The sequence below is a fragment of the Rutidosis leptorrhynchoides genome, chromosome 6 (assembly GCF_046630445.1).
Source record: "Rutidosis leptorrhynchoides isolate AG116_Rl617_1_P2 chromosome 6, CSIRO_AGI_Rlap_v1, whole genome shotgun sequence".
Taxonomy (NCBI): domain Eukaryota; kingdom Viridiplantae; phylum Streptophyta; class Magnoliopsida; order Asterales; family Asteraceae; genus Rutidosis; species Rutidosis leptorrhynchoides.
In genome coordinates, this window is record NC_092338.1 from 204,621,877 (window position 1) to 204,693,965 (window position 72,089).

Consider the following 72,089-nt stretch of genomic DNA (forward strand, 5'->3'; position numbering starts at 1 on the left):
AAATGAAATGTTATGAAATATCATCAAAATATATGTTCCAATAGTCATGGAAACGATTGATTAATTGTGGATGCTTCTTTCTACTTATGGCTTTGACTTGATGCTATTTGAAGCTTATTTTGCTTGCCTTTATATGGAGTTGTATGTGGGTTAGATATTCTCAAGAAAACGCTCTAGTGCTTACGTCAATCGTCGTTTTGTATATTTGGGTCGGAGTTACCACTTTGTCGTAATTATGGTTCCTGAGAACAAAGTGTTTAAAGGAATATGTCGTGTTTGTTGAATGATGTTTGTAAATAAATTCTGGAAAATATTACAGGCATATGAAGTGATTGGGTTTAATTGAATTGTGTCAAAAGTGTTTAAAAGGCTGAAACTGATGTTTCAGCACGTGGTGCGCCACACCTAAGCCTTGGTGCTCCGCACCACAATGTGTAAAACGAGCAGAGTTTGGTCAGTAGGTTTCAGATGGTTTCAGGTGCTCCGCCCCTGAACCCTGGTGCGCCCCACCATGAAAAAAATGTCATTTTTTGGGTTGGGTTTTCAAGGGCGTTTCAGTTACACATTAAACGCCCGTATAAAATTTATAAAACACCACAACACCTAGTGTAATACATGTTTGAAGAAGAATCATGATACACCTTTGAATGAGAGCCTCCCTTTAATTACTTTTCGCAATTTGGACTCCACCTGGATTTGTCATGCACTGCTTTATATCCATCCGAACTTTCTTACACCTGCTTATGATCCAATAATGGGAAAGTGTCTTAATTAAAATCAAAAGATCCTCTTTTAAAATCAAGCTAGCTTCTCTTATCCAATGGGCTATGTACTACTTTATTTTTCCAATGACAAATGCTTCACATCGTTATGTATCTAGATGCCAAGTAAATTTTATTCAATGTTTTCCAGCCAACCTGAAAATTTGCCGGGCTAATTACATTCACATCTCCATTTGGGAGAGTTGTAGGCAAGTTCCACCAGTTTAGAACACCCCTCCAAATTGCCAAAGAGAGTCTTCAGGTTGTAAAAATATGGTCGATACTCTCCTCTACTGATGAACATAAGGGGCATAAAGAGGAATTAAGAAGCTTGATTTTAAGGCTGCATTCTCGAGTTTTTTTTATAACAGAAAGGAAAGGAAAGTGACGGATTAAAAAATTATAGTGATTCTCGAGTTTCTATTTTAAGTGGAAAGGAGAAGAGAGTAGAGGATTAGAATGGATAATACAGTTATAATTTATTAACAACACTCTCCGCCCATATTTGGACGGATTAGGGAGGATAGTGAAATACTCTCATCCCTTTCTTTTCCTCTCCTTTCAGCTGAAAAATAAACTAGAGAATACAGTGTAAAAGAAGATATTTTGACTCGAATTAAGACACAGTTCTTTCATTGGATCACATGAAGGTGAAAGAAAGTTCGGATCGATATAAAGGTGTGGATGACAAATCCAGGTAGATTTATTAACATTTATTGTATATAGAATATGGAATATGATGTTAATGTGTTATTACTTTTTTAATCATATATAACATAAATATATAATTTACCTATACCTAATTTTATTTTAGCAACTTTTTACTAATATTTTTATTTTTATTTTTTTGAAAAGCAAGTAAAATTCTATTGATATAACGGAGTCCATTACAAGATCCTATAATCTATACAAATTAACATAAAAATGGAAGATTTACATAGGTGCTATAAATATTTTAGGCCAAGGAACCGCTGCGCACCGCGGCATTTAAAATATAAGTTGGGAGGAAGCGAACCGACAGTACCACAATCGCGATGACAAAGCCGATCGTGAACACCCATTTAGCCAAGTGCGAATCGGCGACCAGGACTAGAAATATTATAGAAATTAACACGTGGACTTCCGGATGATATCATAAGTTCCAAATTTATCCAATACCCATTCTTTGCATGCTCGAGGAAATGTAGAATGATGGGTTAATGAGCCATTGATGCCATACGATTGTTGCTTTTTTTGATCTTTTTGAAATCCATGCGAAGGTTTGGGATTGTATTTCGGCAAGGATGAAGGCGTCGTTCCATTCTTTTTTACTAAATACCTTAGCGTTACGGTATTTCCAAATTACGTACGTAGAGGCCCATTTGGTGGCTTGCCATATTAGAGCACATGAGTGTGTAGAAGCGAAGCTTTGGTTGTTAGTTATTATATCATGGATGTTGGTTAGGGAGTTATTAGGGAGGTTCCACCAATATAGGATAGAATTCCAAATCGATGTTGTTTTTGGACAATGAAAGAGGATATGATCAATGTTCTCGACATGAGAGTTACAAAGAGGGCAGAGTAGTGTGTCGAGATCTATGCTTCGTTTATCAAGTTCGACTCTAGTTAGGATTCTTCCATTTAGTACACGCCATATAAAAATATTGATTTTGAGTGGTATGAGTTTGTTGTTGGGTATTTCTAGTGAGATGTGGGAGTTGACGAGTTTGTGATTATCGAGGATACGGGCAAGAGATTTTGTTGTGAAGATGCAGGATGTATCCAGGTTCCACTTCCAAGTGTCAGGATTGTTTGAGAGGTTAATGGAGGTTATAAGGGAGTTTAGTTCCGACAATTCATTGAGGACTCGACCTGTGGGTGATCGTGTCCAGTTCCATGAGCCGGTAGTGGTAGAGTGAAGTGTAGTGAACCTATCTGAAACCAAAGCATGCTTGTTTGATTCGAGTATAAATAGTCTTCGAAATAGGCTACAAAATTTTTCACTTCCGCACCAGTTTTCTAGCCAAAATTTGGTGTCGATTCCGTTTCCGATGCTTTTGCTGAATGAAGTGGAGAAGTTGATACCGATGTTATCCGCTGCTTTACCTGCTTTGATAATCTCGTTCCAAATAGTGTTACCTGAAATTTTTCTAGAAAAAACATTAGTGCGAACCCCGCCCCCCGCCCCGTAGATGCTCGATATGATTCTAACCCATAATGCGTTTTTATCATTGTGAAACCACCACCACCATTTACATAGCAGTGATATGTTTTTACCAAATAGGGATCCGATGTTCAGCCCGCCTTTATCATATGGTGAAAGGATTTGTTCCCATTTTATCCAGTTTATTTTGCTTTCGGAGTTAGAACCCCCCCAAAAAAAATTTCTTCTTTTGGTTTCTAGTATGTTTATTATTTTAATGGGTGCGTGGAAAAGGGAGAAGTAATATAAGGGGAGACTAGATAGGACGGATTTGATTAGAATGAGCCTTCCACCATAGGAAATGGTTTTAGCTTTCCAATCAGAGAGACGTTTATCGAATTTATCAAGGACAGGTTGCCATGAGGAAGCTTTTGAGGTCGGGACGCCGATGGGAAGTCCGAGGTAGGTAAATGGGGTGGTGCCTGCCGTGCACCCAATGAAGTTGGCCATTTCTTCGACCTCATTCATAGGCACCCCAATTCCATATAAATTACTTTTTTTAATGTTAACTTTTAGACCAGAAATATTTTCAAAACATTTTAATAATTTAGAGACATTTTTTGTGTTGCGTTTGCTCCATTCACCAAAAAAGATTGTGTCATCTGCGTATTAAAGATGGGATACCACTATCTTATCATGCCCGACGCATAAACCACGAAATTGGTCATTTACGATTGCACGTTTGGCGAGAATGTTTAGACCTTCGGCAGCGATGATGAAGAGAAAAGGGGAAATTGGATCACCTTGGTGAATTCCCCTACCGGGGGTGAATTCCGAAGTGGGTGAGCCATTGATGAGGATGGAAATGGAGGACGATGAGAGGCATGCATTAATAAAACTAATCCACTTATTACCGAATCTCATGCATCTCATAGTGTCAAGGAGAAAGTCCCATTCAATGCAATCAAACGCCTTTTCGAAATCTACTTTAAATACTAGACCCTTTCGTTTTTTCCTTTTTAATTCATCGATTACTTCATTCGCAATTAGAACGCTATCTAGGATGTTTCTACCTTTTAGGAAAGCGGTTTGTTCAATACCAATTATTTTATGTATTATTTTCGCAAGACGGTTGGAGAGTATTTTTGTGAGTATTTTGTAATAACTACCAATTAAGCAAATCGGACGATATTCGCTGAACCCGATTGGGTTGGCTTTTTTGGGGATTAGAGTAAAGAAAGATGCATTGCAGCCCTTAGAAATTTCGGTATTAACCCAAAACCAATCCAATGCATTGATGAGATCCTCCTTTATCAACCACCAATATTTTTTGAAAAATTTCATGTTGAAGCCGTCAGGACCCGGGGCTTTTGAGCTCTCGCAGTCTTGAAGGGCATTCCACACTTCATTTTCAGAGAAACGGGCTTCAAGCAAAGAGTTATCTTCCTGAGTGATGTAGGAGCGGTGAGGTTCGTTTTCAAATGGACATTTTCCTTTACGTTTTTTGGATTTAAATAGAGATTCAAAATAATTGAGTGCTTCACTTTTTATAGTGTTTGGGTCCTCTGACCATTAGCCGTTAAGAGAAATACCGCGGATGTTATTTTTGTTTGCACGTCTTTTAATGTAATTGTGAAAGTATTTGGAGTTTTTGCCACCTTCAAGGTTCCATTTTATACGAGACTTTTGTTTTAACATGTTTGATTTCTTTTTTTCTTTTTCGAGTTGTTGTGTTTTGTTATTAACCCAGTTTTCTTTTTCAGATTCGGTTAGTGGTCTAGTTTCTGTGACTTTTTCCCATTCGTTAGATATGTTAAGGTGAGCATTAATTTCGTTATCAAGATTATTTAATTGTAGGCTACATTTTTTAAGTTCAAGTTTAACGTTTTTTAGTTTATTTCGGAGAATACAATCTGGTCTATTACCACTAACAGGGAGGAGCCAAGTGTTTTTTATGATTTCATCGGCATTTTTGAGCTTTAGCCAAGCATTGAATACACGCGTAGGTTTTGGCCCGAAGTCGATGAAGGAGTTCCTCAAGATGATAGGGCAATGATCTGATAAGTCACGATCAAGTGTTTTTGAGGAAATGTCGGGCCATAATTGGAGCATACTTTTGGAAATAAGGAAACGATCAAGTTTACTGAATTTTAGTTTGCTAAGACAAATGCGAGTGTATTTTTTACCCCCAAGGGGGAGGTCGATAAGGTTAACATTTTTTATGAAACTATTAAAGTTGTTAGTCATGTTTGCTTAAATATGCAGTTAAGGCATTCGTTCTTAGATCTAACTTCGTTAAAATCACCAAAGATTACGTGGGGAACATCGATGGATTCAATTAATTTATTAAGTTCGGACCAAAATCTAAGTTTTTTCTGATGTAAGTGTGGCCCGTAGACATTAATGAAGAACATATCAGTATCATAACCCACCCATTTGCCTTTGGTGGTGAGAAAAAATTCACCCTCAATGGCGATGTAAAAAAAGAAAGTGGAGGGATCCCAAATAAGTAGTAATCCACCCGAGGCCCCAATTGCATCTTTTTGCACAAACTTAAGGTTGGAGTTGTACCAAAAAGACTCAATTAGGGAGTCAGGGGAGTTACCTTATTTTGTTTCTTGGAGACCTAATATAACTGGATTTTCTTTATAACAAATATTTTTTAGCCAGTTAATTTTACCCGTTTGACCCAAACCCCGAACATTAAGAGAAATACAAGCCATAATAAAACTTACAGAGACGATAAGGGAGGATGAAAACTCAGACTTCGACGTCCCAACGAATGCCAATTCCTTGGCCAAATTCCTTTGTGTTTATTGTATCACTTGAAACTTTATGAGTGGTATTCTCGTCCGTATCTTTGGATTTAGGAGGTATCTTCGTTGTATTACCAGAGATTTTGGAAGAGGTCGTCGCATTACGATTTAGATTTGAGTATTTTAATTTTTGCCAACTTCTTGCGCAATGCTTGATATAAAGGAATTTGGATCTTGTATTTTTCTTATTGGAATCGATAGGCGGTTTATTGGTGACGGTTGCTTTTGTTGTGATTTTTGCGGCCGGGGGATCACGAGTTACCTTTTTGATGCGTGGGTTGGCAATGTTTTTGGAATTATTTTTGGGACATGACATAACAGGAGGTTCCATAACCTTCACATGACCATCGAGTGTTGTATTTTTCACAGCATCAGAATTGTTGTGTTGAGCAAAGTCGGAAGAGGGGTTCACACCGATTGGAGGAGTAGTAATATGGGTTTGGGTTTGGGTTCGCATGTCTGTTTCTCACTGCTACTGTTCGAATCAGAATACGTGTCTAGGGATGAGAGATGGTGAGGTGTGGGGCTATCGGTATCGTGTAGGTTAATTTTAGATGGGTTGTTATCAGCAAGTGGGATGGGTGTTGTGGGCCTGGTGGGTTTGGGGGATTTCTGTTGGGCCGTGGGGATGCTGTTATTACAACCAGGTGAGTCAAGGTTGTTAATTAGGGAGTTGATCAAATCATTAGGGCTTAAGGGTATTGTAGGTTCCGGGATAGGAGGGTTATTTTTTGCTGTTCCGAATTTTGAGTGTAAGTTAATCTGGTTTTCTGGTTGTGTATCCGAGATATGAGTAGAGTCTTTGGATTCCTCATGTGTATGATGTGATTTGGGTTGATTTTCGATGTTGGTAGGGTTTGGGAAGGTAGTGGTTTCAATACGCTTAGATGAAGGAGGTGAATGATGGTTGTCGGGATTTTTTGGAGAAGAGTGGAGATTTGAGTTTTCCTTGGGTGTGTTGTTTTTGTTGTTATCAGATTTTTGTGAAAAGTTGTCATCAATGTGAGGATCGTCAACCATGTATGATTCCTCATCGGATAAAAAATCGTCGGTTTGTGACCCATCGTCTTCCCATTCCGATGATTCGTTGTCAACGGAGTTAAAGTCAACCGGTTGTTTCGGGGCATTCAGAAATATAAGCTGAGAAGATATTGGAGTCGTAGTGTATGTGCGCGTGCCCTTTTATGAAGGAAAGGTAATGAGTCATGATAAGTACCTTTCCGACAGAAAGATCTTGAGAACCCTTTTCATCAATATAGCAGTTTTGTAAATCAATGACCTCGCCCCAACAATTTGCAATTTTACGAAAGGTAGACTCATTCCAACATGTAATGGGAACCCCTTTAATGTGACAACCCGGAAATCTCCAACCAAATTTAAACTTTAATCTTTATATGTTTCCGACACGATAAGCAATATTTGTTAAGTTAAATTTCAAGAATTTTAAACTATGTTCATACATTCATTCAACCTCGACCAAGTTCCAACGATTCATGAACTATTAAACGAATATGATTATATATGTATATATATAACTTGAAACGTAAACAAAGTATTAGATTAAATACTTTATATGATTGTATCTGTTTCAAAATGTTTATCAATGGAATTAGAAGATAAGATCAAATGATTGAATTATCAGATATATTGAATTATGATTACAAGTCTCTGTTGAAAGGCCCACGTTGATTTGAGAAATCTTTCCATTTTAACAATATTCGGAAAATGGTAAAGTGATTTATAAATAAGAATAAATTGTCAATCATTGAGAACTAGACAAAGGATAGTGGAAGATTGAATCTCATAAAGACTCGATTGATCTATTTAGTTTCAAACGTACAAAAACGTTTTCAGTTTAAAAAGAACTTTATTATTAAAATGTATATAACTTTTATAAATATCTAGAACCACTTTTGACAACTCATTACTTAACTAGTATGATAAAGATAACAATATTTATATTTTATTTTATTAAATATATATAACGATTTAAATTAATATTATATATATTTATACGCGTATTATACGTACATAGTTTTATACTTTTACTATACTTAAACTTTACCTTTACTTTATTTTTACTTTACTTTAACTTTAATAATTCATACTTTAATAATTCACTTTAATAATTCATACTTTAATAATTCACTTTAATAATTCATACTTTAATAATTCACTTTAATAATTCATACTTTAATAATTTACTTTAATAATTCATACTTTAATAATTCACTTTAATAATTCAAAAATCTATTATAAATAGAATTTCAATAGGTTTCATTATTTCATAGAAACTTGAAAATATTTTTCTCTAAACTCTATCTATCGATTTACATATATATATATTTACTCCGTATTATTTCAAGATATTATTAGTATACATAAAATATTACGACGGAGTGCTGTCCGAGTGATTTTGAAAATATTTTTCGAGTAGGATAGGATTAAGAAAATTATGGGTTATAGCTATGGAGGTGATTGAGTATGGTTCATGGGTATGCTCGTGAGGTCAATATAGTGTTTATCATTTCCGTTGCGTCTACGTACCTTTCCTGCAATATTGAATCTCAATATTGATACGTGAGTACTCATAATTTAACTTTTACATACTAATAGTGTATCCCTGACTAGTGCTCGAGTATTTAAGATTATGCATGCTTGTACTTTTGATATTGCCCTTAGACAGGTTAGGTTGAATCTTGAATTAGTTACACTTGTGGTTGAGATAAGGTATAAGATATGCATTTCCTTGGAAAGTTAGCGAAAAATTAAGAACTTTTCCTTTAGATATCGAATGGTTTCGATGAACGGATTAGAAGTTATAATCAATTGAATTTTCGATATTTTTATTAAAAATGATTATTATTATCATCGTTCTTGTTTTATCTTATTATTATCATTATTATTATCTTTATCAATAAAAGAGATTTATCATTAAAAATTGTTATTTTTTTTTATTATTACTATCGTTATTATCGTTAAAGTTATAATTAGTATTATTATTATTATCCAATTATTATTATTATTATTATTATTATTATTATTATTATTATTAGTATTATTATTATTATTATTATCATTATTAATATATATATATCATTATTTAAAAATGGTTATTGTTATTGTTATTATTATTATTACTATATTATCATTAAGATAATTATTAGTATTATCGTTAATAATGTTATAGTAACTATCATTATTAATATTAATGTAGTTAAAACAAATATTTGTAACACCTAATTATTTTGATTACTATTATTATCATTATTATGAACACGATATAAAAGATGATTAAAAGCTATTAAACGAAACGATTAGGAAATAATGAGTAAGAGTATCATGATGAAATTAAAATATTATAAGATATTGATTTAGATAAAATTATCGTTCTTATTATTTTTATCATTACTATTATTATTAAAAGTATCGTTAGTATTAAAACTATCATTTTAACAAAAATTATCATTTTAATAGAAATGTCATTGTTACTATAAAATATCATTATTATTATTATTTTAAATAGAATTATTATTTTAAATATAATATTAAAAATTATCGTAAATATTAAAGTTATCATAATTATAATTATCGTTTTATCATAATGTCATCTTAGTAATTATAAATATTGATATTTTTATAATAATAATTTTTATTACAAAATAATACAACTTTTACTTACTATCATTATAGATATTATTTTATCAAATAAATATGTGATACAAATATATTTTACTACGTGTAATAACTTACTTTAATAATACCTATCATATTATCTTTATGATATTAAATGAACCCTATAAATTTTATTACTTAATATATATAAAAGTATATTTTATTATATAAATTTAATATAAAATTTTATTTATTAATAAATAAATTATATTATTTACTCTAATAAATCTTTTAAAAATATTTAAAAATATAAAACGACGATATTTAAACTATATATTAATCATGTAAAGATTTTTGGAAATTATTTTGAGTCAAATTTACTTTTGTTGACTTTTGCATATTAGTCTCGAGCATTAGGATTGTGGTACACTATGACTTGACCTAATTTGTTAGACAAATATTGACCAACATATAAATATATATAATTAATTTAGGTTCGTGAATTCGAGGCCAACCTTGCACTTGTTCAATGACGTTATATATATATTTTTACTACGAAATACAGTATGGTGAGTTTCATTAATCCCTTTTTAAATGCTTTTGCAATATATATTTTTGGGACTGAGAATACATGCGCAACTTTTATAACTGTTTTACGAAATAGACACAAGTAATTGAAACTACATTATATGGTTGAATGATCGAAGTCGAATATGCCCCTTTTTATTAAGTCTGGTAATCTAAGAATTAGAGAACAGACACCCTAATTGACGCGAACTCTAAAGATAGATCTATTGGGCCTAACAAACCTCATCCAAAGTACCGGATGCTTTAGTACTTCGAAATTTATATCATGTCCGAAGGAGGATCTCGGAATGATAGGGGATATTCTTATATGTATCTAGTTAATGTCGGTTACCAGGTGTTAACCATATGAATGATTATTTTTGTCTCTATGCATGGGACGTATATTTATGAGAACTGGAAATGAAATTCTTGTGGTCCATTAAAACAATGGAAATAAATGATTATGATAAACTAATGAACTCACCAACCTTTTGGTTGACACTTTAAATCATGTTTATTCTCAGGTGTTAAAAAAATCTACCGCTGTGCATTTGCTCATTTTAAAGATATTACTTGGAGTCTTTCATAGCATATTTCGAAGAACGTTGTATTCGAGTCATTGAGTTCATCAAAGATTATTATTAAATCAAATTATAGTTGGATAGTGGATATTATGAAATGGTATGCATGCCTGTCAATTTTCGATGTAAAGAAAGTTTGTCTTTTAAAAACGAATGCAATGTTTGTAAAATGTATCATATAGAGGTCAAATACCTCGCAATGTAATCAACAATTGTGAATCGTTTATAATGTATATGAACGGGTCCTTTCAGTTGGTATCAGAGCGGTGGTCTTAGCGAACCAGGTCTGCATTAGTGTGTCTAACTGATAAGTCGATAGGATGCATTAGTGAGTCTGGACTTCGACCGTGTCTGCATGTCAAAAGTTTTGCTTATCATTTTGTGTCGAAAATTAACTACTTATCATCCTCAGGAAATTACCTGCTTATCATTTTTAGTCTAAGACACGTCTTGCTGCATTGTGTGACGATCGCTCCAAATCCATATGAACGAACACGTCATTCGTTGATTTCATTGCGAGGTATTTGACCTCTATATGATACGTTTTGTAAACATTGCATTCTTTTGAAAAGGCACACCATAAATGAATATTTAAATCAAAGGTTTTTGACATCTGATGATTTCTACATATAGACAATCACCGTAATATAATAGTTTACAATAGTACTTCCGTTGACAATGCAGTCAAAATAAGATACATGGTGATGATTTGGTGAATGCAACGTTTCCTTGAAAATTATGCCATGTAAGACTCCATGCACATAGCTTGTCTAACATATAAGAAAACAGCGGAAGACTTCTAGGAAACCTGAGAATAAACATGCTAACAAGTGTCAACACAAAGGTTGGTGAGTTCATAGTTTTAGTGTTGCACATAATCTGTATATAAAGGTGGATCACAAGATTTTAGTTGTTTTATCCAGAAACGTTTATCAAAATATTCTACAAGATTGAGCACCCTGGTAACTAAGCTTTAACGTTATAATAAGTACCCCTGTTTTAACATACATGCAACCAACATGTACAATACACGCAAACCAACGTGTACTAAACTCAAATAGCATTCTTCTGTTTTATAGTTCAGGCTAGGGTTTCTATACCTGGAACAGACGAGGATGTCAAGCCCTATGGATCCATATATAACTACTCGCGCCCACCAGTTCTTATAAGTGGCAGTTACTAGTTACCAAAGCTAAGGGATTTTCGGTTCAAACTCGGTGTAGAATTTAGTATGTACTTGTATCCATTGCGTTTAAAATAAAGTGCATGTATTCTCAGCCCAAAAATATAGATTGCAAAAGCAATTAAAAAGGGAGCATATGAAACTCACGCATATAAATATTGTAAAACTGTTAATAAAGCATTTTCATGTATTCTCAGCCCAAAACGTAAAGAGTAAAAAGGGATCAAATGAAACTCACCTTAGCAGCATATAAAGTTGTTCACCAAAATGTGACCAAAACTCGGATTACCAATTAATCGTAGATCTCAACCTAGAGAACATATGTTGGTCAATAAATGTTTATCAAGCTAGGTCTGGTCATAGTGTATCATAATCCTAATGCTCGAGATCGACATACAAAAGTTATCAAAAGTGATTTCAAAAAGTCAATTTTGACAAAAGTTCAACAAAACGAGATGTACATTATATAAGGATTCATTTACTCGGTTGGTAATATTCAAAAAAATCCATTTTATCAATCTCGTAAACAAGTTGTTTAAATCTTAATTGCAGATTTAAAAGCAATTTCAATTAACGTCAATCATAATTCAGTTGATCATATCTTTTAATCCATTCATCGAAACTATTCGGTGTCTAAATGAAAAGTTATTGATTTTTCGCCAGCTTTCCAAAAACATGTATATCATATACCTTTTACAGTAATATATGTATTTAATTCGTGATTCATCATAAACTGTTTAATGACGAAATTTAGCATACAAGCTTGTATAAATATATATACTCGAGCACTAGACATGGATACACTATTAGTATATAAAAGATAAAATATAAATGCTTACGTATCAATATTGTGATTCAATATTTCAGAAAAGTACGTAGACGTAACGGAGATGATAAACACTAGGTTTGACTTACGAATATTACCCAAGAACATTACCCATAACCTCCATAGCTATAACCCATACTTTCCTTAGCTCTATCCCGCTCGAAAACCCATTTTGAAAGTGACACGCTCATAACCTCATCGTAGTATTTTATGTATAATACTAATTAATAATATTAATAATAATAAGATTAATAATAATATTAATAATAATAATAATAATAATAATAATAATAATAATAATAATAATAATAATAATAATAATAATAATAATAATAATAATAATAATAATAATAATTTATTTATATATATTTGTATAAAGTAGAGAGATATCACACCATGTAAAAATTCGAGCAGAAACTAGCCTTTTATAGCATGTTTCTGAATCCTGACTGCCATGCGATCGCATGGGTTTTATGCCTATTTCTCATGCGATCGCATGACCCCAAAATCCAGCTCACAATTTTTTGTTGTTTTGTTTGTCGACATAATTTTATATTATATATATAATATATTTAATTTTAATAATTAATTATATATTATATTAAATTCACATGCATAGTTGACTTGTAATTTTTGTTCCGATAAGTCGTACGTCATCACTCAACTTATGTCCCGGTTCCGGTTTTTCAAATGCCCTTTCGTACGCTGAGAAAACTTGTATTTTACGTTTTGTGACTCGTACCTTTGTCAAAATATAGCCTTAAATTATCCCTAAACTATACCACTCAAAGTATATCTTAAACTTTCGAGTATTTAGGTCATTTACTTCTATAAATCATTACCTCGCTATTTGTTGATATATATATAATAACAAATCGTTTTATGACCAAGTTAATATATATTTTTAACATTCATAAACACGTTTTAAATATACGTCACAAGTTATTCATACAATTAATATTCCAACTTATCATATATATTCAAATAAATATTTAAACCAATAAGTTTAATGTACGGTATTAAACAATTAAAACTTTGTTACGTTTTCAAGTTATAGTATATATATGTATCTATTTACATATAATGGTTCGCGAATCGTTGAGAACAACCGAAGGGTACTTGAATAGTTCAAAAATTTTGAGATTCGGTTTTACAGACTTTGCTTATCGTGTCGGAAACGTTAAATCATTTAAAGATAAAGTTTAAATTTGGTCAAAAATTTCCGGGTTGTCACAGTACCTACCCGTTAAAGAAATTTCGTCCCGAAATTTGAGTGAGGTCGTCATGGCTAACAATAAAAATGTTTTCATGACGAATATGAGTTGGTAAATAGAATTTTTTTTTTACCATTGAATAATACGGATAAAACAATCCGATTACTCGAAGCGTATGAGAGAAGTTATCGTAATAGAGTGAAATGGAGAATAGAGATTCGTCTTATCTCTTGATGTAGTAACGATTGATTTCTGGAATTTAAGGAATAGAAAATCTTCATAATTTAAATAAGATTTGATTCTTCGGAATTTAAGGAAATTAGGATTTCCTTTGATTAAATGCGTAATCTGCCTCGATTGCTATGTCTGATATTTTGCTATAAATTGACCTCTTCCCTTTCATTTATTTTCACCACTCCTATAATCTTCTTTCTTATTTCATACTTCTTAATAGATTGTGAAAATGCTTAATCCAGTTCCGATTCTTGATATTTTCTTGGCTATCGTATCCTTCATTCTTCTTTTTCATCTACCACCAGAGGAGGTTATTTTCTTCTACTATTACCTTTGGGTTATAGTGTTTTTCATTCTCCCGTATCTTTATATTGGTATACGCATCGATATACACGGTTTGTAATTTCGGGGTTATTTTTGGGCTTTATATTTTCCATTATATTTCGAAGCTTCATGATTTCGTTTTCTCTTCCCGACTTTAAGTCAAGCGAATAATAGTCCAAAATTCGTAGGTATGGATTTTAAAATGAACATAGTTAATGTTCTAAGAAAGAAATGGTAATGGCACAATCTGACTTGTCAAATTACCAGAATATCCGAAAAAGACCGAATCATCAAGAAAAATATTTTCTTGATACGTTTGGAGGTTAAATAAAATGAAAGAGTTATGTAACATGGTTCATGATGAGGGTGAGATCTGTGAACCTTTATCACGTTCCATTAGAAACTCAGCATGACTTACTGTAATATAATCATGTTGATCAAGTGTCAATATATTATACTAACCCATGCTTCAATTCCCAACATTACTTCAAAACATCCATTTTTCGAATTTTTCAGATTTTAGAAACTAAAATAGTTTCTTTTATGATGTAACACAGATAGCGCCAAGAGATGAATGATTTCAGATAAGAATAGTTATGAATATATCTTCAGAGATATGGAGGATATTTATAATGGAAGATACGATGATATCTTAGAATATTTAAGATAAGATGATGATGAAGAATATTGTCCGCAAAGGTTTTAGAGTAAGGAGCAAGGTATTTGCTAAGGATTTCAGCAGATACTGAATCATTTGGATTATTTGAAGGCGGGCTTAGTCTTTGTGATTTGTACACAGCCTTCGTCATAGTTTGCTCAATTCGTTTTCCAGTTCCAAACCTTCTCTTTTTCTGTGCTTTTCCAACACACTACTTTTTATCATCAAACTTTCGACTGTTAAAGTCGTTTACAGTTTTTGCTGCTTCATTAGCATTTTTCCAAAATTCGGAGAACTAGTTTCGCAGTTTGGGGTGTTTTTCAGAAACTTCACATTCGAAGTATGTAAGTCTAGAAGATAGACATTATATGTATATATATAACTGTTGGCGTAGAATTGCTGCGAAATTCGAAATACTGATTGCTAATTCTCGGTAGTTGGTATGGCAATTACCGTTACAAGATGTGGATGAGTACATGATAGTGTTTCAATGAACAATTATAATGGTTTTTCGGAGAGACTTTAAGTCACAGATTAATGAATTTGCTGGTACATTTACTGTTAATGTGGTAGAACATGAAAGGTTCCCTGGTAGCAAGAAAGTATATGTCAAGGTTACAATAAGGCTAATCTGAAAAGTCGAAGTTGACTGGTTGGAAGTGTGGTAAAACTGGATACTTTGAACAGGGATTGCAAGATTATTTTAGGTAATAAAAATGCTAAAGGATCTTTCACAGTTTTAAAGTTAAAGTATAGCTTTGAAAGATGTAGAGATCTAAGAATGATGTCACCGGTTCAGAGTTATGGCTTGGATTCTGATACGTCGATATCAGAATATGTGATTGAATTTGTATAAAATGATTGTGTATCATTGTGAAGATAGTGAGTATAGTTAATGATTTTTTAATCAAAATTGAAGAATGTACAGTGTAACATATTAATTGTGAACTTAAATATTTCTCGAGTAGTACCTATCCGTTAAAGATTTCAAAATTAATACTTTGTATAAAAGAATTTTTATTACCGTCTTTATGAAAATATATGTATGTATATTTTCTTCAGATCTAATACAGATTTAATGAGTTAATATCATATTAAGCTCATTTGATTTTCGGCTTGACTTAGAAATGATTAAACTCTAAAACATTAAAGATTACATAATCTTTGCGGAGTATTTCGCTAATGTAATTGATACTTCATTATTTATTCTTATTTCTCGGTGAAGGATGTTGATGCTTGTGGAATCTTTGTGAACCTTACTAGGCACAGATGATGTTTTCTGGAAAGTTTCGAGTACATCGAAAATGAAAATGTAAAATCAATTATGTAATTGAATAATACACTTGGTTTATTATGAAATGGAATTCATTAAGTTGAAACAGATATTGTAGTTAACAATGGTTAAGTTGTTAAGGAAGGATGTACATCATTGCATATTAGTAATATGAACTAACCGAGTAGTACCTACTAGTTAAGATTCACACGTAATATCTTAGTACGAAAAGATTTATTTTGATTTTAAAATTCATATATATTAAATATACATAAAATTTATTCAGGGGAAATGAGTTAATACTTCATCGGTTATTGTTGCTGGTATTTCTTGGTAATTACGGTGTGTATGACATTGATGCTCGTGGGACAGATTGTGAAGTTGAGGTTTGCGATGTGGATGTTGTTGGTGGTGGTAATGGTACTATTGGTGTTGTTGTCGATGGTACTGTTGCTGCCGGTGATGCTGCTGGTGCTTGTAACCTTTGCACCGTATTCTCCAAAGCCACTACCCGAGCGCGAAGCTCGTTGACTTCTTCTACTACACCGGGATGATAGGCGGTTCGGACTAGCGGATGAATAAGATCTAGAATTTGAGAGAGTATATGATCATGACGAGATATTCTAGAGATGAGAGAGAAAATGGTATTACGAACAGGTTCGCCGGTAAGTGCTTCAGGTTCTTCGCCAAGAGGGCAATGTGGTGGATGGAAGGGATCGCCTTCTTCTTGTCTCCAATAATTAAGCAGGCTACGAACCCATCCCCAATTCATCCAGAATAGGTGATGGCTGATTGGTTGATCCATTCCGGTTACACTGTCTTCGGAATTCAGGTGAATATCCATATCGGAATAGCTGTCGGAGTTTAAGGAATTTGAACTAGATACGTGATCCATCTTGTATAATTAGGGAGATGATTTTTGATATGAATTAGATTATAGAATTTAGTTTGGTATTCTTCAATACATAATTTACATATGTATATATAATACCAAATTCCATAAATCACGGAGAAATTTTCGGAAGATGTCAGGAAAAGTTTACAGTAACAGATACGCTAAGATATGAATTTTTGTCTATACACTATTTATGCAATAAATGCAGGAAAATGTGTCTAGACTTAAGAATGATAAGCATGTAATTTCTGACAAGAAATGATAAGCAAAACTTTTGACATGCAGACACAGTCGAAGTCCAGACTTACGAATGTATCCTAACAACTATCAGTTAGACACACTTATGCAAGACCTGGTTCACTAGGACCAACGCTCTGATACCAACTGTGACGATCACTCCAAATCCATATGAACGAACACATCATTCGTTGATTTCATTGCGAGGTATTTGACCTCTATATGATACGTTTTGTAAACATTGCATTCTTTTGAAAAGGCACACCATAAATGAATATTTAAATCAAAGGTTTTTGACATCTGATGATTTCTACATATAGACAATCACCGTAATATAATAGTTTACAATAGTACTTCCGTTGACAATGCAGTCAAAATAAGATACATGGTGATGATTTGGTGAATGCAACGTTTCCTTGAAAATTATGCCATGTAAGACTCCATGCACATAGCTTGTCTAACATATAAGAAAACAGCGGAAGACTTCTAGGAAACCTGAGAATAAACATGCTAACAAGTGTCAACACAAAGGTTGGTGAGTTCATAGTTTTAGTGTTGCACATAATCTGTATATAAAGGTGGATCACAAGATTTTAGTTGTTTTATCCAGAAACGTTTATCAAAATATTCTACAAGATTGAGCACCCTGGTAACTAAGCTTTAACGTTATAATAAGTACCCCTGTTTTAACATACATGCAACCAACATGTACAATACACGCAAACCAACGTGTACTAAACTCAAATAGCATTCTTCTGTTTTATAGTTCAGGCTAGGGTTTCTATACCTGGAACAGACGGGGATGTCAAGCCCTATGGATCCATATATAACTACTCGCGCCCACCAGTTCTTATAAGTGGCAGTTACTAGTTACCAAAGCTAAGGGATTTTCGGTTCAAACTCGGTGTAGAATTTAGTATGTACTTGTATCCATTGCGTTTAAAATAAAGTGCATGTATTCTCAGCCCAAAAATATAGATTGCAAAAGCAATTAAAAAGGGAGCATATGAAACTCACGCATATAAATATTGTAAAACTGTTAATAAAGCATTTTCATGTATTCTCAGCCCAAAAATGTAAAGAGTAAAAAGGGATCAAATGAAACTCACCTTAGCAGCATATAAAGTTGTTCACCAAAATGTGACCGAAACTCGGATTACCAATTAATCGTAGATCTCAACCTAGAGAACATATGTTGGTCAATAAATGTTTATCAAGCTAGGTCTGGTCATAGTGTATCATAATCCTAATGCTCGAGATCGACATACAAAAGTTATCAAAAGTGATTTCAAAAAGTCAATTTTGACAAAAGTTCAACAAAACGAAATGTACATTATATAAGGATTCATTTACTCGGTTGGTAATATTCAAAAAAATCCATTTTATCAATCTCGTAAACAAGTTGTTTAAATCTTAATTGCAGATTTAAAAGCAATTTCAATTAACGTCAATCATAATTCAGTTGATCATATCTTTTAATCCATTCATCGAAACTATTCGGTGTCTAAATGAAAAGTTATTGATTTTTCGCCAGCTTTCCAAAAACATGTATATCATATACCTTTTACCAGTAATATATGTATTTAATTCGTGATTCATCATAAACTGTTTAATGACGAAATTTAGCATACAAGCTTGTATAAATATATATACTCGAGCACTAGACATGGATACACTATTAGTATATAAAAGATAAAATATAAATGCTTACGTATCAATATTGTGATTCAATATTTCAGAAAAGTACGTAGACGTAACGGAGATGATAAACACTAGGTTTGACTTGCGAATATTACCCAAGAACATTACCCATAACCTCCATAGCTATAACTCATACTTTCCTTAGCTCTATCCCGCTCGAAAACCCATTTTGAAAGTGACACGCTCATAACCTCATCGTAGTATTTTATGTATAATACTAATTAATAATATTAATAATAATAAGATTAATAATACTACTAATAATAATAATAATAATAATAATAATAATAATAATAATAATAATAATAATTTATATATATATTTGTATAAAGCAGAGAGATATCACACCATGTAAAAATTCGAGCTGAAACTGGCCTTTTATAGCATGTTTCTGAATCCTGACTGCCATGCGATCGTATGGGTTTTATGCCTATTTCTCATGCGATCGCATGACCCCAAAATCCAGCTCACAATTTTTTGTTGTTTTGTTTGTCGACATAATTTTATATTATATATATAATATATTTAATTTATATAATTAATTATATATTATATTAAATTCACATGCATAGTTGACTTGTAATTTATGTTCCGATAAGTCGTACGTCATCACTCAACTTATGTCCTGGTTCCAGTTTTTCAAATGTCCTTTCGTACGCTGAGAAAACTTGTATTTTACGTTTTGTGACTCGTACCTTTGTCAAAATATTGCCTTAAATTATCCCTAAACTATACCACTCAAAGTATATCTTAAACTTTCGAGTATTTTGGTTATTTACTTCTATAAATCATTGCCTCGCTATTTGTTGATATATATATATAATAACAAATCGTTTTATGACCAAGTTAATATATATTTTTAACATTCATAAACACGTTTTAAATATACGTCGCAAGTTATTCATACAATTAATATTCCAACTTATCATATATATTCAAATAAATATTTAAACCAATAAGTTTAATGTACGGTATTAAACAATTAAAACTTTGTTACATTTTCAAGTTATAGTATATATATGTATCTATTTACATATAATGGTTCGCGAATCGTTGAGAACAACCGAAGGGTACTTGAATAGTTCAAAAATTTTGAGATTCGGTTTTACAGACTTTGCTTATCGTGTCGGAAACGTTAAATCATTTAAAGATAAAGTTTAAATTTGGTCAAAAATTTCCGGGTTGTCACACATTGATTGCATGAATAGTGTATAGATAAAAATTCATATCTTAGCATATCTGCTAAATCATATATTATCGTATCTGTTACTTTAAACTTTGCCTGACATATCCCGCAAAGTCCTCCGTAATCTACGAAATCTTTTGATCTATATATATATATATATATATATATATATATATATATATATATTCTATGTAATTAGAATACCATCCGTTAGCCAAAATCATTTCATATCGAAAAAAAAATCCTTTATCCAATCGTACGAAATGGAATTCGTCATCAGTTCAAGTCACTCAGATTCCGAAATGGAATCCTATTCAAGCTCCGAAAGCAGTGTGACCGGAATAGATCAACTAATCAGTCATCACCTATTCTGGATGAATTGGAGATGGGTTCGTAGCCTCCTCAATCATTGGAGACAAGAAGAAGGTGATCCCTTCCATCCACCACATTGCCCTCTTGACGAAGAACCTGAAGCATTTACCGGCGAACCTGTCCGAAACACCATTTTCTCGCTCATTTCCAGAGTATCTCGTCACGATTATATATTACATCAAATTTTAGATTTTATTTATCCGCTCGTCCGAACCGACAATCACCCCGGTGTAATAGAAGAAGTCAACGAGCTTCGCGCTCGGGTAGTGGCTTTGGAGAATATGGTGCAGAGATTACAAACACCAGCAGAAGCATCAGCAGCATAACCTCTACCACCATCATCAAAGCCAACTGTACCATTACCACCTCCAACCACAACCACGTCGTAAACCTCAACTTCACAATCTGTCCCACGAGCATCAACGTCATACGCACCATAGATACCAAGGAGTACCAACAACAATAACTGACGAAGTATTAATTCATAACTTCATTGGAGAAACATTCCGCGGCGATTATGTAATCTCTAAAGTCTTAGAGATTATCTAATCTAGCCCTAACCATAAATCAGTTAAGCGAACCAAAATGATAGAAGGAAGAGTAGAAACCCTGACAAAAATGGTGTGTGATTAACAAGCTAAACTTGCTTTACCAACAGCATCAACAGTACCGTCAGCGTTACCAGCATCGTCAGTACAGTCAACATCCGAATCAACAACCCCGATAACATCACAAACTCCGTCAGTTCAAGAATCACTGTGGACATCATTACGAATCAATAACGTGTATATTGTATCAACGAGTTATGAAGAATTAACTCATTCCCTCTGAAGAAATTATATGTATATTATATATATATATATATATATATATATATATATATTTTGAAATAAATCTTTCCGTGCTAAGCTATTGTGTGTGAATTTTAACTACTCGGTTAATTCATATTACAAATATGCAATAATGTACGTCCTTCGGCCGCAACTTAACCAGTGTTAACTACAATCTCTGTCGCAATTCAACAAATTCCAATTCATAATAAATCAAGTATATATTTGATTTTACACTTTCATCATCGATGTACCCGAAACTTTTCAGATAACATCATTCATACTTTGCGAAATTCACAAGAATTCCACGAACTGAACATCATACATCAACAAATAACGAAGTATTGATTCATAATTTCAATGTTATTAAAGAAATACTGCGTAAAAGTTATGTACTTTTTAAAGCCTTTAGGGATTATTCAATTCTAGTTTCAACCGTAAATCAAATGAGTTTAATTTAACATTAACTCATTAAATCTATGTTACATCTGAAGAAAATATACATATATATATATATATATTCATAAAGACTGTAATAAAATTCTTTTGTAGAAAATATTAATTGTGAATTTTTTTTAACGGGTAGGTAATACCCGAGAGATATATAAATTCACAATTAATATGTTACATTCTTCGAATCAGATTCAGCAAATCATCCATTATACTCCCTACTTTCACAACAATATACATTCTTTTATAGAAATCAAAACAACCATACTCATTCAAAATTTAATTACATATTCTGATTTTGAAATCTCAAAATTCAACTTGAGATATGACCAAAATAATCACTCTTAGATCCTTACATCTTTCACAAGCTATATTTTGACTTCAAAACCGTGTTAGAACATCAAATGTATGTTAACGATTACAATCTGTGTTCAAACCCTTCAAAAATTTCTGAAGACACTTCGAATGATGAGCAATCGAGATGATGATCGAACCACATGTTACCCACAATTATGTACCCGAAAAACTCTTAAAACCAAAGTAAAAGTTTAAACAACGTATCCGCGTCAGATTCTTTGGCATTTATTAGCAAAAATAACTTTGCGACTCCTATTCAAAGTAGCCAGTTTTGTCACAGCTCCAGCAAGTCAACTTCGAATTTTAAGTCAGACTAACCTTATTATAACCTTGAGATATACACCATCGTTACCAGGAAACCTTTTACATTCCACCACATTATTAGCAGATGTACCAACAACTTCATTACCCTTTGATTTTAGCCTCTCCAAAAAGTCATTATAATTATTCATTGAAACCCCATCATTTACTCATTCGCATCTTGTAATGAGAATTGCCATACGAATCATTGGGAATTAGCAATCAGTATTTTGAAATCTCGCAGCATGTCTACACCAACAGTTATATGTGTATATATAACGTCTATCTTCTGGACTTAATTTGAATGTGAAGTTTCTGAAAAACACTCTGAACTACGAATTGGTTCTCCGAAAATGGAAAAAATGTTGATGAAGCAGCAAAAACTATAAACGACTTTAAACGGTAAAAGCTGGATGATAATGATGAAGTGTGCTGGCAAAGCGCGAAAAAAGAGAAGCTTTGGAACTGGAAAACGGATTAAGAAAAGTAGGAAGGAGGCTGTGGACAAATTACAAAGACTGAACCTGACTTCAAAGGATCCAAATGATTCAGTACCTGCTGAAGTCATTAACGAATACCTTGCTCCTGACTCTAAACCCCTGCGGATAATATTCTTCATCATCCTCTGATATTAGAAATTCTAAAATATCATCATATCTTTCATTATAAATATCCTCCGTATTTCTGAAGATATTTTCTTAATTTTTCTTATTTGAAATCATTTACCTCTTCACGCTATCTGTATTACATCATAAAAGAAACTATTTTATTTTCTAAATTCTGAAACATTCAAGTTTAAAATAGGAATATTTTGAAGTAGTGTTGGGAACTGAAGCATGAATTAGTATAATATAATGATACTTGATCAATGTGATTATATTACAGTAAGTCATGCTGAGTTTCTAAATGGAACGTGATTTTTTTACAGATCATAACATCATCATGTGCCATGTTATATGACTCTTGTATTCTATTTAACCTCTTAAATTTCAAGAAAATATTTTTTGATGATTCGGCCTTTTCCAAGGTATTCTAGTAATTTGACAAGTCAAGATCGTGCCATCACAATTTCCTTCTTAGAACATTAACAATGTTCATTCCGAAATTCATATCTGTGAATTCTGGACCATTACAAGCGGTGCTTAATCGCAAGAAGAAGAAACGAAAGGACAAAACTCTGAAATAGAAATTGGGGTATAAATTGCAGCAAATAAAAGAGAGCATTAACTGTGAATAATAATGATTATAGAAGACAGAAGCAGAGACTTTGAAATATAAGGGAACATATAAAGCCCAACGACAAACCAGAAATTATAAACCATATATATCGATGCATATAGCAATATAAAGACACGGGAGAACTAGAAACACTATAAACCCAAGAGTATAGTAGAAGTAAATAGATTCTTCCGGCGGTAGATGAAAAAGAAGAATGACCGATATGAAAGTTAGAAGTATATCGAGAATCAGAACTGGATGGAGCATATTGATGAATACTTTAAAATATGAGTTGAGGGGAAAAGAATAGAAGGTGATGAAACATGACTAGGAACTTAGAAATCAACAGATTTAACTCACACAATGGCGGAATAAGTGAATCAAATCCTCTAGTGAATAGGTTAAGTTTTTTTTGATTAATTTAGTCAAACACAACTAAATCAAGTGTGATTAGATCAACACCTAGAGCTATTATTCACCACCTGGGTGATTTGGACTGAGAGAGAATCGGAGGAGCTCACTAGATCTGAGTGTGTGTAACAAATGAGAGGGTTAACCTAAAATAAAGAACATAAGACTTTATATACCCCTGCTGTTGACTCACCCATACGATTCATTCATCACACGTATGAGTTGGCTTCATCAGCCGTACGGGTGATCACTCACTCGTGTCTTCTCATTTAGGTTGTAATTGTGACTTAGCTCAGCATCAACCGTGCATATGAGCCTGTCAGCCGTACTAGTGAGGCTTCACTCGTACTTCTGACTAAGTCTAACATAGTCAAACATCTAAATCTCGTTCCTGCAGTTCCTGTAACCACATACAAACACGGATAGGATAATAACGAGCAATCATGGTGGCCTGTAAACTGTTGTACCTGCAATGGACGTGGGTAGATGTTTAGGGACTTGCATAAAATGCATCAACAGAAGGTGTGAGTTGTAAGGAAATGAAGGAGGTGAATTTATAAGAAAATCTCCGACAGAATAATTAAAATGGACGATCGCATTTAAAGCGGATCCTAATTCCCTTGATTACCGGAGAGTCAAATCTTATTAAGAAGATTTTCTTCAAATCCCTTGAAATCTGGGAATCAATCATATCTACGTCAAATGATAAGATGAATCTACACTTACTCATTTCACTCTTCTATGTTAGCTTCATTTGTACTCTTCATATAAATGGATTGTTTATCCAAATTATTCGCTGATGATAAAACTCTAATTTTTAGCCCGTATGCATCATGAAAACATACTTATTATTATTCACGACCTTTCCACTCAAATTTCGGGACGAAATTTCTTTAACGGGTAGGTACTGTGACAACCCGGAAATTTCCAACCAAATTTAAACTTTAATCTTTATATTTTTCCGACACGATAAGCAATATTTGTTAAGTTAAATTTCAAGAATTTTAAACTATGTTCATACATTCATTCAACATCAACCAAGTTCCAACGATTCACGAACCATTAAACGAATATGATTATATATGTATATATATAACTTGAAACGTAAACAAAATATTAGATTAAATACTTTATATGATTGTATCTGTTTCAAAATGTTTATCAATGGAATTAGAAGATATGATTAAATGATTGAATTATCAGATATATTGAATTATGATTACAAGTCTCTGTTGAAAGGCCCAAGTTGATTTGAGAAATCTTTCCATTTTAACAATATTTGGAAAATGGTAAAGTGATTTATAAATAAGAATAAATTGCCAATCATTGAGAACTAGACAAAGGATAGTGGAAGATTGAATCTCATAAAGACTCGATTGATCTATTTAGTTTCAAACGTACAAAAACGTTTTCAGTTTAAAAAGAACTTTATTATTAAAATGTATATAACTTTTATAAATATCTAGAACCACTTTTAACAACTCATTACTTAACTAGTATGATAAAGATAACAATATTTATATTTTATTTTATTAAATATATATAACGATTTAAATTAATATTATATATATTTATACGCGTATTATACGTACATAGTTTTATACTTTTACTATACTTAAACTTTACTTTTACTTTATTTTTACTTTACTTTAACTTTAATAATTCACTTTAATAATTCATACTTTAATAATTCACTTTAATAATTCATACTTTAATATTTCACTTTAATAATTCAAAAATCTATTATAAATAGAATTCAATAGGTTTCATTATTTCATAGAAACTTGAAAATATTTTTCTCTAAACTCTCTCAATCAATTTACATATATATATTTACTCCGTATTATTTCAAGATATTATTAGTATACATAAAATATTACGACGGAGTGCTGTCTGAGTGATTTCGAAATTGTTTTTCGAGTAGGATAGGATTAAGAAAATTATGAGTTATAGCTATGGAGGTGATTGAGTATGGTTCATGGGTATGCTCGTGAGGTCAATATAGTGTTTATCATTTCCGTTGCGTCTACGTACCTTTCCTGCAATATTGAATCTCAATATTGATACGTGAGTACTCATAATTTAACTTTTACATACTAATAGTGTATCCCTGACTAGTGCTCGAGTATTTAGGATTATGCATGCTTGTACTTTTGATATTGCCCTTAGACAGGTTAGGTTGAATCTTGAATTAGTTACACTTGTGGTTGAGATAAGGTATAAGATATGCATGTCCTTGGAAAGCTAGCGAAAAATTAAGAACTTTTCCTTTAGATATCGAATGGTTTCGATGAACGGATTAGAAGTTATAATCAATTGAATTTTCGATATTTTTATTAAAAATGATTATTATTATCGTCGTTCTAGTTTTATCTTATTATTTTCATTATTATTATCTTTATCAATAAAAGGGATTTATCATTAAAAATTGTTATTTTTTTTTATTATTACTATCGTTATTATCGTTAAAGTTATAATTAGTATTATTATTATTATCCAATTATTATTATTATTATTATTATTATTATTATTATTATTATTATTATTAGTATTATTATTATTATTATTATCATTATTAATATATATATCATTATTTAAAAATGGTTATTGTTATTGTTATTATTATTATTACTATATTATCATTAAGATAATTATTAGTATTATCGTTAATAATGTTATAGTAACTATCATTATTAATATTAGTGTAATTAAAACAAATATTTGTAACACCTAATTATTTTGATTACTATTATTATCATTATTATGAACACGATATAAAAGACGATTAAAAGCTATTAAACGAAACGATTAGGAAATAATGAGTAAGAGTATCATGATGAAATTAAAATATTATAAGATATTGATTTAGATAAAATTATCGTTCTTATTATTTTTATCATTACTATTATTATTAAAAGTATCGTTAGTATTAAAACTATCATTTTAACAAAAATTATCATTTTAATAGAAATGTCATTGTTACTATAAAATATCATTATTATTATTATTTTAAATAGAATTATTATTTTAAAGATAATATTAAAAATTATCGTAAATATTAAAGTTATCATAATTAGAATTATCGTTTTATCATAATGTCATCTTAGTAATTATAAATATTGATATTTTTATAATAATAATTATTATTACAAAATAATACAACTTTTACTTACTATCATTATAGATATTATTTTATCAAATAAATATGTGATACAAATATATTTTACTACGTGTAATAACTTACTTTAATAATACCTATCATATTATCTTTATGATATTAAATGAACCCTATAAATTTTATTACTTAATATATATAAAAGTATATTTTATTATATAAATTTAATATAAAATTTTATTTATTAATAAATAAATTATATTATTTACTCTAATAAATCTTTTAAAAATATTTAAAAATATAAAACAACGATATTTAAACTATATATTAATCATGTATAGATTTTTGGAAATTATTTTGAGTCAAATTTACTTTTGTTGACTTTTGCATATTAGTCTCGAGCATTAAGATTGTGGTACACTATGACTTGACCTAATTTGTTAGACAAATATTGATCAACACATAAATATATATAATTAATTTAGGTTCGTGAATTCGAGGCAAACCTTGCACTTGTTCAATGACGTTATATGTATTTTTACTACGAAATACAGTATGGTGAGTTTCATTAATCCCTTTTTAAATGCTTTTGCAATATATATTTTTGGGACTGAGAATACATGCGCAACTTTTATAACTGTTTTACGAAATAGACACAAGTAATCGAAACTACATTATATGGTTGAATGATCGAAGTTGAATATGCCCCTTTTTATTAAGTCTGGTAATCTAAGAATTAGGGAACAGACACCCTAATTGACGCGAACTCTAAAGATAGATCTATTGGGCCTAACAAACCCCATCCAAAATACCGGATGCTTTAGTACTTCGAAATTTATATCATGTCCGAAGGAGGATCCTGGAATAATAGGGGATATTCTTATATGTATCTAGTTAATGTCGGTTACCAGGTGTTCACCATATGAATGATTATTTTTGTCTCTATGCATGGGACGTATATTTATGAGAACTGGAAATGAAATTCTTGTGGTCTATTAAAACGATGGAAATAAATGATTATGATAAACTAATGAACTCACCAACCTTTTGGTTGACACTTTAAATCATGTTTATTCTCAGGTGTTAAAGAAATCTTCCGCTGTGCATTTGCTCATTTTAAAGATATTACTTGGAGTCTTTCATAGCATATTTTGAAGAACGTTGCATTCGAGTCATTGAGTTCATTAAAGATTATTATTAAATTAATTTATAGTTGGATAGTGGATATTATGAAATGGTATGCATGCCTATCAATTTTCGATGTAAAGAAAGTTTGTCTTTTAAAAACGAATGCAATGTTTGTAAAATGTATCATATAGAGGTCAAATACCTCGCAATGTAATCAACTATTGTGAATCGTTTATAATGTATATGAACGGGTCCTTTCATTTAATATCAAGCCAAACAAGACGGCCCGGGGAAGAGTATTCGTCCGGATCCCAAGGGCGAATATTATCTAACCAATTCCATAGTGGGTGTTTCTTACCGAAGCTTTGAGGGTTAAGCACGTCAAACGCAAGTCGATTATCCTCAAAAATTAACATTATTTCTTTTCCCCCGAGGTATTTTGTTTCAAAACCAATGAGGTTTTCCGACTTACAGATTTCACTAAAGTAATCAAGGTGTTCTATATTCTTAACGGCACCAATCAATGTATGACCAAGGATTTCGATTATCCTATCATCTTTAGGAACATAATAGAGAATTCTTTGTGGTTAACAAAAGGGATATCAACAATTCGAATCGGAGTTTTGTTATTTAATACCTCAGCGAACTTGCGTTCATCAGTAACTTTGTCTTGGAAGGAAGATGGAATGAAATGTTGCGGTCCAGCACTTGCAGTAGGTTTTTTAGGAGGCTGCTGCCCATTTGAATTTGACATTACAGGACGGTTAAAATCGTGGGATTTGTATGCAACAATCAACTTGCCTTCTATTGCTATCATATTAAGTTTCCTGGTGAATACGTCAATATGGTGGTCGGGTATGTTCTTGAAACGAACGAACCCGTATCGCTTTCCATTCTTCAATGTTCTCTTCGGGATATACACTTCCACTAATTCTCCATATTTTTTAAACAGCCCCCCAAAGATTAGCCACCGTCCAAGAATCAGGAAAGTTGAAAAATAAGAAGGATGTGATGGACTTACTGGTTTCGGGTAAATGGGAGTATTAGGGTTTCCATATTTCTTAATTAGGTTCATAGCATGTTCATGAATCTTGAATCGGTGGTATATCGAGTGGTTGGCGTCGTTTAAATTAGTGGATGAAGGTACCTTATGGTTAAGAGATGATTGAAAGAGTGGAGGGAAGTCGGTATCCGAAGGTGCACCCAGATTAGGGTTTGAGTGTAAACTGTTACCTGCAGACGAATCTTGCAATTGATTTTTATTCCAGTTGTAATTTTGTGAAAGATCTTTAGGGCACCTGTTACGATTTCGATCCACTTTAACCCAGACACCAACATTTTCGGGTTGATACTTGATGTTGTTTATGATGTGGGTGTTGTTCAATTGATGATGTGTAAAGGGTGAAGTATGAAGCGAAAACATGATTAAAGCAGTAGAATCGATGAAAAAACAATGGAAACACATAGTTGCCGGAGTAAGAGAACTAGCCGTTACTGGTGATTAATAGAGAGGTGAGCGAGAGAGAAGGAGAGACATTTTTTTTCCAAGCAAATTTTTGGAAAAATTGAAAAATTAACTTTTTACTAATATTAAGTATTAAGAACGATATGCAAGCATTTATATAATGTAATTATATACAATGTTATATATTACTCGCATATGAAGGAGTATTACAATTTATTTATATTGTATGATATGACAATAATGATATTCTTAAATGAATACTTATAATATAATATTTATAATGTATGTATTAACCCTCGCTCTTTAGTACTCACATATGTTCATCCGCAATAATTCCAGGCTTCTCGAAATTGAGTAGTCGTCGTAGAATTAGTCGGCTCACAAAACTAGTCAACAATTCAGGTATAAAAAAAAGCTTATAATAACTACGGAGTATGTAATACAGGTACTTGGAAAATATTCTTTAAAATAATAATATTAAATACTAAATATACATATTTACCTAATCACATTAAGAGCACATGGTGTCCCTCGTCGTATCACGGTCGTCCACCACTGACACTGACTTTCTGGCATAGATCGACACCGCTCTGGCGTCAGGTCCGGCGTCGGTGGCTCAACTTCCAGATTTCGTCATTTGTTTTTATGCGAATTGGACCGTTTGATTTTGAAATTATACTTGTTACTTCCTTGTTTTCTTAGTTCTTTCTTGTTAATTTTGTTAATGTTAATCTTATTTTTTTGCAGGTTGGAATCTGCTATGCTGCTGACCTTGTAGCTAGATGAACAAGAAGTTTAGGTTTTGTAAAATGGGTCTATTGTATGTTATTTTTGGGCTAAACAATTTTATGTTGGGCTAAAAAATATAAAAAATCTTACTAATCTATTTAGTGATTTTATTGTAGTAACGTTTTACTATAAATCATATACATAACTAATTATTAATGATTTTTTTTAAATAATTATTAAAAATATGTTTTTTTTCCAATTTTAATAAAAGACAATAATTAAAAATATAAATGTATTAAAAAATATAAATAAAATATTAAAATGGACACTGAAATGAACACCGTTAACACCTCCATCCATGTCATTGTCAATCAATTTCGACTTTCATTTTCGACAAAAAAATGGACATCGAAGCGTCAGTGCTCTAACTGGCCACTTATAAAATCAGTGTAATAATCTATAGTTGCAACACTTGGCACAAAAATAAGTTACTAAATTATTCGTTAGAGTCAAATATTTATATTTATTTTTCACATTACTTTTCTATAGTTTCTATTAAAATCCTATAATAATGATTTCATTATTAAGTTAATTTTTTTATTAAAAAAATTCAAAAAATAAAATAAAAAAAATCTAAGCAAACCCGTGGTTCCAAATGTCATTTCATTAGTTATTTTTATTTTATTTAGTAATTTAATGATGGCACATCATTATTTATCTAATTCTTTATTAATTACGTAATTATAACATATCGTATTACTGTTCCTCATAACGACCATAAAAGAATAAATAAATATTGTATTGTATTTAAATTCTAAAGATACAAAAAATACATAAAAATAGGATTTGGCCCATTATTTTCGTCATTTACTGCCTATAAATAAACCATTAGCACACACCTTTTTGGCACTCATCTCATTCTCATAAGCTCTCCCCCTCTACTTATATCGTCTGCATAGCAACTTGTACGTAGCGCATTATCGAGTTGTAAACTGCAGTAGTAGTGTAGAATGGAAGGTGGAATACATCCAACTGATGCGTCAGCGTTCAAAGAGTGTTTTTCATTGGCATGGAAAAATCCGTATATTTTGCGTCTTGCGTTTTCTGCGGGTATAGGTGGACTACTGTTTGGATATGATACAGGTAATTATTCTTCCTCGATCTATCCTATGTTTTTTTTAGTTACTCGTACTTGTGTTTGTGTTGTGTTCGTTAGATAATTATTGTATTTGGTTTTGTGATCATATAGGGGTGATATCTGGTGCACTACTTTACATCAGGGATGACTTTGAAGCTGTGGATAAGAAAACTTGGTTACAGGTTTGTCTCTGCCCAAAAAAATTAGCCAATTGCTGCTACACATATTTCTATGTCTATATTTATCTAAAATTAAATTAAATTAATGGTCAAATAGTCAATAAAATCTATTTATATATATTATTATCCCTATATACTAAAAGTCCCCAAATTTTTGTAGTTTCAGTTTTATCATTCTCTAATTGGTATCAACCCCTAATTTTTTTTTTTATCTAATTTATGATATTTTATTAAAAATGATCACTTTACCATTCATTAAATAAGTCAATGTAAATATTAATTAACTTCTAAGACAAATAAGAAAGAAATGAAGAAATCAGTAATAAAACAAATAAGAAATAGATGAAGAAATCAGTAGTAAAAGTTATGCTAATTTGCATATATAATAATAGTAGAATTGAACTATAATGACCTTTTTAGTATATTTTTAGTAAGAGACATTATTTTTGAAAATACATAAATGATAATGTGGACTTTGTTTTTGGGATAGATGGAATATTGTCTTTAGCTTTATATATATATATATATATATATATATATATATATATATATATATATATATATATATATATATATATATATATATATATGAAATGATATTAATTAATACTAATATTTAATACGGAGTAATAACTAATTTCAAATTTGGGAAGTTTCTTGAATTTTTTTAGGGGTTATCATCAAATGTTAATTATATATATATATATATATATATATATATATATATATATATATATATATATATATATGAAATGATATTAATTAATACTAATATTTAATACGGAGTAATAACTAATTTCAAATTTGGGAAGTTTCTTGAATTTTTTTAGGGGTTATCATCAAATGTTAATTTTAGTGTTGATTTTGGTGTTGCAACATTAAAAAACTTTCCTTATGGAAAGTTTTAAGACAAGTAATCATTGTAAAGTAATACTTTATGGAGGATTATACGTTATCTATTACTCCGTATCTATAACTATTTATAGTTAGAAACTAGTATAAAAAGATGTAGGAAGATTTGATAATATACAATATTACTAATTGGAGTAATTCGTTTTTTTATGTTGTTTTCTATTTTAACTATACTCCGTATCTTATTTCATGGGTATCTAATTGAATTATATTTTATTTTTATGATCCTAATCAAAAGAAGAAATGCACTTAATCCGTGTTTTCTTTAGTGTGATATATATATATATATATATATATATATATATATATATATATATATATATATATATATATAAAGCTACTAAATTTAATATGTTAGTAAAAACGTGTAGTATGTTAATTTCTATGGATATGGTAAATTTGTTGCAAAAATACCAAGCAATCTCGTTTTCAAGATACCTTAATTTATTTGTATTGCAAGAGTCCAGTTTTGACACTTCCATGTGAACAAAAAGGTTTTTATCTCAAATAAAGGTATAAAGAAATATATACGCATGCAAATAGACAAAATACCAACTTCGAATCTCTGATTCTTTGTTAAGTTTTCAATAATAATAATAATAATAATAATAATAATAATAATAATAATAATAATAATAATAATAATAATAATAATAATAATAATAATAATAATAATAATAATAATGATAACAATAATTTTATTTCATAATGAAAATGACAATAACAATAATATTAATAATAATAATATAATATTTTAAAGGTTGTTTTTATATATCATCTAATAAATAAATTGATTACACTATGATATTATACTTGTACTGATTGATTATGTATCTATCTATCTATACATTATTATAAAGTACATGATATAAATTTTATGTGTCATTTTCTCAATTAAAGTTAATAAAATAATTCTACGTGTAATTTTCTTAATTAAACTATTCTTACGTGTAATTTTATTATTAAATTAAATTAAACAATCATTAAAAAGTATGTAATTTATATACTTAAAAAGAAATCCTATATATGGATAAAATAACAAATCTACATATCAAGGATTTTTGAGAAAAAAAAAATGATAGTTTAATTATTTGGTAATATTAAACATTAACTAACCCACACCATTAAACATACAAAATTTTGGGCAACGTAAAACATACAAATTTGATAAAACACAAAAATTAATTATATAATAAGTATTAATATTAATATTATTGACAACTAAATTTATATAACTAATATAATATATTATTTATTTATTTATACATATAATAACTTTATTACAATGACATCTCCCAAAAAGCAATAATAATATAAATAAAAGAATTTAAAGATCTACAAAGATACAATTGTTATAAAATCAATGTAATAAGAAGTAGATAATTAGCTTAGTCAACCAACACATTAGATAATAATAAGTTAACAAATCTCCCTCTATGTTTGCTCATTCAAGCAAAACATTGATTTTGTTAATCTTAGTGAAACGGCCAGAATACCCTTTAGAAACGGCCAATCATTGATAAGCGTGGAATATATGACCTATCAACGTAATCAAGTGGGTTCTAGTCGCTTCCTTATCAATACAAAGGTCAAAGTCTTGGTTTCCATCAACACGATGACACTCTTAAGTCTCTAATACTTATTTCATCACTCTACCACGTATTACTAAAATTTTAACTATTAGATTTAATTAATAAGGTTATCAGTATTATATATTATACATTATATTTAAATTTATCATTATTATAGTGTTTTTCTTGAAAAGCTAGGGATATTATAACTCCAAAGGCAAGAATTCAAAAAACAACACAAAGGAGGTACACAATAGGCGAACCCCACCCATATGGACATCCCCCAAGAATAACTATAACACCAATAACAACACCTTAAACCTCAATACAACCATAAAATAATAAACCTCTTAAACAACACCAAAACAGACTTATATTAGAGGCCTTCCGCAACACCTGCTTTAGGATTCGATTTCCATTCATCCATGCTTATCGATAACCATGTAGAGCGGTTAGATAGCCAAAGGTGTGACGATATCAGCATTAAACTCGCATTAATGTCCTCATTAAGAACCGATTTTCTACACCGCGGGGAACAATGGACATAATTTTTATACGCGTCTTATATCACATATTTTAGTATTGGTCACTCTTGGTGATATCGCCAAGAGATGGTTATTTTGACACAATGGAGTTATGTAAGGCCCCTTCCCTTAATCTTAATCAAGAGGATAAGATGATGTCGTGGCCTCTCAAGATGCTTTCAATACTTATTACTTACACTATTCTGCTCAACTTAAAGCTCATACTTGAGTATATCTAAGCTACGTAAACACTATTAAATTAAGGCTCTGAAGCAACAGTTTAAGGCATGAGTGAGCACAATGTGAAGCTTGTGCGCATACAAGTATTGCTTCTTAGCTTGCTGAAATGGTTATAATTAACATGTACACTACAATTACAAAAAAATAAAAAACCTTACAATAAAGTACACCAAATTATATGACTATGATGTTCAAAAAAATTCTATTATAATTTACTTGCTAATACACCATTAGTTATGACAAGTTTTATGTTGTATTCAACAGGAGAGCATAGTGAGCATGGCAGTTGCCGGAGCAATCATCGGTGCGGCAATTGGAGGGTGGCTAAATGACCGTTATGGGCGTAGATTCGCACTTCTATTTGCGGATTTTTTATTCTTTGTTGGAGCCGTCCTCATGGCAGCTGCACCCAACCCAAGTGTCCTCATCACCGGCCGTATTTTTGTCGGGTTTGGAGTGGGAATGGCATCAATGACTGCCCCACTGTACATATCGGAAGCTTCCCCGGCTAGGGTTCGAGGTGCTTTGGTTAGCACCAATGGCTTCTTGATCACCGGAGGCCAGTTTCTTTCTTACCTCATCAATTTAGCCTTCACTAAGGTTAGACAAAACAGTTACACATACTTTTTATTATTATTATTTGGTGTTGCATTAGTTATTATTTATTATTATTATTTTAAATAATAGATAGATACATACACTTGCATAATTGCATATTTTGTAATTGCAATAGCAATTCTTTTTTATATGATACGTTTATTCATTGCTATAAAAACAGAAATTGAACTTTTTTGCATTTCCTAATTTGTAAATTCAAATTTTACAAAAAAGTTGTGGTGGTTATAAGGTATTTTCATATGCACGTAATATAGAAATTAGATAATAATTGCTTGCAAGAAGCTCTTTTGTATTGATTAGGTAAGCATGTGAAATAAGGGCTTTATGGGTCCATCCCACTATTTATCTTCCCCATCTTGTGGAAACAATGTAAATTGGCCACATTTGTAATATGGCCCACACAATCAACCCAATAACATATAGATGCATCTTTATCTATATATCTTTTGCGCACTCATGTAGTAAAAGTTACTTTTATAGTAAACATGAGTAACATGTGCATTGAATCGAACCGGTAGTGTGGTAATTTAGCATTCTTTAGATTTTTATTCATATACCTTTTTGCAAATAAATAAAAATGTAACATTGTTTGTTGACGTTTAAACAGACACCAGGAACATGGCGTTGGATGCTTGGTGTTGCTGGTTTACCGGCCCTCTTGCAATTCGTACTTATGCTTGCCCTTCCCGAGTCTCCTCGATGGCTTTACCGCAAGGTATGCCCCTCTCTATGAATACAAATGAAACGAACATCTATTTTGCATATCTTATTTATATGTCATTATAGTTAACACTTTATAAGCAGAGAAAAAGTGATTTTTATGTTACTTTCTAGAAAAATTGTCCAAAAAAATAATACCAAAAAACTATCATTATAAGCTAGGGATGGCAATGGGCGAGAAAAAACCCGTGACCCGCGGGTACCCGATCCGTAATGGGCGGGTAAAATCATAAAATCATACCCGCGGGCACGGGTACGGGTACAAAATTATACCCGCCAACGGGTCGCGGGTACATACTACCTGTCGCGGGTAAACCCGATCCGCTAATTTATGAGACTTTTTTTAATTTATCCGCGAGTTTATACATAGAATTATCAATTTAAAAGGGTTTTTACTTGAAATGCAATAATGATTAAAAATACAATATTATATATAAGTAAAAAACTTGACTTTCACATCATTTTACACGTGTTATTGGTAAATATTGTTTATAATTAATAAAATTTCCTAACTTTTCTAAATTTTTTTTTAACAAAGTTGTATATTATTATTACCCGCGGGTTTACCCATGGGTCACGGGTATCCGCGGGTCACGGGCATGGGCGAAATATTTTTACCCGCGGGCGGGTAACGGGTCTCTACGAGCAAAAAAATCAACCCGACGGGCGGGTCGCGGGTATATAGAACCCGTGCCCATTATCCGCGGGCGCCATCCCTATTATAAGCAAAGAAAAACCTTTTGTTTTGTGGCTCTTAAGTCTTTTGTTTTTTTTTTTTTTTTTTTTTTTTGTTAACACTCCGTATTTTATAAATCATTTAAACGACATCATATTACAAGCCTAAAGTTAACTAAAATAAATTACTATTCTTCTACACCTTGTAATATGTGATGATAACTAACTGATAATTTGTCTTGTTGGCTATCATTGCCTTCTTTTGATTATTATCGCCAACATCATTGTCCAAGAGACTAAGACATAACAATCTGTCTGCAATTTAGTTTATGTTTCATATCACGCAGTTATATGTACATTTTTTTATTTTATTTTTTTTAAACCAAACTCACACACCCAATTAATATTAACACGAATATATACACCACGAAATGTCCTAAGCATGACTTGAACCCTCAACCACAAGGTTGTAAGGTAACCTCGATACCGCCAAGTCATTGGCTCTTTTGTAGTTATATGTACATTTACACGTATGTATCAACATTATTGCAGGGGAGAGAGGAAGAAGCAATAACAATTCTAAAAAAGATATATCCTTCAGAAGACGTTGAAGCAGAAATCGAAGCACTCAAGGAATCGGTTGAAAAAGAGGTAGAGGAAACCGGATCATCTGAAAAAATCGATGTAGTTCAACTCATGAAAACCAAAACTGTTAGAAGAGGTCTTATAGCCGGGGTCGGGCTTCAAGTTTTCCAACAATTTGTAGGAATCAACACTGTTATGTACTACAGTCCGACTATCGCTCAATTAGCTGGCATTGCTTCAAACCAAACTGCACTTCTACTATCACTTGTGACTGCTGGGCTTAACGCTTTGGGCTCGATTGTTAGTATTTATTTCATTGATAGGACAGGCAGAAAGAAGCTTTTGGTGATAAGTTTGATCGGTGTTATACTCTCGTTAGGGCTTCTTTCGGGTGCGTTTCAAGAGACAACGACACATTCGCCACCCATTAGCGTGGCTGAAACATCTAACTTTGGGAACTTTACCTGTCCTGCTTTCGGTTCGACTGCACCTTCAACTAGATGGGATTGTATGAAATGCATAAAGGGTTCTAAATGTGGATTCTGTGCTTCATCTGTTAATAAGGTAACAATATACACTTTAACTTTTAATTACTAGTCAATCCAACTAAGCTTTTTTACTTTACTAATCATCAAAAGTTTGAATATTTCTAATGATTAAGCCCCCCCCCCCCCCCCCCCCCCCCCCCCCCCCCCCCTTTTTTATTTTGTAGTTTTGTAGTAAAATTAAAATAGGAATTCCATTTAGGTTCAAAATTACCATGTAAAACCAATTTTGATTAAGGTAATTTTGTTATGGTTATAGTTTGACTTTTAAAGTCATGTAAACTTTAATTTCATTGTTCAAAAAGTAAAAGTGAACTTTTTTTTTTAGATATTTTTTATGAAACCCCGGCCCTCTACTAAATCAAAATAGATTTGCTTTAGTTTTCAATATTTTGATCTCTAATATATTTATCATACTACTCCTTCCGTTGATAACAATACATAGCTAAAGTAGCTAAAGTTCATTTGATAGTTAAAAAGTAAAGTATAAAACTGTAAAGTACAGAAAAATTACAATGTAATAATGATATTTCTAGAACTGTATATATTTTGTCTGGACTCGATAAAATTGGGACGAATGGTGTGGTATCGAATTCAAAACTTGTTCGTCTGACCTTATAACTATCTCTTGTTGTCATCACAGTTGCTACCTGGTGCCTGTTTGGTTGCGCACAACAACGTTAGGGACACATGTCATAGCTCGGGTCGACTATGGTACACTCGTGGGTGTCCAAGCAAACTCGGGTGGCTTGCATTAGTCGGTCTAGCTCTTTACATCATATTCTTCTCACCGGGCATGGGAACTGTCCCATGGATCGTGAATTCAGAGATATATCCGTTAAGATACCGTGGTGTATGTGGTGGCATTGCAGCAACTGCAAACTGGATATCAAATCTAATTGTGGCTCAGTCCTTTTTATCACTAACCGAGGCCATTGGGACCGCATGGACTTTTCTTGGTTTCGGTGTGATATCGATCGTGGCATTGTTGTTTGTGATTGTTTTTGTACCGGAGACTAAAGGTTTACCTATTGAAGATATTGAAGACATGCTTGAAGCACGTGCTTTTCAGTTGAAGTTCTGGAAGAAAAGGCCGGAAATTGTGAAGAAAAATAAACCGACCGATGTTTGAAAGAAAGGTTTCATAAAGGTGATTGATGCGTGCGTATAGTAGATAGTTCTGCAAAGTTTTAATGTTCGAATTAGAGTTTGTTTATGAGTAGTATTATTGGGATTGTGGTTTTAGGTATCCCATTGAATGAGTAGTTTTTAATGAAGTGCTTTTGTTTGCATAATGTAATGTGCCCAAAGGCCTAAAACACCTTGGTGTTACCTAATATTCATCGTTTGAGATACCCTCAGGTATTATCTATCTACTAATAATTATATAATATCATTATCATTATCATTATCATTATCATAATTATAAAATATTAATGCGAATTTGTCCTAAAGTATGATTATTTTGTGCTGTTTCGTTTTATGCGAATTTTACCTCTAGACCATATACATGAAAGTTAAGGGACATACATGTACATCATGTCTATCATGTCTATCATTCTAAAACCTCTTCTAAACCAGGAATAGTGCACATCTAATATAGTCAAGGGCGGAAGATAGTACATGTCAGGAGGGGTGGTTGCCCCACCTGAATATTGGATTGTAGTTGGCAATTTATATTAGCAGAGCTTAAAAAAGTTCTTTTGTTTATTTGATTGTCCCTCCCAAATGATACACTAAATGTTAGATAGCCTGTTAAGAAACCCTAAACAGTCCAACGATGTCATCAAATTAAATTCCATACATATAAATATACTTACTTTCAGTCACATCTACATCTACATCTTCAATTATAACACTTCAAAATATATTACTTCGTATACAAGGATATCTACTTTAAGGATCATATTTCATTCTTTAAGGTATTTTTCATAACTTATGTTAACTACTATAGTCATCTTTGATTGTTGATGATACCTTTTTGGTTTTAGTTATTGTGTAGTGTATAGAATTATTAATGGTTCCTGCTACGTTTTTGTATAGTTTATAAAATTGTTTGTAACTTAATCGATTGTTCCATTTATATTTTATGCGTTATGATCTTGCCCCCTCCGCTAAAAAGTTTAAGTTCCGCCATTGAATATAGTAAAAAGGGTTAAGAGAGAGTTTTACTAATCAGGTTTTCAAACAAATGAAATATTTTTATCCTAGTTTTCACCGGATTATCACGTGATTGTGATTGTTTTAAATTAACCCTCACTACAAGAAAGAAATTTTAGTGACAAAGGTTATTCGTCATTAACAACACTAAATTGGTCACTAAGTCAAGTTAGGTGTTGTTTGTTTTTTAAGATGTTTTGGTCTAAAGATCTGCTGACTATGTCGGTAAAAAAGATGTGGTCTGAAGGTTTGTATGCTGAATCGTGAAGACTGTTTGTTTTTATGTCTGCAAAATAAGTTAATCCTGTCTACAGCACTTAGAAGCACATTTCTAATTCTGCGAGGTTGCAGACATAATAAGACATTATTTTATCTTATGTCTTCAGAAAAACAAATGGTCTACAATAAAAATGTCTACGGGCACAAAGACATAAGATATAATAAGGTCTGCAGACATAAAAACAAACAACACCTTAGTGACCTACATATTTTGGTTACTTTTCATCATTATAAATCCGTCACAAAATAATATTGTAAGACCCTGTTTCGGTTTCAGTTTTGTTCAGTTGAGTGGGACGCCGTCCAAGATGTGGGACGCCGTCCAGTAAAGAAGGAGTGGACGCCGTCCAGATTGTTTGGACGCCGTCAAAATGGTCTGATGAGCCAGCTGGGTAATTTTTAGATTTTAAAAGGGGTATGTTGGTCTTTTGGTGGCCAGTTTTAAGCCACAAATGGGCAAGGTTGAGCTCACTCAACCTTATTCTCACCACACAAACACTCTCATCCATTTGTAGAGAGAGGGGGAGAATTCTAGAGAGAGATTTGGGGTTTTGGAGAAGAAGAAGAAGCTTGAATCGATCAAAAGCTCGAGTGTTAAAGTTGGTCATCTCGTTCTTGGCTACGTTGTGGTTGTTGTGATAAGTTCTAACTCCGAATTTCATTGTTTGATTTAATATTCAAAGTTAGGGTTTGAACTTGATTCGTAGAGAAACTCATTTAAACTCTTGAAGTGAGTTCATTGATGCTAGTAATCGGGTTTATTGTTGTTGTTGGTGGGTTTTGGGTTGGAAACCGACTTGGCCATGGTTAGGGTTTGTAAATTGGGTATAATAACTAGTGTTAATGATTGTGACAACCCGGAAATTTCCAACCAAAATTTAAACTTTAATCTTTATATGTTTTCGACACGATAAGCAATATTTGTTAAGTTAAATTTAAAGAATTTTAAACTATGTTCATACATTCATTCAACCTCGACCAAGTTCCAACGATTCACGAACCATTAAACGAATATGATTATATATGTATATGTGTATATATATTATAACTTGAAACGTAAACAAAATATTAGATTAAATACTTTATATGATTGTATATGTTACAAAATGTTTATCAATGGAATTAGAAGATAAGATCAAATAATTGAATTATCAGATATATTGAATTATGATTACAAATCTCTGTTGAAAGGCCCACGTTGATTTGAGAAATCTTTCCATTTTAACAATATTCGAAAAATGGTAAAGTGATTTATAAATAAGAACAAATTGTCAATCATTGAGAACTAGACAAAGGATAGTGGAAGATTGAATCTCATAAAGACTTGATTGATCTATTTAGTTTCAAACGTACAAAAACGTTTTCAGTTTAAAAAGAACTTTATTATTAAAACGTATATAACTTTTATAAATACCTAGAACTACTTTTGACAACTCATTACTTAACTAGTATGATAAAGATAACGATATTTATATTTTATTTTATTAAATATATATAACGATTTAAATTAATATTATATATATTTATACGCGTATTATACGTACATAGTTTTATATTTTTACTATACTTAAACTTTACCTTTACTTTATTTTTACTTTACTTTAACTTTAATAATTCACTTTAATAATTCATACTTTAATAATTCACTTTAATAATTCATACTTTAATAATTCACTTTAATAATTCATACTTTAATAATTCACTTTAATAATTCAAAAATCTATTATAAATAGAATTCAATAGGTTTCATTATTTCATAGAAACTTAAAAATATTTTTCTCTAAACTCTCTCAATCGATTTACATATATATATTTACTCCGTATTATTTCAAGATATTATTAGTATACATAAAATATTACGACGGAGTGCTGTCCGAGTGGTTTCGAAATTGTTTTTCGAGTATGATAGGATTAAGGAAATTATGGGTTATAGCTATGGAGGTGATTGAGTATGGTTCATGGGTATGCTCGTGAGGTCAATATAGTGTTTATCATTTCCGTTGCGTCTACGTACCTTTCCTGAAATATTGAATCTCAATATTGATACGTGAGTACTCATAATTTAACTTTTACATACTAATAGTGTATCCCTGACTAGTGCTCGAGTATATTTAGGATTATGCATGCTTGTACTTTTGATATTGCCCTTAGACAGGTTAGGTTGAATCTTGAATTAGTTACACTTGCAGTTGAGATAAGGTATAAGATATGCATGTCCTTGGAAATCTAGGGAAAAATTAAGAACTTTTCCTTTAGATATCGAATGGTTTCGATGAACGGATTAGAAGTTATAATCAATTGAATTTTCGATATTTTTATTAAAAATGATTATTATTATCGTCGTTTTTATCGTTGTTCTAGTTTTATCTTATTATTATGATTATTATTATCTTTATCAATAAAAGGGATTTATCATTAAAAATTGTTATTTTTTTTATTATTACTATCGTTATTATCGTTAAAGTTATAATTAGTATTATTATTATTATCCAATTATTATTATTATTATTATTATTATTATTATTATTATTATTATTATTATTATTATTAGTATTATTATTATTATTATCATTATTAATATATATATATCATTATTTAAAAATGGTTATTGTTATTGTTATTATTATTATTACTATATTATCATTAAGATAATTATTAGTATTATCATTAATAATGTTATAGTAACTATCATTATTAATATTAGTGTAATTAAAAAAAATATTTGTAACACCTAATTATTTTGATTACTATTATTATCATTATTATGAACACGATATAAAAGACGATTAAAAGCTATTAAACGAAACGATTAAGAAATAATGAGTAAGAGTATCATGATGAAATTAAAATATTATAAGATATTGATTTAGATAAAATTATCGTTCTTATTATTTTTATCATTACTATTATTATTAAAAGTATCGTTAGTATTAAAACTATCATTTTAACAAAAATTATCATTTTAATAGAAATGTCATTGTTACTATAAAATATCATTATTATTATTATTTTAAATAGAATTATTATTTTAAAGATAATATTAAAAATTATCGTAAATATTAAAGTTATCATAATTAGAATTATCGTTTTATCATAATGTCATCTTAGTAATTATAAATATTGATATTTTTATAATAATAATTATTATTACAAAATAATACAACTTTTACTTACTATCATTATAGATATTATTTTATCAAATAAATATGTGATACAAACATATTTTACTACGTGTAATAACTTACTTTAATAATACCTATCATATTATCTTTATGATATTAAATAAACCCTATAAATTTTATTACTTAATATATATAAAAGTATATTTTATTATATAAATTTAATATAAAATTTTATTTATTAATAAATAAATTATATTATTTACTCTAATAAATCTTTTAAAAATATTTAAAAATATAAAACGACGATATTTAAACTATATATTAATCATTTATAGATTTTTGGAAATTATTTTGAGTCAAATTTACTTTTGTTGACTTTTGCATATTAGTCTCGTGCATTAGGATTGTGGTACACTATGACTTGACCTAATTTGTTAGACAAATATTGACCAACACATAAATATATATAATTAATTTAGGTTCGTGAATCTGAGGCCAACCTTGCACTTGTTCAATGACGTTATATGTATTTTTACTACGAAATACAGTATGGTGAGTTTCATTTGCCTTTTTACCCTTTATATTTTTGGGACTGAGAATACATGCGCTTTTATAAATGTTTGACGAAATAGACACAAGTAATTGAAACTACATTCTATGGTTGAATTATCGAAATCGAATATGCCCCTTTTTATTAAAGTCTGGTAATCTAAGAATTAGGGAACAGACACCCTAATTGACGCGAATCCTAAAGATAGATCTATTGGGCCTAACAAACTCCATCCAAAGTACCGGATGCTTTAGTACTTCGAAATTTATATCATGTTCGAAGGAGGATCCCGGAATGATAGGGGATATTCTTATATGTATCTAGTTAATGTCGGTTACCAGGTTTCACCATATGAATGATTATTTTTGTCTCTATGCATGGGACGTATATTTATGAGAACTGAAAATGAAATTCTTGTGGTCTATTAAAATGATGGAAATAAATGATTATGATAAACTAATGAACTCACCAACCTTTTGGTTGACACTTTAAAGCATGTTTATTCTCAGGTGTTAAAGAAACCTTCCGCTGTGCATTTGCTCATTTTAAAAATATTACTTGGAGTCTTTCATAGCATATTTTGAAGAACGTTGTATTCGAGTCATTGAGTTCATCAAAGATTATTATTAAATCAATTTATAGTTGGATAGTGGATATTATGAAATGGTATGCATGCCTGTCAATTTTTGATGTAAAGAAAGTTTGTCTTTTAAAAACGAATGCAATGTTTGTAAAATGTATCATATAGAGGTCAAATACCTCGCAATGTAATCAACTATTGTGAATCGTTTATAATGTATATGAACGGGTCCTTTCAGTTGGTATCAGAGCGGTGGTCTTAGCGAACCAGGTATGCATTAGTGTGTCTAACTGATAAGTCGATAGGATGCATTAGTGAGTATGGACTTCGACCGTGTCTGCATGTCAAAAGTTTTGCTTATCATTTTTGTCGAAAATTAACTACTTATCATCCTCAGGAAATTACCTGCTTATCATTTTTAGTCTAAGACACGTCTTGCTGCATTGATTGCATGAATAGTGTATAGACAAAAATTCATATCTTAGCATATCTGCTAAATCATATCTTGTCGTATCTGTTACTTTAAACTTTGCCTGACATATCCCGCAAAGTCCTCCGTAATCTACGAAATCTTTTGATCTATATATATATATATATATATATATATATATATATATATATATATATATATATAATTAGAATACCATCCGTTAGCCAAAATCATTTCATATCGAAAAAAAATCCTTTATCCAATCGTACGAAATGGAATTCGTCATCAGTTCAAGTCACTCAGATTCCGAAATGGAATCCCATTCAAGCTCCGAAAGCAGTGTGACCGGAATAGATTAACCAATCTGTCATCACCTATTCTGGATTGATTGGGGATGGGTTCGTAGCCTCCTAAATCATTGGAGACAAGAAGAAGGTGATCTCTTCCATCCACCACATTTCCCTCTTGACGAAGAACCTGAAGCACTTACCGGCGAACCTGTCCGAAACACCATTTTCTCGCTCATTTCCAGAGTATCTCGTCACGATTATATATTACATCAAATTTTAGATTTTATTTATCCGCTCGTCCGAACCGACAATCACCCCGGTGTAATAGAAGAAGTCAACGAGCTTCGCGCTCGGGTAGTGGCTTTGGAGAATATGGTGCAGAGATTACAAACACCAGCAGCAGCATCAGCAGCATAACCAGTACCACCATCATCAACGCCAACAGTACCATTACCACCTCCAACCACAACCACGTCGTAAGCCTCAACTTCACAATCTGTCCCACGAGCATCAACGTCATACGCACCATAGATACCAAGGTGTACCAACAACAATAACTGAAGAAGTATTAATTCATAACTTCATTGGAGAAACATTCCGCGGCGATTATGTAATCTCTAAAGTCTTAGAGATTATCTAATCTAGCCCTAACCATAAATCAGTTAAGCGAACCAAAATGATAGAAGGAAGAGTAGAAACCCTGACAAAAATGGTGTGTGATTAACAAGCTAAACTTTCTTTACCAACAGCATCAACAGTACCGTCAGCGTTACCAGCATTGTCAGTACAGTCAACATCCGAATCAACAACACAGATAACATCACAAACTCCGTCAGTTCAAGAATCACTGTGGACATCATTACGAATCAATAATGTGTATATTGTATCAACGAGTTATGAAGAATTAACTCATTCCCTCTGAAGAAATTATATGTATATTATATATATATATATATATATATATATATATATATATATATATATATATATATATATATATATATATATATATATATATTGAAATAAATCTTTCCGTGCTAAGCTATTGTGTGTGAATCTTAACTACTCGGTTAATTCATATTACAAATATGCAATAATATACGTCCTTCGGCCGCAACTTAACCAGCGTTAACTACAATCTCTGTCGCAATTCAACAAATTCCAATCCATAATAAATCAAGTATATATTTGATTTTACACTTTCATCATTGATGTACCCGAAACTTTTCAGATAACATCATTCGTACTTTGCGAAATTCACAAGAATTCCACGAACCGAACATCATACATCAACAAATAACGAAGTATTGATTCATAATTTCAATGTCATTAAAGAAATACTGCGTAAAAGTTATGTGCTTTTTAAAGCCTTTAGGGATTATTCAATTCTAGTTTCAACCGTAAATCAAATGAGTTTAATTTAACATTAACTCATTAAATCTATGTTACATCTGAAGAAAATATACATATATATATTTTCCTAAAGACTGTAATAAAATTCTTTTGTACAAAATATTAATTGTGAAATTTTTTTTAACGGGTAGGTAATACCCGAGAGATATATAAATTCACAATTAATATGTTACATTCTTCGAATCTGATTCAGCAAATCATCCATTATACTCCCTACTTTCACAACAATATACATTCTTTTATAGAAATCAAAACAACCATACTCATTCAAAATTTAATTACATATTCTGATTTTGAAATCTCAAAATTCAACTTGAGATATGATCAAAATCATCACTCTTAGATCCTTACATCTTTCACAAGCTATATTTTGACTTCAAAACTGTGTTAGAACATCAAATATATGTTAACTATTACAATCTGTGTTCAAACCCTTCGAAAATTTCTGAAGACACTTCAAATGATGAGCAATCGAGATGATGATCCAACCACATGTTACCCACAGTTATGTGCCCGAAAAACTCTTGAAACCAAAGTAAAAATTTAAACAACGTATCCGCGTCAGATTCTTTGGCATTTATTAGAAAAATAACTTTGCGACTCCTATTCAAAGTAGCCAGTTTTGTCACAGCTCCAGCAAGTCAACTTCGACTTTTTAGTCAGACTAACCTTATTATAACCTTGAGATATACACCATCGTTACCAGGAAACCTTTTACATTCCACCACATTATTAGCAGATGTACCAACAACTTCATTACCCTTTGACTTTAGACTCTCCAAAAAGTCATTATAATTATTCATTGAAACCCCATCATTTACTCATTCGCATCTTGTAATGAGAATTGCCATACAAATCATTAGGAATTAGCAATCAGTATTTTGAAATCTCGCAGCATGTCTACGCCAACAGTTATATGTGTATATATAACGTCTATCTTCTGGACTTAATTTGAATGTGAAGTTTCTGAAAAACACTCCGAACTACGAATTGGTCCTCCGAAAAAAAAAATGCTGATGAAGTAGCAAAAATTATAAACGACTTTAAACGGTAAAAGCTGGATGATAATGATGAAGTGTACTGGTAAAGCGCAGAAAAAGAGAAGTTTTGGAACTGGAAAACGGATTGAGCAAAGTAGGAAGGAGGCTATGGACAAATTATAAAGACTGAACCTGACTTCAAAGGATCCAAATGATTCAGTACCTGCTGAAGTCATTAACGAATACCTTGCTCCTGACTCTAAACCATGCGGACAATATTCTTCATCATCCTCTGATATTAGAAATTCTAAAATATCATCATATCTTTCATTATAAATATCCTCCATATTTCTGAAGATATTTTCTTAATTTTTATTATTTAAAATCATTTATCTCTTCGCGCTATCTGTATTACATCATAAAAGAAACTATTTTAGTTTCTAAATTCTGAAACATTCAAGTTTAAAATAGGAATATTTTGAAGTAGTGTTGGGAACTGAAGCATGAATTAGTATAATATAATGACACTTGATCAATGTGATTATATTACAATAAGTCATGCTGAGTTTCTAAATGGAACGTGATGATTCACAGATCATAACATCATCATGTGCCATGTTATACGACTCTTGTATTCGATTTAACCTCTAAAATATCAAGAAAATATTTCTTGATGATTCGGCCTTTTCCAAGGTATTCTAGTAATTTGACAAGTCAAGATCGTGCCATTATAATTTCTTTCCTAGAACATTAACAATGTTCATTCCGAAATTCATATCTGTGAATTCTGGACCATTACAAGTGGTGCTTAATCGCAAGAAGAAGAAACAAAAGGACAAAACTCCGAAATAGAAATTGGGGTATAAATTGCAGCAAATAAAAGAGAGCATTAACTGTGAATGATAATGATTATAGAAGACAGAAGTAGAGACTTTGAAATATAAGGGAACATATAAAGCCCAACGACAAACCAAAAATTATAAACCATATATATCGATGCATATAGCAATATAAAGACACGAGAGAACTAGAAACACTATAAACCCAAGAGTATAGTAGAAGTAAATAGATTCTTCCGGCAGTAGATGAAAAAGAAGAATGACCGATATGAAAGTTAGAAGTATATAGAGAATCAGAACTGGATGGAGCATATTGATGAATACTTTAAAATATGAGTTAAGGGGGAAAGAATAGAAGGTGATGAAACATGACTAAGAACTTAAAAATCAACAGATTTAACTCACACAATGGCGGAATAAGTGAATCAAACCCTCTAGTGAATAGGTTAAGTTTTTTTTTTTTTTTTTTTTTTTTTTTGATTAATTTAGTCAAACCACAACTAAATCAAGTGTGATTAGATCAACACCTAGAGCTATTATTCACCACTTGAGTGATTTGGACTGAGAGAGAATCGGAGGAGTTCACTAGATCTGAGTGTGTGTAACAAATGAGAGGCTTAACCTAAAATGAAGAACATAAGACTTTATATACCCCTGCTGTTGACTCACCCATACGATTCATTCATCACACGTACGAGTTGGCTTCATCAGCCATACGGGTGATCACTCACTCGTGTCTTCTCATTTAGGTTGTAATTGTGACTTAGCTCAGCATCAACCGTGCGTATGAGCCTGTCAGCCGTACTAGTGAGGCTTCACTCGTACGTCTGACTAAGTCTAACATAGTCAAACATCTAAATCTCGTTCCTGCAGTTCCTGTAACCACATACAAACACGGATAGGATAATAACGAGCAATCATGGTGGCCTGTAAATTGTTGTACCTGCAATGGACGTAGGTAGATGTCTAGGGACTTGCATAAAATGCATCAACAGAAGGTGTGAGTTGTAAGGAAATGAAGGAGGTAAATTTATAAGAAAATCTCCGACAGAACAATTAAAATGGACGATCGCATTTAAAGCGGATCCTAATTCCCTTGATTACCGGAGAGTCAAATCTTATTAAGAAAATTTTCTTCAAATCCCTTGAAATCTGGGAATCAATCATATCTACGTCAAATGATAAGATGAATCTACACTTACTCATTTCACTCTTCTATGTTAGCTTCATTCGTACTCTGCATATAAATGGATTGTTTATCCAAATTATTCGCAGATGATAAAACTCTAATTTTCAGCCCGCATGCATCATGAAAACATACTTATTATCATTCACGACCTTTCCACTCAAATTTTGGGACGAAATTTCTTTAACGGGTAGGTACTGTGACAACCCAGAAATTTCCAACCAAATTTAAACTTTAATCTTTATATGTTTCCGACACGATAAGCAATATTTGTTAAGTTAAATTTCAAGAATTTTAAACTATGTTCATACATTCATTCAACCTCGATCAAGTTCCAACGATTCATGAACCATTAAACGAATATGATTATATATGTATATGTGTATATATATTATAACTTGAAACGTAAACAAAATATTAGATTAAATACTTTATATGATTTTATCAGTTTCAAAATATTTATCAATGGAATTAGAAGATAAGATCAAATGATTGAATTATCAGATATATTGAATTATGATTACATGTCTCTGTTGAAAGGCCCACGTTGATTTGAGAAATCATTCCATTTTAACAATATTCGGAAAATGGTAAAGTGATTTATAAATAGGAACAAATTGTCAATCATTGAGAACTAGACAAAGGATAGTGGAAGATTGAATCTCATAAAGACTCGATTGATCTATTTAGTTTCAAACGTACAAAAACGTTTTTAGTTTAAAAATAACTTTATTATTAAAACGTATATAACTTTTATAAATATCTAGAACCACTTTTGACAACTCATTACTTAACTAGTATGATAAAGATAAAGATATTTATATTTTATTTTATTAAATATATATAACGATTTAAATTAATATTATATATATTTATACGCGTATTATACGTACATAGTTTTATACTTTTACTATACTTAAACTTTACCTTTACTTTATTTTTACTTTACTTTAACTTTAATAATTCACTTTAATAATTCATACTTTAATAATTCACTTTAATAATTCATACTTTAATAATTCACTTTAATAATTCATTCTTTAATAATTCACTTTAATAATTTATACTTTAATAATTCACTTTAATATTTCAAAAATCTATTATAAATAGAATTCAATAGGTTTCATTATTTCATAGAAACTTGAAAATATTTTTCTCTAAACTCTCTCAATCGATTTACATATATATATTTACTCAGTATTATTTCAAGATATTATTAATAAACATAAAATACTACGACGGAGTTATGTTAAGGTGATTTCAAAATAAGTTTTCAAATGGGATAGAGCTAAGGAAATTATGGGTTATAACTATGGAGGTTATGGGTATTGTTCGAGGGTATTGCTCGTGAGGTCAACCTAGCGTTTATCATTTTCGTTGCGTCTACTTACTTTCCTGCAATATTGAATCACAATATTGATACGTTAGCATTCACATCTTATCTTTTATATATTAATAGTGTATCCCTGACTAGTGCTCGAGTATATAGGATTATGCATGCTTGTATGCTTAGTTTCGTCGTTAAATAGTTTATGATGAATCATGAATTTAATACATATGCTACTAAGATAAGATATATGATATGCATGTCGTTGGAAAGCTGGCGAAAAATTAATAACTTTTCATTTAGAAAACTTATGGTTTCGATGAACGGATTAAAAGATATGGTCAACTGAATTATTATTAATTTTAGTATTATTATTATTAAAATGATTAATATTATTACTATCGTCGTTATTATTATTATTTAATAATAATAATTATTATTATTAATATCAGTATCGTTATTAATATCATTATTATTATTGTTATTATTATTACTATCGTTATTATCATTAAGGTTATTATTAATAATCATTATCATTATTATTATTATTATTATTATTATTATTATTATTATTATTATTATTATTATTATTATTATTATTATTATTATTATTATTATTATTATTATTATTATTATTATTATTAGTATTATCATTAGTAATATTATAATACTTATTAGTATAGTATTATCATTAATATTATTATAATACTTATTAGTATCATTATCACTAAAACTAATATTAGTATCATCTAACTATTATTATTATTATTATTATTATTATTATTATTATTATTATTATTATTATTATTATTATTATTATTATTATTATTATTATGAATACGATATAAAAGAGGACTAAAAGCTATTAAACAAGTCGATTAAGAAATAAGGAGTATAAGTATCATGATTCAGTTAAAATATTGTTAAGATTATGATTTAGATAAAAATATCATTTTCATTATTTTTATCATTATTAGTAATATTATTATGACATTAGTATTACTACAAAAGATTATTATTTATTATCAAAATTATTATTATCATTAGTAAATATCAATATTTTTAATATTATTATTATTATTATTATTATTATTATTATTATTATTATTATTAAAATAATTAATATTATTATTATTATTATTATTATAAAATAATACAACTTTTGGTTCATGTTATTATTATCAATATTATATTATTTAATCAAATAAATACTTGATATAAATATATATTTATAATACATATCACTATATTTTTATCATTAAAAAGATATTATGTGAACATTATATAAATTATAATACTTACTATATAAAAATATATTTTTACTATATATTAACATATATTTTTATCATTAGTACATTATAATAAATGATGAAATTAAAATATTGTAAGATACTGATTTAAATAAAAATATCATTTTCATTATTTTTATCATTATTATTATTAAAAGTATCATTAATATTAAAACCATCATTTTTATAAAATTATCATTTTTAATAGAAATATCATTGTTATTATAAAATATCATTTTATTATCATTTTAGTATTATTATTATTGAAAATTTTCATTTTGAATAGAATTATTATTTTTATATAAAATATTATTACTATTACAGTTAATATTAAAAAGTATCGTTATCATTAAAATTATCACGATTAGAATTAACGCTTTATTATAATTAATATCATCATTAGTTAATATAAATATTTTTATTATTATTATTATTATTATTATTATTATTATTATTATTATTATTATTATTATTATTATTATTATTATTATTATTATTATTATTACAAAATAATACAACTTTTACTCATTATTATTATTATCAATATTATTTTATCAAATAAATATGTGATGCAAAGATATTTTTACCACACGTAATATAATTACATTAATAATACATACCACTATAGTTTTATGATATTAAATGAACTTTATAAATTTTATTACTTAAGATATATAAAAGTATATTTTTATCATGTATAAATTTTAATATAAATTTTTATTATGACTTTTATTATTTACTCTAATAAAACCTGATAAATATATCTAAATATATAAAATGACTATATTTAAGTTATATATAAACATAAATAGATTTTGGAAGTCATTTTTGGATTAAATAACCTTTGTTGACTTTTGCATGATAATCTCGAGCATTAGGATTGTGATATACTACGACTTAACCTAAATTTTTAGACAGATATTGACCAACATATAAATATATATACTTAATATAGGTTCGTCAATCCGAGGCCAACCCTGCACTTGTTCAGTGCCATCATATGCATAATTGCTACGAAATACAGTATTGTGATTTCATTTGCTCCCTTTTTAAATGCTTTTGCAATATATATTTTTGGGACTGAGAATACATGCACTTTTATAAATGTTTTATGAAATAGACACAAGTAATCGAAATTACATTCTATGGTTGGATTATCGAAATCGAATATCGCCCTTCAAGTCTAGTAACCTAAGAATTAGGGAAATGGCCCCTAATTGACGCGAATCCCAAAGATAGATCTATTGTGCCTAACAACCCCCATTTATGTCTATGGATGTCTTTAGTACTTCGAGATTATTATTATACAGATGACGATGTCTGTGGGGATATTCTATGCATTATGGTTAATTTCGGTTACCAGGTGTTCAATCCATATGAATGATTATTTTTATGTAGATGGCTATATGCATGCATGATGTTTATGAGAAATGGAAATATGAAATCTTGTGGTCTATTTAAAACGATGGAAATGAATATTGATGATAAACTAATGAACTCACCAACTTTTTGGTTGACACTTTAAAGCATGTTTATTCTCAGGATTGAAAGAAACCTTCCGCTGTGCATTTGCCCATTCATGGCATATTTCAAAAGACGTTGCATTCAAGTCGTTGAGTTCATTAAAGATTATGATTAAGTAAATGACAGATTAGGTCATTTATAGTTGGATATTATGAAATGGTATGCATGCCTATCAACTTTTGATGAAATGAAAGTTTGTCTTTTAAAATGAATGCAATGTTTGTAAAATGTATCATATAGAGGTCAAATACCTCGCAATGTAATCATATGTTATTGTATTCGTCCTTATGGATTAGGACGGGTCGTCTCATGTGGTATCAGAGTGGTGGTCTTAGCGAACCAGGTCTTGCATTAGTGTGTCTAACTGATAGTTGATAAGATGAATTAGTGAGTCTGGACTTCGACCTTAGCAGCATGTCACAAAGTTTTGCTTATCATTTATTGTCGAAAAATTACATGCTTATCATTCTTAGTCTAGACACATCTTACTGCATTGATTGCATGAATAGTGTATAGACAAAAATTTATATCTTAGCGTATCTGTTACTGTAAACCTTGCCTGACATATTCCGTAAATTCCTCCGTAATCTACGAAATCTTTTGTTCTATATATATATAGATATTCTATATAATTAGAATACATCCGATAGCCGGAAATCATTTCATATCGAAAAATTCTTTATTCAATCGTACGAAATGGAACTCGCCAGTAGTTCGAGTCCCTCGGATTCCGATATGGAGTTTCACTCAACCTCCGAAAGCAGTGTGACTGGAATGGACCAACCAATCAGTCATCATCTATTCTGGATGAATTGGGGATGGGTTCGTAGCCTACTTAATCATTGGAGACAAGAAGAAGGTGATCCCTTCCATCCACCAAATTTTCCTCTTGGCGAAGAACCTGAAGCACTTACCGGCGAACCTGTTCGTAATACCATTTTCTCTCTCATTTCCAGAGTATAATGTCATGACTATATACTATCTCGAATTTTAGATCTTATTCATCCGCTCGTCCGAACTGACAATCACCTCGGTGTAATAGAAGAAGTCAACGAGCTTCGCGCTCGAGTATTGGCTTTGGATAATATGGTGCAAAGATTACAAGCATCAACAGCATCACCGGCAGCAACAATACCACTATCATCAACACCAACAGTATCATTACCACCACCAACAACATCCGCATCCCACACCTCAACATCACAATCTGTACCTCGAGCATCAACGTCATATGCACTGTAGATACCAAGGTGTACCAACAACAATAACCGATGAAGTATTGATTCATAACTTCATTGGAGAAACATTCTACGGTGATTATGTAATCTTAAAGTCTTAGAGATTATCTATTCTAATCTTAACCATAAATCAGATGAGTGGACCGAAATGATAGAAGGAAGAGTAGAAACCCTGACAGCAATGGTGCGTGATTTGCAAGCTAGACTTGTTTTACCAACAGCATCAACAGTACCATCAGCATCGCCAGCATCAACAACACCTACAACATCACAAGCTCCATCAGATCAATAACCACCGCGAACAACATCGCTAATCAACAACAAGTATGTCAAATCAACGAGCTATGAAGTATTAACTCATTCCCACAGAAGAATTTATATGTATATCTTACATATATATAAATTTTGGAAACTATAGTATATCTTTTCATATTAAGCTATTATTGAATAAGGGTAGATACTACTTGGTTAATTCATATTACTAATATGCAATGATATACATCCTTCGTTAATGACTTAATCATTGTTAACTACAATCTCTGTTCCAAACTCAATGAATTCCAATTCATAATAAAACAAGTGTATTAATCAATTACATGTTTGATTTTACACTTTCAACATTCATATCTTGCGAAGTTCCTAAGAATTCTACGAGCATCAACATCCGTCATCAAGTGTGACGACCCGGAAATTTCCGACCAAATTTAAACTTTAATCTTTATATTATTCCGACACGATAAGCAAAGTTTGTTAAGTTAAATCTCAAGAATTTTAAACTGTGTTCATACATTCATTATAACCTCGACCAAATTCCGACGATTCACGAACCGTTATATATAAATAGATATGTATATGTATGTATATATATAGTATAACTTGAGAATATTAATAAAGTATTAAACGTATAATACTTTACACGAACGTATTTGTTTCAATATGATTTTTGACGAAAAAAATATATATTAAATGATTGAATTATCAGAAACATTGAATTATGATTACAAGTCTCTGTTGAGAGGTCCACTATGATTTGAGAAAATCTATTCCTCTTAACGATATTCAGAATAATTTGTAAAGCTATTTATAAATAAAAACAAAAAGTGTCATTTACGAAAGTTAGACAAAAGTTAGTGGAGAATTGGTTTCCATAATATTCTATTAATCTATTTTCAAACGTACAAAGACGTTTTTAGTTTAAAAAGAACTTTATTATTAAAACGTATATAACTTTTATAGATATCTAGAATCACTTTTGACAACTCATTACTTAACCAGTATAATAAATATAACGATATTTATATTTTATTTCATTAAATATATATAACGATTTAAATTAATATTATATATATTTATACGCGTATTATACATACATAGTTTTTTATACTTTTACTATACTTTAACTTTACCTTTACTTTACTTTTACTTTACTTTAACTTTAATAATTCACTTTAATAATTCATACTTTAATAATTCACTATAATAATTCATACTTTAATAATTCATACTTTAATAATTCACTTTAATAATTCATACTTTAATAATTCACTTTAATAATTCATACTTTAATAATTCACTTTTTTTTAATTCAAAAATCTATTATAAATAGAATTCAATAGGTTTCATTATTTCATAGAAACTTGAAAATATATTTATCTAAACTCTCTCAATTGATTTATATATATATATATATATATATATATATATATATATATATATATATATATATATATATATATATATATATATTTACTCTGTATTATTTCAAGATATTATTAGTATACATAAAATATTACGACGGAGTGCTGTCCGAGTGATTTCAAAATAGTTTTTTTTGAATGAGTCGAAGCTAAGGAAATTATGGGTTATAGCTATGGAGGTGATGGGTATGGTTAATGGGTATGCTCGTGAGGTCAATCTAGTGTTTATCATATCCGTTGCGTCTACGTACTTTCCTGCAATATTGAATCTCAATATTGATACGTTCGTGAATCCGAGGCCAACCTTGCACTTATTAAATGACGTTATATGTATTTTTACTACGAAATACAGTATTGTGAGTTTCATTTGCTCCCTTTTATATATATTTTTGGGACTGAGAATACATGCGCTTTTTTTATAAATGTTTTACGAAATAGGCACAAGTACTAAAACTAATTCTACGTGGGTTTAAACCAGAAATATACCCTTAGCTTGGTAACATTAAACTACTTGTCTATGTACGGTAGGCGCGAATCCTAAAGATAGATCTATTGGGCCTGACAAACCCCATCCTGACTATGGGATGCTTTAGTACTTCGAGGTTATTTTAAACACACCTGATCTGGTGTACTTCAGAGGGTAAAACATGAACGTTAAGGCTTGTTACCGGGTGCCTACAACTTATAGAATACTTTTATACACTTGCGAGTGTACATATATTTATAAACGGAAATCTTGTGGTCTATTAATATATTGAAATGATTGTTATGATAAACCTATGAACTCACCAACCTTTTGGTTGACACTTTAAAGCATGTTTATTCTCAGGTATTAAAGAAATCTTCCGCTGTGCATTAGCTCATTTTAAGGATATTACTTGGAGTCATTCATGGCATATTTTGAAAGACGTTGCATTCGAGTCATTGAGTTCATCAAGATTATTATTAAGCCAATTATAGTTGGATGTATTATGAAATGGTGTGCATGCCGTCAACTTTCGTTGTAAAGAAAGTTTGTCTTTTAAAAACGAATGCAATGTTTGTAAAATGTATCATATAGAGGTCAAATACCTCGCGATGTAATCAACTATTGTGAATCGTTTATAATGTATATGAACGGGTCCTTTCAGTTGGTATCAGAGCGGTGGTCTTAGCGAACCAGGTCTGCATTAGTGTGTCTAACTGATAGTCGTTAGGATGCATTAGTGAGTCTGGACTTCGACCGTGTCTGCATTTCAAAAGTTTTGCTCATCATTCTTGTCGGAAATTACCTGCTTATCATTCTTAGTCTAGACATATCTTATTGCATTGATTGCATGAATAGTGTATAGACAAAATTCATATCTTAGCGTATCTGCTAATTCATATCTTAGCGTATCTGTTACTGTAAACTTTGCCTGACATATTCCGTACATTCCTCCGTAATCTACGAAACCTTTTGCTCTATATAATTAGAATACCACCCGATAGCCGGAAAATCATTTCATATCGAAAAATTCTTTACTCAATTGTACGAAATGGAATTCGTCATTAGTTTAAGTCCCTCGAATTCTGAAATGGAATCCCACTCAAGTTCCGAAAGCAGTGTGACCGGAATGGATCAACCAATTAGTCATCATCTATTCTGGATGAATTGGGGATGGGTTCGTAGCCTCCTTAATCATTGGAGACAAGAAGAAGGTGATCCCTTCCATCCACCACATTGCCCTCTTGGCGAAGAACCTGAAGCACTTACCGGCGAACCTATCCGAAACACCATTTTCTCTCTTATTTCTAGAGTATCTCGTCATGATTATATACTACACCAAATTCTAGATTTTATTTATCCGCTCGTCTGAACCGACAATCACCCCGGTGTAATAGAAGAAGTCAACGAGCTTCGCGCTCGAGTAGTGGCTTTGGAGAATATGGTACAAAGGTTACAAACACCAGCAGCAGCAGCAGCATAAACAGTACCACCATCAGCAACACCAACAGTACCATCACCACCACCAACAACAACATCCACATCCCACACCGCAACATCACAATCTGTATCTCAAACATCAACGTCATACGCCCTGTAAATATCCAGGAATATCAACAACAACAAACGATGAAGTATTAATTCATAAACTTCATTGAAGAGATATCTCTGCGGCAGTTATGTAATCTCCAAAATCTTAGAGATTATTTAATTCTGACCGTAAATCGGATGAGTGAACGGAGATGGTAGAGTAGAAACTTTGATCGAAAATGGTGTACGATTTACAAGCTAGAATTGTTTTATTAACAGCATCAACAGGACCGTAGCATCATCAACACAGTCAGTGCTGTCAGTATCGTCAGAATCAACAGCACCTGTAACATCACAAACTCTGTCAGTTCAAGAATCATTGTGGACATCATTACGAATCAACAACAAATATATTGTATCAACGAGTTATGAAGTATTAACTCATTTCCAATCGAAAGATTTATATGTATAAATTTTTAAACCATAATAAATCTTCCCGTACTAAGCTATTATGTGTGAATCTTAACTACTCAGTTAATTCATATTACAAATATGCAATGATGTACGTCCTTCGTCCGCAACTTAACCATCGTTAATTACAATCTCTGTCTCAATTCAATAAAAAAATCCAATTCATAATAAATCAAGTGTATTATTCGAATATATGTTTGATTTTACACTTTCATCATCGATGTACTCAAAACTTTTCAAATAACATCATTCGTACCTTGCGAAGTTCACAAGAACTTCACGAAAACCAACAAATAACAAAGTAATGATTCATAATTTCAATATTATTGAAGAAATACTTATGCAATTTATAAAGTTTTAGGGATTACTCAATTCTAGTTCCAACCATAAAACAAATGAGTTTAATTTAATATTAACTCGTTAATTCTATATTACATCTAAAGAAAATATACACATATATTTTCATAAAGACTGTAATAAACTTCTTTTGTACAAAATATTAATTGTAAAATTTTTTTTAACGGGTAGGTAATACCCGAGAGATATATAAATTCACAATTAATATATTACATTTTTCAAAACTGATTCAGCAATCATCAACTATACTCCCTACTTTCACAACAATATCCATTCTTTCATATAAATCAAAACAATCATACTCATTCAAATTCAATTACATATTCTGATTTTGAAATCGCATAATTCAATTCGAAATATAACCAGTATCATCACTCTTAGATTCCTATATCTTTCAAAGCTATACTTTAACTTCAAAACTGTGTTAGAACATCATATGTATTAACGATTACAATATGTGCTCAAACCCTTCGAAATTCCTGAAGACACTTCAACTAAGGAACAATCGAGATGATGATCCAACCACATGTTACCCACAGTTATACACCTGAAAAACTCTCAAAACCCAAGTCATAGTTCGACACGTATCCGTGTTAGACCCTTTGGCATTTACTAGCTAAAATAACTTTTCAATTCCGTTTCAAAATAGACAGTTTTGTCACAGCTCCAGCAAGTCATCTTCGACTTCTCAATCAAAACAGTCTTATTATAACCTCGATAGATACGTTGCCCTTTCGCCAACGTTACCGGGAAATCGTTTATATTCACCACATTAGCAATAAACTTACCAACAACTTCATTGATCTTTGACTTTCCAAAAAAAAAAAATCATTATAATTATCGAAACCCTATCATATACTTATTCGTACCTTATAACAAGAATTGCCATACCAATTATTGAGAATCAGCAATCAGTATTTTGAAACTTCGCAGCATGTCTACATCAATAATTACATATACACACAACGTCTACCTCCAAGACTTACATTCTTTGAATGAGAAATTTCTGAAAAACACCCTAAACTGCGAACCAGTTCTCGAAATTTTGAAAAATGCTGATGAAGCAGCAAAAACTGTAAACGACCTTAACAGTAAAAAGTTGGATGATAAAGGATAGTATATTGGCAAAGCTCAGAAAAAGAGAAGCTTTGGAACTGGAAAACGGATTGAGCAAAGTATGAAGGAGGCTGTGGACAAATCACAAAGGCTGAACCTGCCTTCAAAGAATCCAAATGATTCAGTACTTGCTGAAGTCATTAACGAATACCTTGCTCCTGACTCTAAACCCCTGCGGACAATATCCTTCATCATCCTCTGATATTAGACATTCTAAGATATCATCGTATCTTTCATTATAAATATCATCCATACTTCTGAAGATATTTTTATAATTATTCTTATCTGAAATCATTTACCTCTTCGAGCTATCTGTATTATATCATAAAAGAAACTGTTTTAGTTTCTAAATTCTGAAACATTCGAGTTTAAAATAGGAATATTCTTGAAGAAGTGTTGGGAGCTGAAGCATGAGTTAGTATAATATAATGACACTTGATCAACGTGATTATATTACAGTAATTCATGCTGAGTTTCTAAATGGAACATGATGATTCACAGATCATAACGTCATCATGTGCTATGTTACACGACTTTTGTATTCTCTTTGATCTCTAAATATCAAGAAAATATTTCTTGATGATTCGGCCTTTTCCGAGGTATTCTGGTAATTTGACAAGTCAAGATCGTGTCATTACAATTTCCTTCCTAGAACATTAACAATGTTCATTCCGAAATTTATATCTGCGAATTCTGGACCATTACAAGCGGTGCTTAATCGCAAGAAGAAGAAACGAAAGGACAAAGCTCCGAACTAGAAATAGGAGTATAAATCATAGCAAATAGAAGAGAGCATTAACTATGGATGACAATGATTATAGAAGAAGCAAGGACTTTGAAATATAAGGGAAGATATAAAACCCAACAACAACCCAGAAATCACAAACCGTATATATCAATGCATATAGCAATATAAAGACACGGGAGAACTAAAAACACTATAAAACCAAGAGTATAGTAGAAGTAAATAGATTCTTCCGGAGGCAGATGAAAAAGAAGAGCGACAGATATGAAAGTGATGAGTATATCGAGAATCAGTACTGGATGAAGCATATTGACAAATACTTTAAAATATGAGTTGAGGGAGAAAGAATAGAAGGTGTGAGTTGTAAGGAAACGAAAGAGGTGGATTTATAGTGAAATACCCGACAGAGAAATCAAGATGGATTATCGTATTAATTCGAAGAGAATCATAATCTCCTTAATCACCGAAGCATCAAATCCAACATAGATTACAAAGATTTTCTTTAAATTCGGAGATCAATTGTGATGACGTCAAAAGATACGACGAATCACTATTATCTTATTTCATTCATTTACGATAACTTCACTCACACGCTTCGAGTAATCGAATTATTTTATCCATTCTTCTTGAACATGATAAAACTCTATAATCGTTATAATAACATTCTCATTGTTAGTCATGACGACCTCTATCAAATTTCGGGGACGAAATTTCTTTAACGGGTAGGTACTGTGACGACCCGGAAATTTTTGACCAAATTTAAACTTTAATCTTTATATTATTCCGACACGATAAGCAAAGTTTGTTAAGTTAAATCTCAAGAATTTTAAACTGTGTTCATACATTCATTATAACCTCGACCAAATTCCGACGATTCACGAACCGTTATATATAAATAGATATGTACATGTATGTATATATATAGTATAACTTGAGAATATTAATAAAGTATTAAATGTATAATACTTTACACGAACGTATTTGTTTCAATATGATTTTCGACGAAAAAAATATATATTAAATGATTGAATTATCAGAAACATTGAATTATGATTACAAGTCTCTATTGAGAGGTCCACTATGATTTGAGAAAATCTATTCCTCTTAACGATATTCAGAATAATTTGTAAAGCTATTTATAAATAAAAACAAAAAGTGTCATTTACGAAAGTTAGACAAAAGTTAGTGGAGAATTGGTTTCCATAATATTCTATTAATCTATTTTCAAACGTACAAAGACGTTTTTAGTTTAAAAAGAACTTTATTATTAAAACGTATATAACTTTTATAGATATCTAGAATCACTTTTGACAACTCATTACTTAACCAGTATAATAAATATAACGATATTTATATTTTATTTCATTAAATATATATAACGATTTAAATTAATATTATATATATTTATACGCGTATTATACATACATAGTTTTTTATACTTTTACTATACTTTAACTTTACCTTTACTTTACTTTTACTTTACTTTAACTTTAATAATTCACTTTAATAATTCATACTTTAATAATTCACTATAATAATTCATACTTTAATAATTCATACTTTAATAATTCACTTTAATAATTCATACTTTAATAATTCACTTTAATAATTCATACTTTAATAATTCACTTTTTTTTAATTCAAAAATCTATTATAAATAGAATTCAATAGGTTTCATTATTTCATAGAAACTTGAAAATATATTTATCTAAACTCTCTCAATTGATTTATATATATATATATATATATATATTTACTCTGTATTATTTCAAGATATTATTAGTATACATAAAATATTACGACGGAGTGCTGTCCGAGTGATTTCAAAATAGTTTTTTTTGAATGAGTCGAAGCTAAGGAAATTATGGGTTATAGCTATGGAGGTGATGGGTATGGTTAATGGGTATGCTTGTGAGGTCAATCTAGTGTTTATCATATTCGTTGCGTCTACGTACTTTCCTGCAATATTGAATCTCAATATTGATACGTTCGTGAATCCGAGGCCAACCTTGCACTTATTAAATGACGTTATATGTATTTTTACTACGAAATACAGTATTGTGAGTTTCATTTGCTCCCTTTTATATATATTTTTGGGACTGAGAATACATGCGCTGTTTTTATAAATGTTTTACGAAATAGGCACAAGTACTAAAACTAATTCTACGTGGGTTTAAACTAGAAATATACCCTTAGCTTGGTAACATTAAACTACTTGTCTATGTACGGTAGGCGCGAATCCTAAAGATAGATCTATTGGGCCTAACAAACCCCATCCTGACTATGGGATGCTTTAGTACTTCGAGGTTATTTTAAACACACCTGATCTGGTGTACTTCAGAGGGTAAAACATGAACGTTAAGGCTTGTTACCGGGTGCCTACAACTTATAGAATACTTTTATACACTTGCGAGTGTACATATATTTATAAACGGAAATCTTGTGGTCTATTAATATATTGAAATGATTGTTATGATAAACCTATGAACTCACCAACCTTTTGGTTGACACTTTAAAGCATGTTTATTCTCAGGTATTAAAGAAATCTTCCGCTGTGCATTAGCTCATTTTAAGGATATTACTTGGAGTCATTCATGGCATATTCTGAAAGACGTTGCATTCGAGTCATTGAGTTCATCAAGATTATTATTAAGCCAATTATAGTTGGATGTATTATGAAATGGTGTGCATGCCGTCAACTTTCGTTGTAAAGAAAGTTTGTCTTTTAAAAACGAATGCAATGTTTGTAAAATGTATCATATAGAGGTCAAATACCTCGCGATGTAATCAACTATTGTGAATCGTTTATAATGTATATGAACGGGTCCTTTCATCAAGAAATATCAATAAGAATAAATAATGAAGTATTGATTACATTAGTCCGCGAATATTATGTAATCTTTAATGTTTTAGAGATTATTCATTCTAATTCCAGCTGAAAATTAAATGAGCTTAATATGATATTAACTCATTAAATCTATATTACATCTGAAGAAAATATACATATATTTTCATAAAGATTGTAATAAAAATTCTCTTGTACAAAATGTTACTTGTGAAAATTTTAACGGGTAGGTAATACCCGAGAGATATATAAATTCACAATTAATATGTTAATTTTTCGATTCTAATTCAACAAATCATCAACTATACTCACTACTTTCACAACAATATACATTCTTTCATAGAAATCAAAACAACCATTTTCATCCAAATTCGATTACATATTCTGATTTTGACAGAACATAATTTAATTCGAGATATAACCAATATCATCACTCTTAGATCCCTACAGCTTTTAAAACCATACTTTGACTTCAAAAATGTGCTAGAACATCATTTCTATTCATAGAACCCAGAAAAATATTTGTATCATTCAAAATCCTAGAACATCATATGTATATTAACAATTACAATCGGTGTTCAAACCCCTCAAAATTCCCGAAGACACTTCAAATAATGAACAATCGAGATGATGATCCAATCACATGTTACCCACCGTCATGCACCTGAAAAACTCTCGAAACCAAAGTCATAGTTTAACACGTATCCGTATCAGATCCTTTGGCATTTATTACCAAAAATAACTTTTCAATCCCTTTTCAATATAGACAGTTTTGTCACAGCTCTGGCAAATCAACTTCAATTGCTCATTCGAATAAGCCTTATTATAACGATTACCCCTTCATCATTGTTACCGGGGAACCTTTTATATCTCGCCACATTAGCAGTAAACTTACCAACAACTTCATCGATCTTTAAGCCTCTCCGAAAAATCACTATACTTAGTCATTGAAACCTTATCATGTACTCACCTGCATCTTGTAATGGTAGTTGTCATACCAAAAAGCTTGAATCATTATTCTCGAATTTCGCAGCAATTCTATGCCAACAGTTATATATATACATATAACGTCTATCTCCAAGACTTACATACTTCAAATTTGAAGTTTCTGAAAAACACCCTAAACTGCGAACTAGTTCTCGAAATTTTGAAAAATGCTGATGAAGCAGCAAAAACTGTAAACGACTTTAACAGCCAAAAGTTTGATGATAAAGAATAGCATGTTGGCAAAACTCGGAAAAGGAGAAGGTTTGGAACTGGAAAATGGATTGAGCAGACCATGAAGGAGACTGTGGACAAATCACAAAGATTAAACCTGCCTTCAAAGAATTGAAATGATTCAATATCTGCTGAAGTCATTAACGAATACCTTACTTTTGACTCAAAACCTTTACGGACAAATCTTCATCATCATCCATCGATGTTAGAAATTCTAAGATATCATCGTATCTTTCATTATAAATATCCTCGATATTTCTGAAGATATTTTCATAACTATTCTTATCTAAAATAGTTTATCTCTGTGCGCTATCTGCGTTACATCATAAAAAATCTGTTTTAGTTTCTAAATTCTGAAAAATTCGAATTTAAAATATGAATGTTTTTGAAGTAATGTTGGGAACTGAAGCATGAGTTAGTATAATATAATGACACTTGATCAACGTGATTATATTACAGTAAGTCATGCTGAGTTTCAAAATGGAACGTGATGATTCACAGATCATAACGTCGTCATGTGCCATGTTACACGACTCTTGTATTCTACTTAAACTCTAAATATATGAAGAAAATATTTTTCTTGATGATTCGGCCTTTTTCGGATATTCTGGTAATTTGACAAATCAAATCGAGCTACTACCTTTCCTTTCTACTTTGTATATTATGATAATTCGAAACTCCATACCTACGAATTCTGGATCATTACTTGCGAAAAGAAAACAAAAGCATGAAGTTTTGAAATAGAAAGGGGAATATAAATCGCAGCAAACAGAAAAGATCATTAACCGTAGATGTCAATAATTATGGAAAGACAAATGCAAGGAAGGATTATGAAAACCACTACCCCAAGAGCAAGGTAGAAGTAAACATACTATAACGACCCTGGATTTTCCGACTTATATTTATTAATATTTATTATTAATACTTGCGCTTTAATAAATGTATTCTTATACATTTTACTTGTTACCGTATTTGACTTTACAATGTCCCGACTTGTCTTTGTGACATACGCTTTTCACGAATAATATTTCGAATATTATTTACATTCACGGTTAATTATTATTAATCATTTTTAATTAACTAATGTAAGTAGTTAATTACTTGGGCTTTTATTAATTTGTTGCTTACTTATACTTGGGCTTATATTATTAGACTTGGAAGCCCAACCTACATTACTTAATGGACTAACTAGTAAGCCCACTATTATGCTAATGATTCTTTAAGACTAAACATGGATTAATTAGTTAAATGAGGAGACAAAAATGTTTCAAGCATGCATGACCATCTTCCCATGTATTTAACCTTATACCTCATTCTAGCATTCACCATCCTCCCATACTTGAAAGTTGAATTTTGACCTCCCCATTTAGTCCCCAAAACTGACGTTTTGTGTGCAAGGGGAGAGGAGTTCCATTTTTCAATTTTTGTTACTTATATGCTATTATTATTTCATTTCACACACACCTCATTCTTACACTAATTTCACTCTAGCTTTTCTCTCTAGATTGTAAGTAAACAAACTTTATTTTTCTTTCTTTTTCTTCCTTGAAACCGAATTGTATCATCATCATTTCTTCTTGTTTGTTGTTTGTTGTTAAAGATCAAGCTTCTTAGTTTGTATCTTCATGTATCTTGCTTCTTCCATCCTTTGTTTGATGAGAAGTCAAGAACAAAGATCTAAGCTTGTTAGCTTATGGTTCTACACTTGAAATATTATAAAGATCTAAAGATTATAAGCTTTAAGATCTTACTTGTGTTCATGTTTTGTAAACTTAATGTTTATTTTCTTAAGATCCAAGCTTTGGCTTGAATCTTCTTAAGTATGAAACAAACATGAACTTGTTACTTGTAACTTTAGTTTATTTATTTATTTCATTATTGTATAATATTGGTCAAGTATTACTAGTTAAACTTGATCTCATTTTTCTTGAAACTAAAGTTTAAACTTTGTAAGTTCAAGAACATGAAAGTTTAACTTTATAGTTATAACTTTATACACTTATGTTGGATCTAAGTTTCTATAGCTTATGGTCTTCCATTTTGTTTAAAACAAAAGCTCATAAGCTTATATATATATTCTACAAGATTAAAATCTAAGTTTCATAACTTATGGTTTTATTAAAGTGAAGATCCAAGTTCTATAACTTAGGATTTAACTTAAGAACACTAGATCTAGACTTTCTAGTCTAGGATCTTTAAGATCTTGTTTATTTAGTTTACTTTCAAGTTTATAGCTTAATATTACTACTAGAACTCATGTATGTGTCGGATCTAAGATCTTGATGTAACTTTGGTTCATCAACCTACTTGCAACCCTTAAATGAGTTGTACTACATATAATAGACATACACTAGTGTCATGATGGTCAAAACTTGGTAAAGATAATGCAAACACATCAACGAGTTGTACACTTGAAGCTATAAGCATCAAGGATGAGAACCGTGATGAGCATCAAGCACCAAGAACCCACCGGAACACATTGCTTACTATTTTTGGGATCTGATTAGTATCCTGGGCTATTGGAAAAGTTAATTTCCAGAATTTTCGGTTCGATTAGATGACTTTTCGTTTAGGACTCATCTTAATCCGATTTACGGTTTAGGATTTATAGCCTTCTGAAAGTCACTACACCTTTGTAACGTTATGATGAAATTTCTGACCTACTCGCACTTAAACCATTGCCACGGCCAAACGAAGACGAGTTTGGTTCTGAAAATTGGTCAGTGGTTAGGGGACTCACATACGGAGCCATATCCACTGACTACGTATCTTTTTGATTTGTATAGAGGTTGTAGTAGCTGAACGAAGTCAGCCTTTGTTTCGATCTCTATTCTTGATTGAAAACTTACTTTACTTTTTACTTATGTTGTTGATGATGATGATACTTAAGACCTAATTTATATACTTTTAAACCTTTGGGAATGATTTACTGACTTAGTAACTTTTGACTTAGGTTGAGGACCTTCCAGACCAACTACTTGCTTACTTATGTCGTACCGACCTTACTACTTTTCACTGTGAGTTATAGTATCCCTTTTTACTTTAACTATTTTGGGAACTGAGAATACATGAGCGTTTTACGTTTTACATACTAGGCACAAGTACTTAAACTTTATATATGTGTGGGTTATACAACGGCATAAACTTTCCCCTTAGCTCGGTAATGTTTAGTCATTGGTCTTTGTACTGGTGAACGCGAATCTTAGATATGGATCAATATGGTTTGACATCCCCAATCGGGCTAGTAGCGCTAGCATTTAACGGGTGTTTAATACTTCGTAATCTTACGCACTCGCCAAGTGTACTTATAGGGGGTGATATTACGTTAAGTTAGTTACCAAGTGCTCACGATTGAACATATACTTTTCATACTGTTTTGAAACACTGAAATCTCGTGGCCTACGTTACATTACTGTTATACTTAAACTATAGCTCACCAATATTTGTGTTGACGTATTTAAGCATGTTTTCTCAGGTGCTTAGAGTTTTGATTGCTTTCGCTGTTGTAGTATTGCTGTGTAGACACCCGCTGCTTCTGTTAGAGATGTCTCCGCATGAGACATTTATTTTGCATTCAAACTATGTTACTTTTGAAACAATGAATTTGTAATGACCATTGGGTCACATACTATTATTATTGCCTTCTATTCGTAGAAGAACACTATCGGTTGTAAAACTTTTGATGTCGGTTATGACATCACCCTTTCTTATGAATGCAAACTTATTTTAAAACAGCATATAGTGTTTGACCTTGTAATGATCCTGTTGTTGATGATCCGTACATGTTAATTTTGTACGGGGCATCACATTTGGTATCAGAGCATTGGTTGTAGGGAATTAGGTTGCATTAGTGAGTCTAGACCGGACCGAGTCGGATTCACTAATAGGACTAATCTACAACTTGCTAGTTTACTTGTTTCTGCAGAACTTGCTTCATGCTGCTGCTTACTTTTACTGCTATATGTCGTATACTGCTACTTGCTTTCACTACTGCATGCTACTATCTGCTTTCGATTGCATGATACTTGTCATTATTTTCATGCTACTTACTGCTATAGATGATCTAGACTGTCGTAGTTACTTTGCCCAATACGTGCTTGCTATATGACTTACTGACATGGAAAAAGTTATTTTTCCTTGTTCAGATGTCGGATATCTCGCCCATCATCATTGACTTGGACAGCGACTCAGATTCATCTGACGCCTCGCCTGCTACTCCTGCTGACTCACAGATTCCGTCATCGCTACCTTCCAGTGACTCTGGCGATTCATCCTTTGGGGACAGTGTGACAACCCGGAAATTTTTGACCAAATTTAAACTTGATCTTTATATGTTTCCGGCACGATAAGCAAAGTCTATAATTTTGAGTCTCGAAAATTTTGGAACTATGTTCATGTATTCAATTACCTTCGACCAGTTTCGACGATTCACGAACCATTAATTGTAAATAGATATGTGTGTATATATATATATAAATGGTAATTGAAAATATAAATATTATATGTTGTTGCTATTAAAATTTAACTATGTAAAATAAAATAAAATAGGATATTATAATAATAATTATTTAAAATATATCTATATATATAAATAAAGTATATTAAAAATAAATATTAAATGATTGTAATACTCATTTGATGCCCCGATTGATATTAAGTAAGTTAAATTCAAACTTATATGATTTTAAAATAAACGGTGTTTCAAAAATGAGTTCTATAAATTTTAAGCTTACTAAAAATGTATTTAGGATCTAGTTATTAAGTTTTAACACTTTTTTATATTTTACCCATAAATGAGAGGGACAGCTGATGTAATTTTTATTTAACAAATTTAGGATCGAAATTTATACCATAATGACCAAAATAAATAAATAAAGTTAATTTAAAAATATGAGATTTTTCTGAACACTTTTATCCGCCACTGATTAACAACGGGGTACGCTATAACAACAGTGTTACAAGTGTCAGCAGTTAAAAATAGAAATGGCAGCTGGATTGCATCTTTTGATTTCTAAATTATTAATATATTATATATTAATTATATTTATGTATATTATATATACATGTATATGATAATTGGGGTAGGAAACCCATCACCCACATGTTTGATTCAGTGTACGACCCAAAAACAACCACCCTTGTTCCATTTGTTTCTCTGTCGCCACCCAAAACCTTTTTACACCATCACCTTAACAAACTCGCCACTCTAGCATCACAACCATCCTCCAAATTCGACCATCATCAAACCACCCAATTTTAAACTTATGATTATCATCTTCTTCTATATGTTCTGCTTATGATCGAACACCATTAATCACTTCAACAAAGAACAACCATACCCGCCACCACTTCCAACCATCGATTTTCACCACCATCACTGGAATACCAATCCACCGCCACCTCCTTCTTTCTCTATCTCTTTTCTCTCTCCCTCTGCATTCCCGTTTCTTGTTTTACTTCGAACACCCTCTACATCTTGAAAACTCTATCACTTCAAACGTTGTGACGACCCGGAAATTTCTGACCAAATTTAAACTTAAATCTTTAAATGAATTCGACATGATAAGCAAAGTCTGTAATGTGGAGTCTTGAAAACTTTGGAACAGTTTACATGAATTCATTTAACCTTTGACTACTTCTGACGATTCACGATTAACTAATTGTAAATAGAAATATATATATATATATATATATATATATATATATATATATATATATATATATATATATACATATATATATATATACATATAATAAATTGAAATATTATTTGAAATGATATATGATTCATTTGTTGGAAATAAAAATGTAAAATAATATGTGATGTAATAAAAACTATTACTATAAATATATAGATATATGTGTATAAATATTATTTGTAAATATATAAATTATATTAAATCTAATTGTTTAAGAATACATAATATATTCATTTTAGTAGATAAATTTGCTATTTAAATCAGTTCCTATATAGAAAGAAAATATATTAAAAATAAATGATTTCGAACATAAATAGTGAACGATTGTAATACTCGGTTGACATTTTGCTAGTGTTTATATAGATCTAATATGAGTTTATGTTGATTTAACATAAAAAGTGAACTGTAAATCGATTACGAAGATTTTAGATTTGATAAAAAAAAATATTTTTACCTTTCTAGA

The 72,089-nt window shown here is 30.9% G+C and overlaps 1 protein-coding gene across 1 annotated transcript; it reads left to right on the plus strand.

Moving 5' to 3' along the window:
• The first annotated feature begins 31,465 nt into the window (after nt 1-31,465).
• Nucleotides 31,466-39,686, plus strand: LOC139851555 (probable inositol transporter 2). Its single transcript, XM_071840636.1, has 6 exons — nt 31,466-31,711; nt 31,818-31,888; nt 35,397-35,732; nt 36,358-36,465; nt 37,698-38,294; nt 38,919-39,686. The coding sequence occupies exons 1-6, from the start codon at nt 31,579-31,581 to the stop codon at nt 39,405-39,407; spliced, it is 1,734 nt and encodes a 577-aa protein (XP_071696737.1). The 5' UTR covers nt 31,466-31,578; the 3' UTR covers nt 39,408-39,686.
• The last annotated feature ends 32,403 nt before the right edge of the window (nt 39,687-72,089 follow it).

Excerpts from the sequence above, each read along its gene's own strand:
- LOC139851555 (XM_071840636.1), top strand. The coding sequence starts at position 31,579 with ATGGAAGGTGGAATACATCCAACTGATGCGTCAGCGTTCAAAGAGTGT. Across the intron at positions 31,889-35,396 it reads ATAAGAAAACTTGGTTACAG|GAGAGCATAGTGAGCATGGC; the intron begins GTTTGTCTCTGC and ends TGTATTCAACAG. Across the intron at positions 38,295-38,918 it reads GTGCTTCATCTGTTAATAAG|TTGCTACCTGGTGCCTGTTT; the intron begins GTAACAATATAC and ends TTGTCATCACAG.